We start from the raw sequence: 72,089 nt of genomic DNA on the forward strand, positions 1-72,089 counted from the left end.
GATAGCCTTTTTTCTATTTCCTCTGTTTTGTGTTTTTTTATTCTTGACCTTTTTTGGTTTCCTTTACTGTTGTGCTGTTAAATAAAATGTCCCTTCCTAGATCACTAGAAAAATGATTAGATTACCAGTCTAGGTGGGCAGGGGAGTAAATAACATTTAATAATTCATTAAAAGAATTACAAATATCTCACTGACGCCAGCCATTGCCACAGAAGTTGCAAATTGATAGTGTTGTCTGCTTTTGAGAATCTGTGTTTCTTTCTTAAATATTCACTTCTTTTGCTCTCACATCCTTGATTTCCAGTGATCTCAAGGTCTCTGTTTCACCACTATCAGAAAAGCAACTCAAACTGATTTCCAAACTTGTTTTTCTTAATACTTACTTTGTGCAAAGTATAAGGTCACAAATATTTTTTCTTTGTGTTCATTTACAATTTGTGACTCCATTTCTACAGGTGACTGAAGCATGAACAGAAAAAAGAAGGTGTCAATTTAGTGAAACACAACGAAAAGGATTATTTCAAGGAAAGTTAAAACATTCTCGAGCACTAGAGAAGAAACACATTCTAAGTGCCAGGAATGGTGCGGATGTTGGAGCAGAAGAAACTGGTGAATGTGAAAGTTGTCAAATCCCTAAAGTAAAAGGACCATAAATGTTTACCAAGTGTCAGTAACTGAGATTAAGGAGAACATTGGCCACAATTGATTTCCATGCCGTGCACTTGAGAAAACTCAGAGGGTTTGGAGACCCAAACCCTCCCCAACAGATCAGTTTCCGTAGACGTGTTGTGATGTGACAGAACCGTCAAAAAGACTAATATCCTTGGTTTACAAGTGCAAGCTTTGTCTCTGTCTCCTGAAGATGAGAGGAGAGAAAAGGTTGTTTAAAAGAAAGTTATTGTAAATACGCTTTCTCAGATGTCGTAACAGCAAAGATGCTGGATTATCATTTCCAATATAGGAAGATTTTCCCCCACCAGCTCTGTCTCTTGAGTTTGATCCGAGTAGTTTCAGAGGCTCCTGTAACTCCAAAGTCGATCATGTACCTGTCTTAGCCATTGAGCAAAAAAGCATATACTGGCACAGAAAGTATAAAAGGGGCCAGTGTTACGCTATTGAGAATTCATAAACCACCCTGGCATGCCCTTATCATCTGTCATTACTTGTATGAACAAACATACCTAACAGGGAAACTCTAAAGCCCAAAGACCTTATCAGTGCTTTTAAAACTCCTAAATCAAATGTGATAAACTAGAATAACTAAATGAGACTAATTAAACTTGAGAGAATTCACCCGGGCATAACTTGGAGAACATGAATCCATGAGGGGCCTCTTAATCAATACAAGGGGCTCCCCAGTGAAAGTTAATAAGACAAGTTAGATTGGTGCCTTTAAAGGTAGGAAAATGATCTCCATGTAAAAACTATAATTAGTTAAATACAAATGTGAAGAAGAGCATCTGCAGCGTAGTTTAGAAGTTAATGCTGAGTGTAACATAAACAAGAACAGACTCCGGAATCAGATTCAGTCTTAAGATGACATGTATCCAGGAACAAACCCAACTTGGAGAAACAAACAACTCGAATAAGAGCAATGACTGTGAGAACAGCTTTAGTCATCAATTCCACCTCACTAAACATGAGAAAACTAGCGCTGGACGAAAACCCTATCAGTGTCCCGAATGCCAGAAAGGCTTCTATCACAAATCCAACCTTACGGTACATGAAAGAACCCACACTGGGCATACACCTTATCAGTGCTCTGAAAGCTGGAAAAGCTTCAGTAACAAATCCAGCCTTACTGTACATGAAAGAACCCACACTGGGCAAAAACCTTATCAGTGCTCTGAATGTCGGAAAGGATTCAGTCAGAGAAGCAGTTTAATTGAACACAAGAGAACTCACACTGGACAAAAACCTTATCAGTGTTCTGAATGCCAGAAAAGCTTCAATCGGAAATCCAACCTTACTAGACATGAAAGGACCCACACTGGGCTCAAACCGTATCAGTGCTCTGAATGCCAAAAAAACTTCAGACATAGATCCAGTTTAATTAATCATGAAAGAACCCACACTGGGCAAAAACCTTATCAGTGCCCTGAATGCCAGAAAAGTTTTTGTGACAAATCCAGTTTAATTCAACATGAGAGAATCCATACGGGGCTCAAACCGTATCAGTGCTCTGAATGCCAAAAAAACTTCAGACATAGATCCAGTTTAATTAATCATGAAAGGACCCACACTGGGCTCAAACCGTATCAGTGCTCTGAATGCCAAAAAGGTTTTTATCAAAAATCCGGTTTAACTCAACATGAGAAAATCCATACGGGGCTCAAACCGTATCACTGCTCTGAATTTATTTTAAATTTATTTATTTATTTTAAAATCTTATATAGCGCGCAGCTACCCTAGGGCATCCCGGCGCTTCAAGACAACATCGGATGGTAAAAGGAAACAGCATCAAGGCGTTATGCTGGAAACAGGAAGGTTTTAAGACCCTTGCGGAAACGCAGTGTGCAGGGCTCAGCTCGGAGTTTTAGGGGAAGCGAGTTCCAGAGCTTTGCCGTGTTAAATGAAAATCTTCTCCCACCAGTGCGGGCCTTTTTGACTCTGGGCACCATCAAGAGATGTTTTGTGTCTGACCGCAACGTTCTGCCAGAAAAGGTTCAATCAGAGATCCAATTTAATTATACACGAGAGAACTCACACTGGACAAAATCCTTATCAGTGCTCTGAATGCTGGAAAAGTTTCAGTACGAAATCTAACCTTACTGTGCATGAAAGAACCCACACTGGGCTTAAACCATATCAGTGCTCTGAATGCTGGAAAAGCTTCAGTAGCAAATCCAATCTCACTTCACATGAAAGAACCCACACTGGGCAAAAACCTTATCAGTGCCCTGAATGCCAGAAAAGCTTCAGTCATAAATCCAGCCTTATTGCATATGAAAGAACCCACACTGGGCAGAAACCGTATCAGTGTTCTGAAAGCCAGAAAAGCTTCTGACTGAAAAAGAATCTCACTAGACATGAAAGAACTCACACTGGGGAAAGACCTTATTAGCTCTCAGAATGCTGGAAACGTTTCTGTCAGAAATCTGGTCTCACTCAACCTGCGAGAACTTACCTGGAAAAAACCTTGTCATTGTTCTAAATGCCAGGGAAGCGTCTGCTGGAGATTCAGTTTCATTCAACAAGAGAGAACACATAACGTGAAAGAAAATGATCCGTGCTCTCACTGTGAAAAAAACTTCAGTTGTAAATGTAACCTTTCTACATAAGAGAGACAATGTGGGAGAATAAAAGGTGCTCACTGTCAACCCAGAGGAGGAGCTTTCAGCATCGCAAAACATTTACATGAAGCAGCCACAAAGACACCGCTCCATTGATTGTCCAACAAACCATCTACTGAGAAAAGCACACAGCGAGGGATGGAAATGCTTGAATTAACCTTATTCTTTTGTAACTATTTGTGGCCTCATTCCATTCAGTGTGTTTTGCTCCCTGAGTGTTTATAAGCAATGACTGACCCACAAAGGCCATTTGATCCTGAATTTTGAGATCACGCCCCTAGGATCTGGAATGCAAGTAACCTTGAACTGTTTCCAGCCTTAATGAGCCTCACCAGGGGGCTGCAGCAGGAGTCCCTTTGTCATAGGTCACTATGGGACCAACGTCTGTTAATGTCTGTGCCACGTAGGGCTGATCATTGAGAAAAGCTAAAGGTGATAGATGGACTGGTAGTTAATCTCTGCAACATCCCGCCTCATCATACTCTAGTCTTTGTGTAACTACAGACAAGTCCAGCCATATGCAAACCACTCTTGGCCCCATCCTAAAGAGTCCTAATGGCTTCTGTTCCAAAAGGACACAGCCTCGTACTACAAAGATCCACACAAGTGGCCTCTTTCCATCTTCTTTTTGTTTCAAATGGAACCTGCTATCCCCTTAACCATGCCTCAGGCCTGCCACGTTCCATGCTTTGACTTTTATCATCAACCTTGAACCATCTCCATAACTTGGAGCTCCGGAGACTTCGCAGCTGTTGTAACTGCTTGAAGTTTCCCGCATTTTGATGGCCGTGGATTCAGGTTCAACTTGCTAGCCCAACTCTACTCTTTGGGAATTTTGCCCTTCAAGCCACTTCTGTGCACCTCGTCATCTTCTGAGACTGATTCAGCCAAAAACCTTGCTTCAAATTCCAGTGATAATCATCACCAGAGACTAAACGTATCTTTGTCCTCTCGAGCATAGCTACCGAAATCAGCTACAATTTTGTAGATCTTCCTGTATGATGCAGTGGAACTGCTTGTTTTTTATTCATTTACCTTTTTGTTTGGTTTTGACAGTGGTTTTGCTAATTAATAATGCTTAAATCACATCCCTCACTTAGATATTGCTTCTGCGTTATTATTAAATATTCTTTTTGATCTAAACTTGGTTTGAATCTTAAAGTTCCTAGTCTATTTTTAATAAACTGTATTGAAATTTGTGACTTCCACTGTTTTTCTTTACCTTCGAGCGCCCCTTAGGCCATTCTGCTCAAGCCACGTTACCAAAAGCATGCTCAGAACACTTTAGTAGAAGACACATTTACCTTTGCTGACCAAAGTTTGGGAAAAGCAAAGCAGGCTGACTCCAGAAAGCACAATAAGGTTACTCTCTTAGGTGGCATCTGCACCAACTGCAGATGCAAAAAGCAAAGATTATGAGAGAAGCTGTTGGGATCTGTGCCCCCAGACTGTGAGACTGAAACCCTCTCAGTCTCAAACAGTTGAAAGAGCTGAAGATGCACCCGTCAGAGATTCATATCTCAGCAACTAAGATTGCCCGCTCCTGTCATACAACACTCACACTGTTACCTGAATCACACTCCCTGTGCAATGTACAAACTTTTACATAAACAAGGTGTGTTATGCTTTGTGAACAGGCTTTCACCCCCCTTTGTATGTAAATGAGTTTCTGTGATCAGACACACCAGGCTCCCATTTCTTCTAGTGCGGATGATAATGTGAGAATTGTAACGAGATCACAAACTAGGGCTGTATTGAGAAATAATCATCTTCCAAGTCACACAATAGTTTGTAGTTCTTTATTACTATTTTAAATGTACATCCACCTAGCATGTTCCAAGGTAGAGTGTAGCTTACGAAGCGCGACTCTCTTGTGGCCCTCTCCCCAGATTAAGTCCATAAGAACAGAAACAGAGTCCAATTTCCTGAAGAAGCGCCGAGGCAGGTAAACTAGAGGGGTCGAGAAGCAGTATAAATGTATTAACAGCCTTTTTGCAACTTCCACTCTACCCATGGGTCGATAGTTGCAGGGAGCCCCAAAACGCAAGGGAGCTGCAAACCTTGGTCATCACCTAAGTTGCCCTGTATACGTTCTTTGTCGGTGTGGTACGTTCATCGCTTAATACCTGAAGATGTCAGGGTGCCACCGCAGTGCTAATTGGGGCAGCACTTCCTGTTCTTAGTTGTTAGTTTGTGCATGGGATATAAGCTAGATTTGGTCCAATTTAGCCTTAGTCTAGAAGCTCTACCAAAATCATCTAGAACATCCATCACCTGTGGTAGATACGAATGGACGCTCCTGAGGTACACAAATGCATCATCAGCATACAGTGATATGTCCTCTCAATTTGGCTCACTCGGTATACTGATTGCTGGGTCCTGTGACCGAAACAGGGCAGCAAATAGATCCATGGCTAGGGCAAAAGTAATCGACAGCGGGCATCTTTGCTGCATGCTTCAAAATAAACTGAGATCTCTGCCTGCCTGAATGCGGGCCAGCGTGTTGGTGTAGAAGAGATTTATCCAGTGCAGTATTTCTGGGCCTAGTTCCATGCACATCAGCACTTTCGTTAAGTAAAACTACTCCAGGGTGTTGAAGGCCTTCTCTATATCTAGTGAGAGTGCTGTGTATGGAGGCAATTCATGAAGATTCTTTTCCATCAGCCGGAGAGGCGCCATAGGTTAAGACATATTTTTCTCCCAGGTACAAAATCATTCTGGTCTTGGTGCCAATGTAGAGAGGCAGGGGAGCAACCTGTTTGCAAGGACCTTCCTGCAAATCTTGTGGTTGGTGTACAGTGGCCAGTAGGAGCGCAGCTCCAGGGGGTCCCTGTTGGGCTTAGGCAGTACCAATATCATAGCCTCCCATAGGGATCCCGGTAATGAGCCCTCCTGCCGGGCCTGTTGGTACATTTGAAGTAGCTTTGGAGAGAGGGTTGCTCTGTAGGTGAAGTAAAAGTCCACCGGGAACCCGTCCATCCCAGAAGTTTTGTTGCACCTGATATAGTCAATCATGAAGCCAATTTCCCCAGTGGTCAGGGTTTCATCTGGTGTATGTCCCTGAAGGGGGTTAAGTCTGGGTATCGACATTCTATTCAAATACTCATCTAATTGGGGCGCTTGCACTCCCAACACAGCCTGGTATACAGACGTCAGGTACTACAGGAAAGCCTGGTTTATATCTGCTTGTACATTCAATATCTCTCCCACCGGGGATCTGCTGGCCTTTCTGGGGGTCTTTGTGGTCAACAACCTTAGTAGCCATGCTAGTATCTGATAGTGTAGTGTTCCTAGTCTGACCACTGCCTCTTTTTACTCCTTTCGGAGAGGGTTGATTGTGTTCTAGTTTCTTGCAGCTACCCCAGATATATTTCCATTGTTCATATTGTTTGTTCAAGGGAGAGGTTCTGGGCTCGCAAGGCATGTTTTACACCGTGCTACATCTTGATGCACAGGCCTTATGTGAGACCCTTAAAGGTATCCCACTCTATCACTGTCGTAGAGGCAGTTCTTTCCTTCGCCTCAAAGATGGCGATATGCTATCACAGAAGACTCTGTCCTGTAGGGCCGGGACATACAGCCTCCTAGTAGGTACTGGTGCATGTCGTCTGCCTCACTGATTCATCATTTTGAGTTGGTTGTGGTCCAAAAGTGTGTGGCCTAGACATTCAGGTCACAAGACCAAGGAAGCCACAGAGGGATTGCATAGGAGCAAGTTGGTTCTGGTGTGCAGTTAGTGTACTACTGAGAACATCGAGTATTCTTGTGTACGAGGATTCATCTGTCACCAGATGTTTCACATCTGGGTAAGCATAAGCCATTCCACAATGCATGGGTCATTCTGATTGCATTCTCATGTTGTGGTGGGGGAAGGATCTATCTAGGGAGGTGTCATGGGCAGAATTGTAGTTCCCACTCCATATACTCGGTGTTGCCAGGGCTTGTATCAAGGGCTTAGATGAAGCACACCTGTCTCAAACTCAACACAGCCAAGATGGAAGTCCTCATTTTTGGGAACAACACCTCACCATGGAATGACTAATGGTGTCCCATGGAGCACGGCACCCGCATCAACATACCATGCCCACAACCTCTGCATTATTCTGGATAGCAAGCTATCCATGAAGAAACAAGTCAATGCAGTCTCATCCACCTGCTGCCACACCCTTTGCAGGCTCCACAAGATCTACAGGTGGCTCCCGGCAAACACCAGAAGGACCATCATGCAAGCTCTCATCACTAGCAGACTGGACACTGGAAACAATCTGCGTAAGAGTCACTGCACGCCTCCAGACGAGACTCCAGACGATACAGATCTCAGTGGCAAGACTCATACTCAACCTCACAAAAGGACCCACGTCACACCCCATCTCAAGAAACTACACTGGCTCCTGATTCAGAAGAGATGGCAGTTCAAGATGATGAGTCATGCCTACATGGCCTTGCACAACGAAGGACCAGCATACATCCGCAAACGTCTGACCTTCCACCAACTGACCAGACACCTTCTATCAGCTTCCCTCTCCCTTGCAGACACCCCACAGATCTGCTGAGCCAACAGCAGAGGACGCCATTGGAACCGCTGCAGCACAGCGCTTACCCAGCACAAGATCCTCGCATCTACCACGGATGGCAACCTTGATGACAACACCGACACTGGCTTTGTAGGGCGTTAGTTCTATCGAAGTTCAAGCCATCATGTAACCCCGTTTCTCAGCCTCCCTTCTGCACATCAAGAGCACCTTTGCTTTCCTTCACTATGTTCAGTCTAAGGCTGTCAACGCAGGGTCCTAGTGGTGTTTCTGGGGTCATATCACCTTGTCCTCTGTCATCAGGGCAAGAGCAGGGCCCGTTCACAGTTCTACTGGAATGTTCTCCAAGGCGAGGGCCAGCTCTCAGTGTAGCAAGGCTCCCCCCTGAAGTGTGGGTGATGGTGTGGGGCTTCTGCAAGATTCCAGTTCCACCATGACCCTGGCTTGTTTGCCTGCTGCTTGCCCATTTGTAGGCTTGCTATAGCACTTGGCGCCCTGCAGTTTCCCCGGTCCACCGCCAGTCATTACCGGACTGTTTGACGTGGAGGGAGACTCCAAGGGACAGCCTACTCTTTCTGGGTGCTTCACTTCCTGCTAGGGTCATTCACAGCCGCCATCTTGGCTAGGTCAGCAGTCTAGTGTCTCCGCTACTAACCAGGCAGGGCACCATAAAGCCAGCAAATGCTGCAAACGCGGAGCGGACGTGCCGTGGGCGCGCCGAAGGCGCGCCAAAGGCAAGCACATCTGCGCCCATCTGCGCCTTGACCGGGCCCAGGGCCTGTCCCCCTGGCTATTTAAAAACAACTCCAAGTATAAAAGCACTATCTTACACTAGACTTCAGCTTATGGATCTAAACAACACTAATTACAATCATTATTGCTCCCCTTTCAGCGAGGATGCACTATTTAATAAGCCACTCTCCATATGCCCAAATTGTATGTTTAATATAGCGCCAACTAGGTCAGCCCTCCTTCCTAGCGCACATATCCCCTCCCTAAACCGAACTTGATGTATTTTGCACTTATAAATGCTCACTCCCTCCCCAAGCATAATCTTGATATACATGAACTTCTGACCAATCAGAATTTGGATTTATTATTCTTGACTGAGACGTGGGGTGACTCCTCCTCTGGTCCTGACTTCTGCGCAGCCACCCCTGAAGGTTACTGCGTATTTAGACAGGACAGAACTTTAAACAAGCATTTGCAATGCAATCAGTCTCGCATTTGATGAGTAGAACTATTGGTATTGTAAATGACAATATCTTTTACCCATATGTTTTGGTTTGGAGTGGAGTGAAAAATGAGAAAAAAAGACAACAAGAAACACTTAAAATGCTTCCTTAACAGGACCTCAGACCCACTTTTAGCATGCACACATCTGGGAGAAATTACGTGCACAGAAGAAGCAACGCATAAGGTACACAGCAACAGACACGTTCGTTCCTAAGCACCTCACCATTTCCCTCTCACCGCTACTAAAAAGATATTGTAATTGGATTTATATAGCGCTTACTACCCCTTACGAGGTGTTGAAGCAAAATACGGCGCATAGTATGTGACTCCGGAACCCAATAAGGGTCTCCTACACCGACTCCAACTTGTGCAGAATGCTGCTGCCAGGCTGGTGATGGGCCTTCCTAAATTCCACTCTGTTGCGGCTACCATCAAGAGCCTTCCTTGGCTTCCTTTGGGTCGGAGAATTGAGTTTAAAGCCCTGTGTTTGGTGCACAAGGTCTTTTACAATATGTGATCAGAAGGCATTAAAAAACTGTTTCGGAGATATGTCCCTGGTAAGCAGTTAAGATCTTCCAGCAATAATTTGGTGACTGTGCCTAGATTCAGGAAATCTAGATGGGGGGGAGGGCCTTTTCGCTGGCTGTGGACAATTTTTTGAACTCCCTTCCTCTTTCAATTTCGATTCTGGAAACTCATTCCTCATTCCGTAAGGCCTTGAAGACCTGGCGCTTTACAAATACGAATCTGTAAACCCTGTATCTATGGACACCCCTGATCATGATCCCGATCCGCAGCGCTTTGATGCCCCTGGGCTAAGTTCGATCCTTCTGTCTGTTCTATCGGCATCTTTCATCTCTGGATCTGACTTTCATCTCTTTACGTCCTCCCATCCTGCCCTTTTCTGTCTTGTCTACTACAAGCAAAAGACACAGTACATGTGTGTGGACACACATGCACACAGGGTTTGCTTTAGAGTGGTGCGACCGGTGGAGCCACACCTGGTGCTGACCTTGGGGCACTGTGTTTAGAAGTAACTTATATGTTTACAAGCATCTGCCGCAGAGTTTCCTGTGTTGGACCCCTGTGGTGAAAGTGGAAGATAGCCTTTTTTCTCTTTCCTTTGTTTTGTGTTTTTCTTTTCTTGACCCTTTTTGGTTTCCTTTACTGTTGTGCCGTTAAATAAAATGTCCCTACCTAGATTACTGGAAAAAGGATTAGATTAACAGTCTAGGTGGGCAGGGGACTAAATAACATCTAATAATTCATAGAAAGAATTACAAATATCTCACTATGACGCCAGCCGTTGCCACAGAACTTGCAAATTGATAGTGGTGGCTGCTTCTGAGAATCTGTGTTTCTTTCTTAAATATTCACTTCTTTTGCTCTCACATCCTTGATTTCCAGTGATTCCAATGTCTCTGTTTCACCACTATCAGAAATGCAACTCAAACTGATTTCCAAACTTGTTTTTGTTAATACTTTCTTTGTGCAAAGTATAAGGTTACAAATATTTTTTCTTTGTGTTCATTTACAATTTTGACTCCATTTCTACAGGTGACAGAAGCATGAACAGAAAAAAGAAGGTGTAAATTTAGTGAAACGCAATGAAAAGGATTATTTCAAGGAAAGTTAAAACATTCTCGAGCTCTTGAGAAGAAACACATTCTATGTGCCAGGAATGTTGAGGATGTTGGAGCGGAAGAAGCTGGTGAATGTGAAAGTTGTCAAATCCCTAAAGTAAAAGGACCATAAATGTTTACCAAGTGTCAGTAACTGAGATTAAGGAGAACAATTTCCACAACTGATCCCCACGCAGTGCACTTGAGAAAACTCAGAGGATGTAAATTCTGTTTGATGGTTTATGAGAAATGCTTTGGAGACCGAAACCCTCCCCAACAGATCAGTTTCCGTAGACGTGTTGTGATGTGACAGAACCGCCAAAAAGACTAATATCCTCGGTTTACAAGTGCAAGCTTTTGTCCCGTCTCCTGGAGATAAGAGGAAAGAAAAGATTGTTTAAAAGAAAGTCATTGTAAATACGCTTTCTCAGATGTCATTACAGCAAAGAGGCTGGATTATCATTTCCAATATAGGAAGATTTTCCTCCACAAACTCTGTCTCTTGGGTTGATCCGAGTGGTTTCAAAGTGTCCTGTACCTCCAAAGTGGATCATGTACCGGTCTTAGCCATTGAGCAAAAAAGCATGTACTGGCACAGAAAGTAGAAAAGGGGCCAGTGTTACGCTATTGATAATTCATAAACCACCCTGGCATGCCCTAATCATCTGTCATTACTTGTATGAACAAACATACCTTACAGGCAAACACTAAAGCCCAAATACCTTATCAGTGCTTTTAAAACTTCTAAATCAAATGTGATGAAGTAGGATCACTAAATGAGACTAATTAAACAAGAGAAACTTCACCCGGGCATAACTTGGAGAAAATGAATCCATGAGAGGCCTCGTAATCAATACAAGGGGCTCCTCAGTGAAAGTTAATAAGACAAGTTAGATCGGTGCCTTTAAAGGTAGGAAAATGATCTCCAGGTAAAAACTATCATTAGTTAAACACATATGTTAAGAAGAGCATCTGAAATGTATTTTAGAAGTTAATGCTGCGTTGTAACATAAACAAGTACACAATCAGAAATCAGATTCAGTCTTAAGATGGCATGTATCCAGGAACAAACCCAACTTGGAGAAACAAACAACTCGAATAAGAGCAATGAATGTGAGAATAGCTTTAGTCATCAATCCCACCTCACTAAACATGAGAAAACTAGCACTGGACGAAAACCCTATCAGTGTCCAGAATGCAGGAAAGGCTTCAATCACAAATCCAGCCTTACTGTACATGAAAGAACCCACACTGGGCATAAACCGTATCAGTGTTCTGAAAGCCAGAAAAGCTTCAGACTGAAAAACACTCTCATTCGCCATGAGAGAACTCACACTGGGCAAAAACCCTATCAGTGTCCCGAATGCCAGAAAGGCTTCAATCACAAATCCAACCTTATAGTACATGAAAGAACCCACACTGGGCTTAAACCGTATCAGTGCTCTGAATGCTGTAAAAGCTTCAGTAGCAAATCCTATCTCACTTTACATGAAAGAACCCACACTGGACAAAAACCTTATCAGTGCTCTGAATGTTGTAAAAGCTTCAGTCAGAAATCCAGCCTTACTAAACATGAAAGAACCCACACTGGACAAAAACCATATCAGTGCTCCATGTGCCAAAGAAGCTTCAGTTTTAGTAGCAGTCTGATTCAACATCAGGTAACTCACACTGGACAAAAACCTTATCAGTGCTCTGAATGCTTTAAAAGCTTTAGTAACAAATCCAATCTCACTTTACATGAAAGAACCCACACTGGACAAAAACCTTATCAATGCTCTGAATGCTGTAAAAGCTTCAGTCAGAAATCCAGCCTTACTGTACATAAAATGACCCACACTGGGTATAAACTGTATCAGTGCTCTGAATGCTGTAAAAACTTCAGTAGTAAATCAGCTCTCTCTCAACACGAGAGAGCTCATACTGGACAAAAAAAGTATCAGTGCTCTGAATGCTGGAAAAGCTTCAGTCAGAAAGACACCCTTACTAAACATGAAAGGACGCACACTGGACATAAACCGTATCAGTGCTCTGAATGCCAAAAAGGTTTCTATCAAAAATCCGGTTTAAATCTACATCAGAGAATCCATACTGGGCTTAAACCGTATCAGTGCTCTGAATGCCAGAAAAGCTTCAGACTGAAAAAGACTCTCACTCACCATGAGAGAACTCACACGGGCCACAAACCTTATCAGTGCTCTGAATGCTCGAAAAGCTTCAGTCAGAAATCCAACCTTACTGTGCATCAAAGGACCCACACTGGGCATAAACCGTATCAGTGCTCTGAATGCACAAAAACATTCTATAAGAGATTGAGTTTAATTGAACATGAGAGAACCCACACTGGGCTCAAACCCTATCAGTGCTCTGAATGCCACAAAAGCTTCAGATTGAAAATAAATCTCACTAGACATGAAAGAACCCACACTGGACAAAAACCGTATCAGTGCTCTGAATGCCGGAAAGGATTCAGTTGGAAATCCAACCTTACTGTGCATGAAAGAACCCACACTGGGTATAAACCGTATCAGTGCTCTGAATGCCAGAAAAGCTTCAGTTATAAAATAACACTCACTAGACATGAGAGAACTCACACTAGGGATAAACCTTATTAGCTCTCTGAATGCTGGAAAAGTTTCAGCCGGAAATCTGGTCTCACTCAACCTGTGACAACTTACCTGGAAGAAACCTTGTCATTTTTCTAAATGCCAGAGAAGCGACAACGTGAAAGAAAATGATCTGTGCTCTCAATGTGACAAAAACTTCAGTTGTAAATTTAACATTTCTACGTAAGAGAGGCAATGTGGGGAGAATAAAAGGTGCTCACAGTCAACCCCGAGGAGGAGCTTTCAGCATCGCTAAACATTTACATGACGCAGCCCCAAAGACATCACTCCATTGATTGTCCAACAAACTGTACTGAGAAAAGCACACAGCGAGGGATGGAAATGCTTGAATTAACCTCATTCCTTTGTTACTATTTGTGGCCTCATTCCATTCAGCGTGTTTTGCTCCCTGAGTGTTAATAAGCCATGGCTCCAACACACAAAGTCCATTAAATCCTGAACTTTGAGGCCACGCTGTTATATTCAGGAATGCATGTAACCTCAAATTGTTTCCAGCCTTAGTGAGCCTCACCAGGGGGCTGCAGCAGGCGTTTGTTTATTGTTTAGTTTCCGTCTTTTCATTTTTGTATATTATATATTTTCATATATGGTGTTTTTGCGTGAGGTGATTATTATTGTCCTCATTTCAAGTATGTTATGCTTTGTATGTTTCTCCCATGGGCCGCTGTTTCTGTATAGTTCATGCAATTTTTAACATGTTTTTAAGTATTTATCTTTATTTAGCCTTCTGATATCAATAAAATGTGAAATTACATTATGTGGTAATGTTTTATTATCTGCAGGACAATTGATTATTGTGTGGAGTAGTTACCCATAATATTTATTCATTGGAGGAAGTTTTTGTTCTTTAACATTTAGGCTGCAGCAGGAGTCCCTGTGCCGTAGGTCTCTATGGGACCAACATCTGTTCATGTCTGTACCACGTAGGGCTGATCATTGAGAAAAACTAAAGGTGATGGATGTACTGGTAGTTAATCTCGGCAACATCCCGCCACATCATTCTCTAGTCTTTGTGTAACTACAGACAAGGTCAGCCATATGGAAACCATTCTTGGCCCCATCCTAAATAGTCCTAATTACTTCTGTTCCAAGAGGACACAGCCTCATATTACAAAGATCCACATGAGTGGCCTCTTTCCATCTTCTTTTTGTTTCAAATGGATCCTGCAATCCCCTTAACCATGCCTCAGGCCTGCCACGTTCCATGCTTTGGCTCTTTTCTCATCTTCAACCATGAACCATCTCCATAACTTGGAAGCTCCAAAGACTTCGCAGCTGTTGTAACTGCTCGAAATTTCAAACATTTTGATGGCCGTGGATTCAGGTTCACTTTGATGACCCAACTCTACTCTGTGGGAATTTTGCACTTCAAGCCACTTCTGTGCAGCTCGTCACCTTCTGAGACTGATTCAGCCAAAAACCTCACATCAAATTCCAGTGCTAATCCTCACTAGAAACTAAACTTATCTTTGTCCTCTCGAGCATAGCTACCGAAGTCAGCTACAATTTTGTAGGTGACTTAATGATTGATTCAGTGGAACTGCTTGTTTTTTATTCATTTACCTTTTTGTTTGGTTTTGACAGTTGTTTTTGCTAATTAATAATCCTTAAATCACAGCCCACCTTTAGATTTTGCTTCTGAATAATTATTGAATATTCTATTTGATCTAAACTTGGTTTGAATCTTTAAGTTCCTTGTCTATTTTTAATAAACTGTATTGAAATGTGTGACTTCCACTGTTTTGCTTTACCTTCGAGCGCCCCTTAGGCCATACTGCTCAAGCCACATTACCAAAAGCGAGCTAAGAACACTTTAGTAGAAGACCTATTTACCTTTGCTGACCAAAGTTTGGATAAAGCAAAGCAGGCTGACTCCAAAAAGCACACTAAGGTTACTCTTTTAGGTGGCATCTGCACCACCTGTAGATGCAAAAAGCAAAGATTATGAGGGAAGCTGTTGGTATCTGTGCCCCCAGAATTTGAGACTGCCACCCTCTCTCAAACAGTTGAAATAGCTAAAGATCCACCCGTCAGAGATTCATGTCTCAGCAACTAAGACTGCTTGCTCCTCCCATACAACACTCACACTGTTACCTGAATCACACTCCCTGTGCAATGTACAAACTTTTACATAAACAAGTTGTGTTATGCTTTGTGAACAGGCTTTCACCCCCCTTTGTATGTAAATGAGTTTCTGTGATCAGACACACCAGGCTCCCATTTCTTCTAGTGCGGATGATAATGTGAGAACTGTAACGAGATCACAAACAAGGGCTATATTGAGAAATAATCGTCTTCCAAGTCACACAGTAGTTTGTAGTTCTTTATTAGTCTTTTATATGTACATCCCCCTATCCCGTTCCAAGGTAGGGTAAAGTTTGCGAAGCACGACTCTCTTGTGGCCCGCTCCCCTGATTAAGTCCATAAGAACAGAAACAGAGTCCAATTTCCTGAAGAAGCGGCGGGTGGGTAAACTGGGGGGGTCGAGAAGCAGTATAAATGTATTAACAGCATTTTTGCAACTGCCACTCTATCCATGGGTCGATAGTGGCAGCGAGCCCCAAAACGACAAGGAGCTGCAAACATTGGACATCACCTAAGTTGCCCTGTATTGTCTGTGTGGTACATTCACCCCTAAATACCTATATCACCTGCGGTAGATACGCATGCACTTACCTGAGTTACACAAATGCGTAATCAGCATACAGTGTTATGACCTCTCAATTTGGCTCACTCGTTATACCGACTGCTGGGTCCTGCAAACAAAACAGTCCATGGCTAGAGTGAAAGTAATCGACAGCGGGCATGTTTGCCACATCCTTCTAAAGAAACTGAGATCTCTACCTGTCCAGATGCGGGACAGCGGGTTGGTGTAGAGGAGATTATTCCAGTGCAGTATTTCTGCTCCTTGTTTCATGCACATCACCGTTTTCGTTAAGTAAAACTACCCAAGGGTGTCGAAGGTCTTCTCTATATCTAGGCCTTCTCTTTATCTAGTGAGAGTGCTGTTTATGGAGGCAATTCATGAAGATTCTCCTCCATCAGCCGCAGAGGCGTCATAGGTTTAGACACGTTTTTTTCCCAGGTACGAAACCATTCTGATCTTGGTGCCAATGTAGAGAGGCAGGGGAGCAACCTGTTTGCAAGGACCTTCCTGCGAATCTTGTTGTCGGTGTACCATGGCCAGTAGGAGCATAGCTCCAGGGGGTCCCTGTTGGTCTTAGGCAGGACAAATCTCATAGCCTCCCATAGGGATCCCGGCAATGTGCCCTCTTCCGGGCCTGTTGGTACATTTGGAGTAGCTTTGGAGAGAGGGTTGCTCTGTAGGTGAAGTAAAAGTCCACCGGGAACCCGTCCATCCCAGGAGTTTTGTTGCACGTGATATAGTCAATCATGAAGCCAATTTCCTCAGTGGTCAGGGTTTCGTCTGGTGTATGTCCCTGAAGGGGGTTTAGTCTGGGGGTCGACAGTCTATTCAAATACTCATCTAATTGGGGAGCTTGCACTCCCAACACAGCCTGGTACACAGACGTCTGGTACTACAGGAAAGCCTGGTTTATATCTGCTTGCACAATCAATATCTCTCCCACCGGGGATCTGCTGGCCTTTCTGGGTGTCTTTGGGGTCAACGGCCTTAGGAGCCATGCTAGTATCTGATCGTGTAGTGTTCCTAGTCTGACCACCGCCTCTCTTGACTCCTTTCAGAGAGGGTTGATTGTGTTCTAGTTTCATGCAGGTACCCCAGATATATTTCCGTTGTTTGTATCGGTCGTTCAAGGGAGAGGTTCTGGGCTTGCAAGGCATGTTTTACACCGTGCTACATCTTGATACACAGGCCTTGTGTGACACCCTTAAAGGTGTGCCACTCTATCACAGTCGTAGAGACCGTCCCTTCATTCTCCTCAAAGATGGCAATATGTGTACCTTGAGTATCACAGAAGACTCTGTCCTCTAGGGCCGGGGCATACAGCCTCCTAGTAGGTACTGGTGCATGTCGTCTGCCCCACTGAATATTCAGTTTGAGGTGGTTGTGGTACAAAAGTGTGTGGCCTAGACATTCAGGTCACAAGACCAAGGAAGCCACAGAGGGATTGTATAGGAGCAAGCCGATTCTGGTGTGCAGTTAGTGTGCTGGTGAGAACGAGTATTCTCGTGTACGAGGATTTATCTGTCACCAGATGTTTCACATCTGGGTAAGCATAAGCCAGAATGAATGGTGGGTGGGAGGAGCACTCGGGTTTTTTTTCAAAAGTTCTACCAATAATACTGGAAAGTTTTTTATGTTTTTCTCTCAGCGTGCTGCTAAGGTAGCACGTTTGTCTTGTCCGTGCCTGCACTGGAAACTTATCTTAAGTGTCTGAGACACTTAACCTCAGCGCACTGTCGCTCTGCGCGGTTGTAATACAAAACACTCCGCCTCAATTTTTACTCAATAAACACAGTTGTTTGTTTTCAAAATATACACTTTATCGTAAATTAAACCACAAATGATTAAGTAACTTTTCCTCAGTTACATAATGCTTTCATTCAAAAATTATACAATATCAGGAAATTCACATTGTTACATTTTTCAACAATGACAATAGATGACTTTATCTTGGTGCCCAATGCATTTCAAGCTCAAACGAGCTCTTCCTCAGGGGCCTGTAAAATGAATTATGCGTATAAGTTACTCTGTGTGTCATTAATGGAACAAGAAACAAAACATCACTATGTACAAGGTGTCCAAAACGTCATTGAAAACGTGCTTTGCAGAGTTAAAACACACATCGCCATCACCCCAGTGAATGCACCTCACTGTGCCAAAAATAACCCAAAATCACGGAAAAACAAACTTACTATGCCGTAGTCACCTTTGTCTTCAATCTAAACCCTAAAAAAGTGTGGAAAACATATGAAAACCCATGTAGAAAGCTGCTCTCGACTATCAAAGGGTCCAAGAAACTAACTGGCCGGTCGCACAGTTCTCTCTTACCTTGTGATGAACACTGAGTGCCAAAAACATGGGGTTCTGCTCTTGCGGAGGTGTAAACTGATCTGCAAAAACAAACCAGGACACTTAACCCTGGGTTCAAAGACCTCATCGCCGCTTGGTGTCTGCATGGACGAATTATTTAAAGGCCCCTTACCAAATTCTGAAGATCTGTGCTTCAAACTTCTACTCCACTACTCAGCGATGCTCTGTAACGGCTACACAATGTACCGACACGCTGTGTGGAATGCACCGCGGTCTTCCTCAATACAAAGCGTGATAGCTAGGGGTATGAACACTGAAAACGGACTCAACTAACCAGCTGAAGATCACTGAAATACGGGCGCCATGTTCGAAGGATCAAAAGCGACTCCATACTCACACGAAAATGCCTCAAAGTGGAAAATAAAATAAATATAAATGAAATAAACCCTAAAAAAGGAGGAGTGTGTGTTTTTAATAAAACTCCTACTATGCATCATTTTCTTGCTGTTATACAATAGTCATGACATTCTACACATAAAAGCAGACATCAAGCTGAAACAGACTACAGGGTGAAAAGACTCATATGAAACATGATAAATCAATTTTTTCATTTAACCCTTTAGGTTCCTCAGTGGCCAAAAATGTAATCCAATGTATTTCTCTTTGGAGGAGGGATCTGGTCAGATCAACCCCCTCGTAAACTTTCACTACTTCAAGAATGGAGAACCTGATCTGAGCTATGCCATGGTTATTGTCATTCCAATGTTTTGCCAGATTGCTTTTTACATTTTTATTTCTTATTGTGCTTTTGTGTTCAGTTATTCTCGTTTTGAGTTTTCTCTCCGTCTTACCAACGTAAATTTTCCCGCAGGGACACTTGATGTAATAAATCAAATTTTTTGAATTACAGTCTCCATTGTAGTGCAGCTCCATAGCTTTCCCAGTTTGTGGATGATGTAAAGTTTTCCCTGTGATCACATTGGAACAATGAACACAATGCTCACATTTCTTCATCCCTCTATTGGACACTTCTGTGTCTCTTATCGGAGTCAACAACAGTTCTTTAAGGTTCTTCGACCTTGTGTATGCAAATATTGGTTTGTTGTTGAAAATTCCATTGAAATCATCTTCGTTGCTCAAAAGATCCCAATGTTTATTGATAATTGTTTTCAGTTTTTGAGATGAAGTTGAAAAAATCTTTCAGTATACGACAGATCTGTGCTTAAAGGGCTTCAAGAAAATCAGAGTATCTTGATACAGAAAGCCGATAAAGGGGGCGCCATAATAGTGATGGACAAAACCATGTACAACCGAAAGGTGGAAGAACATGTGGCTGACACTTCCATTTATTTTGAGTTGGACAAAGATCCTATTGAAGATCTACAAACTGCACTCAATGATATCTTGACAAAAGCCCTTGAATTAGGGCATATCTCTGCGAAGACCAAACTATTTCTGACAGTACAATTCCCAAGAAGACCACGTCTTTATATGCTCCCCAAGGTGCATAAAAATCTACTGGATCCGCCCATGCGTCCCATAGTCACCGGATGTGGGACAGTATTTGAACCATTGGGTCAATACATCGACAAATTCCTACAGTCTTTTGTACAAAAATGGCCGTCGTGCATTAAGGACACCAATGATTTCTTACTGACATTAAAGGAGACTTAAATACCATGTTCTATTCTCGTGTGTACCATCGACGTGAAGTCGTTGTACACCTCTATCCCTCATCAAGCAGGAATGGAGGCCGTGGAATGGGCTCTGCTTCAACAACCGTCTGTAAAGGCTGAAAAAGTTTTTATTTTGGAACTATTACATTTTTGTTTGTATCATAGTTATTTTCAATGGTCATCAAAGTTTTATCTTCAACAGAACGGCACGTCCATGGGATTTGCTGGGGCCCCGGCATATGCTAACACCTTCATGGCCAAATTTGAAGCCGACCATATCTACACGAACACTGTTTGGAACGAACATGCAATTCTATATCGTAGATTTATAGACGATATATTTGTACTATGGTCTGGAACAAAGGAGAGTCTAGACTTTGAAATTGCCAGACTGAATCACTGTGTAGACAACATTGAATTCACCCATGCAATCAGCGACAAAGAACTGCCATTCTTAGATGTTCTGATTAATATTGAGGACACACAGATAAAAACGAAAGTGTTCAGAAAAGAGACTGATGTGAATAATTCATTGTTATTTAACAGTTTTCACCCTCAGAACCTAAAGAATAACTTACCAGTATCGCAATACATGCGGATCAAAAGGATCTGCTCTCAAGAGGTAGATCTGAAAGAGAACCTCAGAACCCAACACCAACGTTACAAAGAACGAGGTTATCCTGATGAAATTTTGCTAAAAGCAGAAAAAAGGGTAGATGCAAATAGTAGGGAGAATCTACTAACCCAGAAACCAAAAAAAACCACGGACAGGCACGTGTTTGTATCCAAGTTTTCAACTTCATCTCAAAAACTGAAAACAATTATCAATAAACATTGGGATCTTTTGAGCAACAAAGATGATTTCAATGGAATTTTCAATAACAAACCAATATTTGCACACACAAGGTCGAAGAACCTTAAAGAACTGTTGTTGACCCCGATAAGAGACACAGAAGTGTCCAATAGAGGGATGAAGAAATGTGAGCATTGTGTTCATTGTTCCAATGTGATCACAGGGAAAACTTTACATCATCCACAAACTGGGAAAGCTATGGAGCTGCACTACAATGGAGACTGTAATTCAAAAAATTTGATTTATTACATCAAGTGTCCCTGCGGGAAAATTTACGTTGGTAAGACGGAGAGAAAACTCAAAACGAGAATAACTGAACACAAAAGCACAATAAGAAATAAAAATGTAAAAAGCAATCTGGCAAAACATTGGAATGACAATAACCATGGCATAGCTCAGATCAGGTTCTCCATTCTTGAAGTAGTGAAAGTTTACGAGGGGGTTGATCTGACCAGATCCCTCCTCCAAAGAGAAATACATTGGATTAAATTTTTGGCCACTCAGGAACCTAAAGGGTTAACTGAAAAAATTGATTTATCATGTTTCATATGAGTCTTTTCACCCTGTAGTCTGTTTCAGCTTGATGTCTGCTTTTATGTGTAGAATGTCATGACTAATGTATAACAGCAAGAAAATGATGCATAGTAGGAGTTTTATTAAAAACACACACTCTTCCTTTTTTAGGGTTTATTTCATTTATATTTATTTTATTTTCCACTTTGAGGCATTTTCGTGTGAGTATGGAGTCGCTTTTGATCCTTCGAACATGGCGCCCGTATTTCAGTGATCTTCAGCTGGTTAGTTGAGTCCGTTTTCAGTGTTCATACCCCTAGCTATCACGCTTTGTATTGAGGAAGACCGCGGTGCGTTCCACACAGCGTGTCGGTACATTGTGTAGCCGTTACAGAGCATCGCTGAGGAGTGGAGTAGAAGTTTGAAGCACAGATCTTCAGAATTTGGTAAGGGGCCTTTAAATAATTCGTCCATGCAGACACCAAGCGGCGATGAGGTCTTTGAACCCAGGGTTAAGTGTCCTGGTTTGTTTTTGCAGATCAGTTTACACCTCCGCAAGAGCAGAACCCCATGTTTTTGGCACTCAGTGTTCATCACAAGGTAAGAGAGAACTGTGCGACCGGGCAGTTAGTCTCTTGGACCCTTTGATAGTCGAGAGCAGCTTTCTACATGGTTTTTCATATGTTTTCCGCACTTTTTTAGGGTTTAGATTGAAGACAAAGGTGACTACGGCATAGTAAGTTTGTTTTTCCGTGATTTTGGGTTATTTTTGGCACAGTGAGGTGCATTCACTGGGGTGATGGCGATGTGTGTTTTCACTCTGCAAAGCACGTTTTCAATGACGTTTTGGACACCTTGTACATAGTGATGTTTTGTTTCTTGTTCCATTAATGACACACAGAGTAACTTATACGCATAATTCATTTTACAGGCCCCCGAGGAAGAGCTCGTTTGAGCTTGAAATGCATTGGGCACCAAGATAAAGTCATCTATTGTCATTGTTGAAAAATGTAACAATGTGAATTTCCTGATATTGTATAATTTTTGAATGAAAGCATTATGTAACTGAGGAAAAGTTACTTAATCATTTGTGGTTTATTTTACGATAAAGTGTATATTTTGAAAACAAACAACTGTGTTTATTGAGTAAAAATTAAGGCGGAGTGTTTTGTATTACAACCGCGCAGAGCGACAGTGCGCTGAGGTTAAGTGTCTCAGACACTTAAGATAAGTAAGCATAAGCCAGTCCACAATACATGGGTCATTCTGATTGCATTCCCAGCTTGTGGTGGGGGGAGGGTCAATATAGCGAGGTGTCATGGGCAGAATTAAAGTCCCCACCTCATATACTTGGCATTGCCAGGGCTTCTATCAAGGGCTTGGATGAAGTACAACTGTCTCAAACTCAACACAGACAAGATGGAAGTCCTCATTTTTGGGAACAACACCTCACCATGGAATGACACATGGTGTCCCATGGAGCACGGCATACCCCCGCATCAAAATACCATGCCAGCAACCTCTGCATCATTCTGGATTGCAAGCTATCCATGAAGAAACAAGTCAATGCAGTCTCATCCACCTGCTGCCACACCCTTTGCATTCTCCACAAGAGCTTCAGGTCGCGCCCAGCAAACACCAGAAGGACCATCATGCAAGCCCTCATCACCAGTAGACTGGACACTGGAAAGACAATCTGCGTAAGAATCACTGCACGCCTCCAGACGAGACTACAGACAATACAGAACTCAGGGGCAAGACTCATACTCACCCTCACAAAAGGGCCCACGTCACACCCCATCTCAAGAAACTATACTGACTCCCGATTCAGAAGAGATGCCAGTTCAAGATGATGAGTCATGCCTACATGGCCTTGCACAACGAAGGACCAGCATACACAACAAATGCCTGACCTTCCACTATCAATCAATCAATCAATCAATCAATCAAAATTACTTTATTCGGTATACAGCAATACCATAAAAGTACAATACAATTAGAATTAAAAAAAACAAGAAATAAAACCTTCTACCGGGTACCTAGACAGTTGGTACAAAATATTAGCAAATAACAGAGCAAATCATCGTGGGTAATAAGGTTGAAAATGTGCTGAAAGTTAGAAAGTCTAACACTCCTGAGCAGATTACACTCAAAAAGGGCAAGTTACGAAACAAGGGTAATATAAAACCAACATGGTAAAAAAGGAAAAACCCCCAAGCATAAAATTCATCTGTGTAAAAAACAAGGAGAAGGGCATCATAAGTGTTGGTACCAAAGAGAAAAAAGGATAATTTAACGACCAGTGTCATAATCCCCTGTCCTTAGTATTTCTCAGTCTTGCGGCCATCCTTAGGAACAGTGCAAAAAAGTGTGAAGGCCTCCTCAGACAATTTCAAGAACAATAGCGCAACCTTTGCGTGTTTGAACCTAGCATTCTTTAAAATGCTCTTTAAAAACAACTTCCTGGGGTGACCGTAATAGGGGCACAACAAAACAAAATGGAGCATGTCCTGCGGAGACTTATAGTCGCAGCCGCAGGGGCCCCTCAACTCTATGGATGATAGAAACCCCGAAGGACACCCTAGTGTGTTATGGAGTAGGTTCAACCTAAATCTAGTCATCAGGAATCTGTCCTGAGCATTATAAAAATAAGACAGGTATGGTTCCAAACCTGGGCTGGATTTAGCCAAGAGTTGGGCTCTCACGGATGGTTTTTACCATCTCTGTGTCTTCCCTGATGGAGGCCTTGTTCTTTAAGAAAGCGGACTGAACAATCGCCTTGTCCCGGGCTAACAAAGATCTCGGGGTGTTAAAATAATCAGCAAAACCCAGGCCCAACAGGGTCTCCCTTACATATTTAGGCCAAGGGATATTGTACCCGTGCTCCCTGGTAATGCAATCAGTTATTATCTGTTTGCTTCGAGCCGCTTCAAGGTTAGTCCATATTTTAAGCCAGCAAGTGAGAGGTTTCAATTGAATCCCATCTCTGATGTAAGTGAGACCTAACTCTTCGTGGATTGAATAGGAGGGGGTGCTCTGTGGGACTCTAAGTAACCGTCAAAGGAATTTATTTTCTTCTATTTGGATCCTTAATGGGTCAATGAAACCCCAAACCTCACTGTCATATAGTGTTTTGGCATTACAGATGGCCCTATACAAATTCAAGATTTGCTCAGGAGCCCAGCGACCCAACCTGTGTGCAAAATTCATGATTGCCCCGGAAGAGCTGATAAGAGATCTGCATTTCTCATCTGACAGAGTATTAAACCTGATGCGGCTATCAAATAAAATTCCCAGATAAGAAAATGCCTGCACTTTTTATAGACAGTGGGTGCCGATCCTTAAGGTGAATTTCCTGCCTGGCCTTTTTCCCATCTCCATGATGTATGATTTGGAGAGATTAGCGGACAGGTCCAGGTTCTCCATGAAGATGACAAAGCCATCAATGAGGTGCTGAAGGCCCCGCGCAGTACGTGACAGAAGTACTAGTCGTCCGCGTAAAGCAGAACCGGGATCCCTCTTCTACCTATCCTCGGACAGTCCACCCCTAATGCTCCCAGTGCCTTATCTAAACCATTAATATATAAAGTAAATAAGAAAGGCGCCAGGATGCAGCCCTGTCTCACTCCCCTAGAGCAAGGGAAAGAATCAGAAATGTCTCCCTCGTCATTGTATCTGCCCTGGGCTGAAGTGTACTGGTGCAAAGTGCTTAAAATATTAACCAGTCCTGAATCCACGCCCAAGGCCCCCAATAGCTCCCACAGTTTCTTATGGTTAACCCGGTCGAATGCTGCTGTGAGGTCCATGAAAGCCAAGTACACCGTCTCATCGCTGGCGACAGTGTACTTGGCGACACGGAGATAAAGGTTGAGACATTGGTCAGAGGTTGAGCGACCCGGCCTGAAGCCATACTGTATATCCGAAATGATGTCATGTTCGTCTGCCCAATCCATAAGCCGATTAAGAATAGCTCTCCCATGACTTTCACTGTGACATCAATGAGGGAAATATGCCTGTAACATTGTGGGTTATCTTTGTTACCCTTTTTGAAGATTGGGACAATTGTCGCAGTGGACCAGGATGACGGCATACCTGCCTCCACTGCCGTATTGATCACTCTTAATAAAATAGAAGCCCACAAGTCTACCTGGGTTAATAGGAGATCTGGAGGGATCCCATCCGGGCCCGGGGTCTTATTCCGGGTTAAGCCCTCAATTCCCGCTTTTATCTCACCCAAAGAAAATGGGGTTTCAACACCCCTTTGATTTCCTATCACTGCTGATGGTACTAAATTGCTCATACTATCATGATTATAGAGGCCTTGAAAGTGCTCCACCCAAGCCTCTGGCAGGACGTGGCAGACAGGCTTTGATTTATTCTTATCCTGAAAACAGGGTTTATTTAGAATTTTCCAGAAGGCAGTCACATCCCTTGATTAGGCCGCTTCCCTCAGATTCTCCCAAGCCTGCTATTGCAATGAGGTTTTGCATTGTTTTAGTGCATGTTTATACATCCCCCGGCAAGTGAACACCGTTGTTTTATCTTTGGGAACAATCTGTAAAGCTGCCTTCAGTTCCCTCAAGGCACTAGAGCATTGCTGATCAAACCACCTGTGAGTATCCTCATCCTCTTTTGGAGTTCTACGTCTAAGCAGGCCGTCCATACAATGTGCTACTCCCTCAAATGCATTGATTAGGTCCACCTCCTCTACTGTTGGGTCTCGACACTTCCAGACCTGCTGGGTTTTCTCCGTCAGTAGTGCCCTGTAGAATTTATCACAATTGATGTTTGACCATCTCAGTCTACTTCCCTGGTCCATGGCTGTAAAGGAGCCTCTGGTCTGCTTACGATGGGAATGTTTTACTGAGTCAGGGTCCCTTAGGATCAACACCAGGGGGTTATGGCCACTGAAGGTGCTAAACTCCACATTCAAACTTAAAATCCGACATATTAAGGAGCTTGGAACAAAAATAAAATCAATAACAGAGCCCCTTCCCTTCCCTTTAAAGGTTGGGAGGATACGTCCCCGCTGCTCCTATCAAAACCATCATGTGAGTAAGGGCATGTGTGCCCAACAGCTTGCTTAACTCAAATCCCTCCCTGCTGTGTTCCATGTGCAGTCCCTCTTCCCTTGGGCAAGCGGACCATTCTCCCTTACTGCTAATTAAGTGGGGGCACAATTGACAACTAAAATCTCCCAACACCACCAGTTGGGCGCTAGCAACCCCATGCGATTCTAATCCTATCAACCTGTGTTCCAGCTCTACCAAGTTGGCTAATGTCTGTCCGCCCTTGATGGCATTACAAAAATTAATACAAATTAATTTTAATCCCTTGTTCGTAAACCGTATTCCTTGTGTGCATACTGAATCCCAAACTAAGTCCTCCCATTTCCGATGTAACCTCAAATCCACATAAGTAATTAGGCCTCCCTTGGCTCGCCCTGAAGAGGATCTACATGCTGGAACAGAATACATTTTGTAGCCTTCCAGTGCTAGTGCGCTACAATCTGCCTCCCACGTTTCTTGCAGACAAATAATGTTAAATCTCCTGATATATCCTAGCCAGTCCTGATTTTTTAGTTTACTGGACAGGCCTGCTATGTTCCAGGAGATTATATTTATATTTTCCTGCCCTCCTACTACTGGGGGGTTAGACCTTTGGTCAATGTGCCCAGTTAAAGATGCAACTAATCTACGTGGATTTGTCCCTATATCCAGCGTGCTATGGGCTCCATGAATGAGGGGCGGTTTTGATGTCACCGTCATCTCCTCGACTAACCCTCCATTATCCCTGCTGTGGTGCACATCCTCCCGTGCCACCCCTTGTCCTAGGATTGGCCCCCCAACTAGTCAATCTAATTCACTTAGGGCGGAAACACTTTGGAGTGGCGCGTATCGATTAAATAACGGTGCTGGACGATCCTTCCAGGTTGACCTCGCAGGCTTTCGCCTCGGATCTTCCCTGTTCATAGGGTGCATCAGGTCTCTGTAAAAGAAATTAAGTGGGAGCAGTCTGATGCTAGTACCGCACTCCTTCTGGTATGTCCCCTTCTTTTGGTAATACAAAAGCTCTCTGGCCATTTCCGGATACCTAAAGTTTAAAATTACACAGTCTCCCGGGTAACCCTTCCTGCTATTTCCGATCCATGACACTCTTCTGGCAATTAGAATATGCCTGTGATTTCTAATGTTAAAGCCTAAATTATTGGCCAATCAATGATCTGCTTTGTTGATCAAGGAGCTTGTGGTTTCTTCCCTCGCGTCTCTACATGCTGGGATCCCTGTCAGAACTATTGTATAGGGGCTTGCAGCTGGTGGGAGGTCTAGTACGGATAAATCCCGGGTGTCCACTGCCTGGTCCTCTAATGACGACCCTGGTTCTTCGGGTTTAGCAGGTCTACCCCCGGGAGATCTAGTTATAGCACCACTGTTAGATCTGTGCTCTAACCTCTCCTACCTTGTCTGCCCATTGTCTTCCCTAGAACTAAATGGGCCTAGTACCTTGATCCTATTGGTTCCCTCTGTTGGATTCTTCTTTACCACCTCTTGCCTAGACATGTGCAGGACTTTTTCATTGTTTGCCCCTCCCATGCGATCTATCGACTGTGCTACCTTGGGGTGTATACTAGTCTCAGCGTCCCCCCTCCCCATAGGCCGTGGCCCCTTCTCCATTGAGGCCACAGTACTACCTTGTGTGAGTAGCCACGAAAGTTGCCCTTCTATCACGTTCAGTCTCTCATACAGGGGCCCCAGATGAGAGGTTAATAGGGTCTCCAACTTTGACATTAGTTCTCTATCCCTTCCCTGCGGCGTCGCTGTCTCTCTGCAGTTCTGACACAGGGTGGGGGTTGTAGATAGCCGTTCTTCAGTAACCCCCTTCACTTTCACTCCTCCTCTCTGTCTTGGTTTTATTCGAAATATGTTGTCCCCCTCTCCTTGAGCTGTTAGCTAGTGCCTTGGCCTCAGCTAAGGCGGTGGTCGTAGTTGATGTACCCTTGGCCTGCAGGGCCTTTTTGGATCGGGTGACCACCTCGCCACTGGACCTTGGGGTGAGTATTTTGTCTGCCACGTCTATAGATATGACATCCTCCTCTTCCCCTAACCCTACTAAGTCAGGTGTCATGGAAATGCGGCCTGTTATACCCTCCCCCTCTTGTGTGGTGTTATGCGTCTGATTACGGTCATCGTCCATTGACTCAATGGCTTGTAGAGATAGGTCCACCCTCAATGGTGATAAGGTAGTATGAATTGTAGCCTTAGTGATGGCACTGGCTACCGTGTTGTGTTGACCAGGGGGAATCCCAGTAGTGGGGGATGGACACCTAGCTATAGAACCCATGGACGATCTCTAGTGTTCTATTAGCTTATCCAAGGAGAGCCTCTTTTCCGTCAACTGAATTTCATGGATTAACAGGGAGTCAGCCCTTAATTGAAAAGCGTCCAAAGTCCTCTTTCCCCACCCCACCCCCGCAGCTGAGCTTGCCTCTTTGCGTTTACTCATATCACAGGTAATGGCAACAATCCCCAGAATATGACGAGAATGATCCCCTATAGGAGGACAATATTCAGTACCTTATGATAGAAAACAATCTGGCGTTTCTCAGTCCTGCATAACCTCTTTATAGCCGCCTCCTGGGGCTTGGCGGTACAAATCTGGGCCTGTGGATATTACACCCGACTCCAACCCCCAACCTTGATTGGAGTTCCTCTTAGTCCTGAGAATTCTGCAAGTCCATAGATGACAATTAAGGGGGTGGCCCAGCCCGGCCTCTTTCGGCCCCTGATGGGCGCGGGCGGGTTCCGCCCTTGGCCCGGGCTTAGCCCGGCCAGCGCCCGGGCACGCCCACACATGCCATGCACTGCATGGGGCCTCAGTCGATTAAATGCGCCTCCTGGCGCTGAGCGATGACGCGGTCAGCTAGCGCCACCACAGGCCTCTGGGGAATGCAGTTCCTTACTGCGAGAGGCTGGCGAGTCCGTGATTAGATGCGGCGGCGGCCGCAGGATAGCAGCGGTTCCCCCTTCAAGGGCACAAGGAGCCGGTAAAAGAAGCAGGTAGCAGACTGCATCTTGGTCAGTGTAGTGCGCATTCCTACCAGGGCACACTCATGTGTCTCCAGCCTGACTGGTCAGCCCGAGGCAGCCCCACCTCCATTGCCAGAGCGTCCCGTTTAGGTCGGAGTGTGGCCTTCACATCTTTGATTGCTCGCAAATGTTTGTCAAAGTGCTCTCCCTGGGCTTGTGAACTCTGTGGGGCAGTGGTCTGTAGTGCCTCTTGTTGGAAGAGAGGATACTGAGGTTCGTTCCTCCCACTGTCCGTGTCTCCCTTGTGCTGCCGTTTCTTGACGGTCTTTGTGCCGGAGTGAGTTGAGAGGGGTCTGCATCTGAAGTGCTGCGAAGGCTTAGAGTGCAACCCTCTATTCAATAGGACGTGTTCACCCCAGCAATCACTGCTGCCAGGTAGGTGTAAGGTATCTCCCCTCTGGTGCCCGCTCTTCCTCCTTTGTTCCTCACCAGTGCAATGAAGTAGTCAATGTTGATGTGCCAAGCTAGGGCACTGTCTAAGTGCTGGGGTGGTGATTGGTTCCCTGCCTTCTAGTAAGGGGAGAAGGTCAGCACATGTGGGACCCTTTACGTGGGTCTGAATGCTCCATATCCTCCTCGGTCCCGCCGGCTCAGGGCATCCGACTCACTTAAGGTGTTCTCAGCGCATCCCTAGGTGTTAGTCTATACTGAGAAAGAGAGCAACAATTTGTATTCACCTGCTATGCGGGAGCATAAGGCCCAGTCTTCTGTGCCTGTCCCAATGATCAGGGTCCTCTGTTTAGCATAGTAGCCCCCTAGGGCCAAGGAAGATTGGTGCACCTTGTTGTGGTGGCTGGGGACGACTTGCTCGGCATGTACCACAGGCCTAGATCCTGCGATCAATCAGAGTGCCTCTTGCCCATGCCTGTCTCTTAGTGGGCATCTCCTGCTGGGGGTTCCTGACCAGTGTTATCTAGACCAGCTGCCCTCCAAGCCCGTCTCTGCGATATCTCCCCCTCTACCACTGCCGACCGTCCCCGGCTTCAGAAGGCCAGAGCAATCCATGGGAGACCACGGCTACAGATGCACTGTGTGGTCCCTGATGTCAGACACGGTCGCTCCCACGCTCCCTGGCTCCTGACGGTATCGTTACCCTTACCTCAGACCATCTGTGTACTTGTGCATCTGCATTAGCGCTTGTGATTTGTGGTTTGTGATTTGTGCATCTGCATTAGCGCTTGTGATTGTGCATCTGTTTTAGCGCTTGTGATTTACTTCTCATTCCGCTCAGTTTGTGGCACGTTTCAGGTATTCTGCAGCGCAACATAATTTAGGCATTTTAATTAGCGCAACGGAAACGGAGCTGCGCTCTACCTGTTTACTTCAATCTGCATATTTAAAGCGCCTGTGAACATTTATCTGTGCCCCAGCCTCACTCGACTTGTCTCTACCTCCATTTTGTTTGTTGTTGTAGCCCTTCCTCCTCGCACCGCTCCCGCCTCCCTGCTGCCCCTCCCACCCACTGACCCTTACTGTAGACCCCGTAGGATACTCAGCTGTGACCGCCCTGACTTCGTCAGACACGGTCGCTCCCACGCTCCCTGGCTCCTGACGGTATCGTTACCCTTACCTCAGACCATCTGTGTACTTGTGCATCTGCATTAGCGCTTGTGATTTGTGGTTTGTGATTTGTGCATCTGCATTAGCGCTTGTGATTGTGCATCTGTTTTAGCGATTGTGATTTACTTCTCATTCCGCTCAGTTTGTGGCACGTTTCAGGTATTCTGCAGCGCAACATAATTTAGGCATTTTAATTAGCGCGACGGAAACGGAGCTGCGCTCTACCTGTTTACTTCAATCTGCATATTTAAAGCGCCTGTGAACTTTTATCTGTGCCCCAGCCTCACTCGACTTGTCTCTACCTCCATTTTGTTTGTTGTTGTAGCCCTTCCTCCTCGCACCGCTCCCGCCTCCCTGCTGCCCCTCCCACCCACTGACCCTTACTGTAGACCCCGTAGGATACTCAGCTGTGACCGCCCTGACTTCGTCAGACACGGTCGCTCCCACGCTCCCTGGCTCCTGACGGTATCGTTACCCTTACCTCAGACCATCTGTGTACTTGTGCATCTGCATTAGCGCTTGTGATTTGTGGTTTGTTATTTGTGCATCTGCATTAGCGCTTGTGATTGTGCATCTGTTTTAGCGCTTGTGATTTACTTCTCATTCCGCTCAGTTTGTGGCACGTTTCAGGTATTCTGCAGCGCAACATAATTTAGGCATTTTAATTAGTGCGACGGAAACGGAGCTGCGCTCTACCTGTTTACTTCAATCTGCATATTTAAAGCGCCTGTGAACTTTTATCTGTGCCCCAGCCTCACTCAACTTGTCTCTACCTCCATTTTGTTTGTTGTTGTAGCCCTTCCTCCTCGCACCGCTCCCGCCTCCCTGCTGCCCCTCCCACCCACTGACCCTTACTGTAGACCCCGTAGGATACTCAGCTGTGACCGCCCTGACTTCGTCAGACACGGTCGCTCCCACGCTCCCTGGCTCCTGACGGTATCGTTACCCTTACCTCAGACCATCTGTGTACTTGTGCATCTGCATTAGCGCTTGTGATTTGTGGTTTGTGATTTGTGCATCTGCATTAGCGCTTGTGATTGTGCATCTGTTTTAGCGCTTGTGATTTACTTCTCATTCCACTCAGTTTGTGGCACGTTTCAGGTATTCTGCAGCGCAACATAATTTAGGCATTTTAATTAGCGCGACGGAAACGGAGCTGCGCTCTACCTGTTTACTTCAATCTGCATATTTAAAGCGCCTGTGAACTTTTATCTGTGCCCCAGCCTCACTCGACTTGTCTCTACCTCCATTTTGTTTGTTGTTGTAGCCCTTCCTCCTCGCACCGCTCCCGCCTCCCTGCTGCCCCTCCCACCCACTGACCCTTACTGTAGACCCCGTAGGATACTCAGCTGTGACCGCCCTGACTTCGTCAGACACGGTCGCTCCCACGCTCCCTGGCTCCTGACAGTATCGTTACCCTTACCTCAGACCATCTGTGTACTTGTGCATCTGCATTAGCGCTTGTGATTTGTGGTTTGTGATTTGTGCATCTGCATTAGCGCTTGTGATTGTGCATCTGTTTTAGCGCTTGTGATTTACTTCTCATTCCACTCAGTTTGTGGCACGTTTCAGGTATTCTGCAGCGCAACATAATTTAGGCATTTTAATTAGCGCGACGGAAACGGAGCTGCGCTCTACCTGTTTACTTCAATCTGCATATTTAAAGCGCCTGTGAACTTTTATCTGTGCCCCAGCCTCACTCGACTTGTCTCTACCTCCATTTTGTTTGTTGTTGTAGCCCTTCCTCCTCGCACCGCTCCCGCCTCCCTGCTGCCCCTCCCACCCACTGACCCTTACTGTAGACCCCGTAGGATACTCAGCTGTGACCGCCCTGACTTCGTCAGACACGGTCGCTCCCACGCTCCCTGGCTCCTGACGGTATTGTTACCCTCACCTCAGACCATCTGTGTACTTGTGCATCTGCATTAGCGCTTGTGATTTGTGGTTTGTGATTTGTGCATCTGCATTAGCGCTTGTGATTGTGCTTCTGTTTTAGCGCTTGTGATTTACTTCTCATTCCGCTCAGTTTGTGGCACGTTTCAGGTATTCTGCAGCGCAACATAATTTAGGCATTTTAATTAGTGCGACGGAAACGGAGCTGCGCTCTACCTGTTTACTTCAATCTGCATATTTAAAGCGCCTGTGAACTTTTATCTGTGCCCCAGCCTCACTCGACTTGTCTCTACCTCCATTTTGTTTGTTGTTGTAGCCCTTCCTCCTCGCACCGCTCCCGCCTCCCTGCTGCCCCTCCCACCCACTGACCCTTAATGTAGACCCCGTAGGATACTCAGCTGTGACCGCCCTGACTTCGTCAGACACGGTCGCTCCCACGCTCCCTGGCTCCTGACGGTATCGTTACCCTTACCTCAGACCATCTGTGTACTTGTGCATCTGCATTAGCGCTTGTGATTTGTGGTTTGTGATTTGTGCATCTGCATTAGCGCTTGTGATTGTGCATCTGTTTTAGCGCTGGTGATTTACTTCTCATTCCACTCAGTTTGTGGCACGTTTCAGGTATTCTGCAGCGCAACATAATTTAGGCATTTTAATTAGCGCGACGGAAACGGAGCTGCGCTCTACCTGTTTACTTCAATCTGCATATTTAAAGCGCCTGTGAACTTTTATCTGTGCCCCAGCCTCACTCGACTTGTCTCTACCTCCATTTTGTTTGTTGTTGTAGCCCTTCCTCCTCGCACCGCTCCCGCCTCCCTGCTGCCCCTCCCACCCACTGACCCTTACTGTAGACCCCGTAGGATACTCAGCTGTGACCGCCCTGACTTCGTCAGACACGGTCGCTCCCACGCTCCCTGGCTCCTGACGGTATCGTTACCCTTACCTCAGACCATCTGTGTACTTGTGCATCTGCATTAGCGCTTGTGATTTGTGGTTTGTGATTTGTGCATCTGCATTAGCGCTTGTGATTGTGCATCTGTTTTAGCGCTTGTGATTTACTTCTCATTCCGCTCAGTTTGTGGCACGTTTCAGGTATTCTGCAGCGCAACATAATTTAGGCATTTTAATTAGCGCGACGGAAACGGAGCTGCGCTCTACCTGTTTACTTCAATCTGCATATTTAAAGCGCCTGTGAACTTTTATCTGTGCCCCAGCCTCAGTCGACTTGTCTCTACCTCCATTTTGTTTGTTGTTGTAGCCCTTCCTCCTCGCACCGCTCCCGCCTCCCTGCTGCCCCTCCCACGCCCCTCCCCCCCCTCGAGGTGTATTAATGGCAGATGGTCCCACGCGCAGCGTCCACGCGCTACGGCCGCGCCGAAGGTTCGCCAAAGGTAAGCCCGTCTACGCCCGTCCGCGCCTGGCCCGCGCCCAGCGCCAGAGCCCCTGGTCCTCGTAAGGTCCACCCCTCTCGTATTACTTACGACGCCTCCACCCTCCTAGCCCTTAACCCCGGCCGTTCCCCCAACTGCGTCCAAGCCGCTCCTGGACACACCCATGGACCCTTTGCCTGCAACTCCTGCAAGTTCGTCGGCACCAAGAACAACTCCTCATCTACGAACACACAACAGATATCCGACCCCAACCACCTACAATGCATCCTGCTCAACACCCGCTCGGTCCACAGACACGCCATTGACCTCTGGAATCTACTAGACACCATCTCTCCGGACGTCGCCTTCTTAACAGAAACATGGATGAATGCCTCTTCAGCCCCAGACATCACCATTGCCATCCTGGAAGGCTACAAGATCACTCGCAAGGACCGTACCGGCCACACAGGAGGAGGCATCGCTATCGTCCATAAGAAATCCATCCACATCTCAACCAGCTCAGACGTCAATCTCGCCAACTCTGAACACCTTTACTTCCAGATCCACACCGACCCCAAGACCACACTCAGAGGCACCCTCCTTTACAGGCCACCTGGACCCCGTGCACAATTTAGTGAAGACATCACAGACTTCATCACTCCACACGCGCTCCCCTCCGAGGATTACATCCTTTTGGGAGACCTCAACTTTCACCTTGAAAAGAATAACGACCGCAACACCACCACCCTTCTGGACAACCTCGCCAACCTCGGACTTAAGCAACTTGTCACCACCCCCACCCACATCGCAGGTCACACACTCGACCCTATCTTCACCTCCAGCAAACATGTCTCCTTCAGCCACACCACAGCTCTCCTTTGGACTGACCACAGCTGCGTTCACTTCACCTACAACAAGCCCACTTCCAACAACCACCCCCAACCCACTCTGCAAAGAAACTGGAACAAAATCACCATCGACCAGATCTCCTCATCGCTTCTTCAAAACCCCCCAGCCCACTCCTCAAACCCAGACCAAGCAGCCACCAACCTCACCCAATGGTTATCCAACAGCGCCGACATCCTAGCACCACTGAAAAAACGACAAATCAAACTAGGCAGCAAGAGGACCTCCTGGTTCAACGATGAGCTTAAGAAATCCAAGAAACTCTGTCGCTCCCTTGAGAAGGCCTGGAAAAAAGACCCAAACACCAGCACCAAGGACGCCTTCAAAAACGCCACCCGATTACACCACCAACTGATCCGGAATGCCAAGAAAACCGCTTTCAAGGACCGACTAGATAACAACGCCCACAACAGCAAGGAATTATTCAACATCGTCAAGGAATTTACCAACCCCTCGGCCAACTCCAACGACATCACCCCCTCTCAAGCCCTCTGTGACTCCCTAGCCTCATTCTTCCACAACAAAATTGCAGACATCCACAACAGCTTCGACAACCGACCCGAAGACCAACACACCCAACCCCCTGCAGGACCCCCACCCCCCCTGAACATCCTCAATGACTGGAAGCCAATCTCCACTGAGGACACCATCCGTCTGATGAACTCTATCCACTCAGGATCCCCCACAGACCCATGCCCTCACCACATCTTTAACAAAGCAGACTCCATCATAGCACCGCACCTTCGAGACGTCATCAACTGCTCCCTCAACTCCGCTACCTTCCCGGAAAGCTGGAAACATGCCGAACTCAGCGCCCTCCTGAAGAAACCCACAGCTGACCCCACCGAACTCAAAAACTACCGCCCTATCTCACTCCTTTCATTCCCGGCCAAAGTCATCGAGAAAGCGGTCAACAACCAGCTCGCTGCATTCCTCGAAACCAACAAATCCCTCGACTCCTCACAATCCGGCTTCCGAGCCAAGCACAGCACTGAAACCGCCCTCATCGCAGCAACAGACGACATTCGTACTCTACTGGACAATGGTGACACAGTCGCCCTCATCCTCCTCGACCTCTCCGCAGCCTTCGACACGGTCTGTCATAGCACCCTTCTACAACGCCTCAGAAACGTCGGAATCCAAGGAAAAGCACTGGAATGGATCACCTCGTTCCTCACCGGAAGAACCCAGAGAGTCCGCCTTCCACCATTCAAGTCAGAGGCCACTGAAGTCATCTGCGGCGTACCACAAGGATCCTCACTCAGCCCCACCCTCTTCAACGTATACATGAGCCCCCTCGCGGCCATCGCACGCCAACACAACCTCAACATCATCTCCTACGCCGACGACACTCAACTGATCCTATCACTCACCAGAGACCCTAACACTGCCAAAACCAACCTGCATGAAGGAATGAAAGAAGTAGCCGAATGGATGAAGCACAGCCGTCTGAAACTGAACTCAGACAAAACAGAAGTCCTCATCCTAGGCACCTCCCCCTCCGCCTGGGACGACTCCTGGTGGCCAGAGGCCCTTGGAAAAGCACCCATCCCGACGGACCACGCACGGAACCTGGGCGTCATCCTGGATTCCTCACTCTCGATGAACAGACAAGTCAACGCCGTTTCTTCATCTTGCTTCAACATTCTTCGCATGCTCAAAAAAACATTTCGCTGGATCCCCACCGAAACTAGAAAAACAGTCACCCACGCTCTGGTCACGAGCCGACTGGACTACGGAAACACCCTCTACGCCGGTACCACCGCAAAACTCCAGAAAAAACTCCAACGCATCCAGAACGCTTCAGCCAGACTCATATTAGACATCCCGCGTAAAGAACACATCTCTGGTCACCTGAAAAACCTCCACTGGCTCCCCGTCAATAAGAGGATTACTTTCCGGCTCCTAACCCACGAACACAAAGCACTCTACGAAATCGGACCCGAATGCCTCAACACACGACTGTCCTTCTACACCCCCTCCCGCCAGCTACGATCCTCCAACCAAGCCCTTGCCACTGTACCTCGCATCAACAAAACCACCATGGGAGGTAGATCCTGCTCCTACCTGGCAGCTAAAACCTGGAACTCACTTCCCACTCACCTTCGCCTTACTCAGAACCACCTAGCATTCAGAAAGCAACTTAAAACGTGGATATTTGACAAGTAACTCCCCACCCTTCTTCAAGCGCCTTGAGACCCTCCGGGTATGTAGCGCGCTATATAAATGACCTGACTTGACTGACTTGACTTGATGTGAGTCGGTGCCTCTTATGTGTGTAGGGAGCTGTCAGGATGAAGTCAGATGGGCTCGCCTCAAGAATCTTCTTCAATCCACGCCCTGCTCAGTCGCCATCTAAGCCAAATCAGAGCTCCGTCTTAGGGTCATGGAACGTAGAGGTGACATGAAATATACTCTCCACTGTGCAGTGCTGTGCAGGAAGTGTTTTCTGGTCGTTATCATTCCCACCAGGTGATTCAGGGAGAAAGTGAAACTCCAAACCCTCTTTCATAAGTGAATAACACACTCAAAAGTGCATTAAGAAACATGGGGTATGATTTGAAATATGTACTTATAAAGCCCAAGAGTAGTGCATAAAATATGAACGATAACCACACAGAATACGAAAATAAATGTAGTAATGCATGACATGGTCAGGGAAAATAACATGAACATTTCTAATATGGTTGGAAAGTTCTATCATCCTACCACCCTCGATCTACTTCCAAGCTCTATGCTAAAACATAGCACAAGCAGCACATGGAAACCCTGTGAATCGAGTTTCTTGAGATGGATCGCTCAGCATACCTTTCCTCGGTGTTTGGCTGTTCTCTATCAACATTAAAGAGAGGGAGTTAGAGGGAAAAACAATAGCTAAGGCTCACCCTCCAAAAACTATAATCAACAAATGGTCTCTGTTACCAGATTCCTGAGAGCCTTGCTAGTTACTATGAACCATACACAACACTCAATGGGGTCGGTCATGGGAAATTCATATTAAGTAAAAAAAGGAGAGATTGCTCCTTTTTTAGGCGTCCCCTCACTCACCAGGGTTGCCCCACGGTGACATGCTTCATCATTGGGGCCATCCCAGTCCTCTACGGGCTGGGGCGTGCTACGACTTGCGGGTTACGTAGGAGCACTTTCAAAGACTATGTGTGATGCATGTGTAATTGTGGAGTGGACTATGTGATGTATCTAAAAATACCTGCCCAGTAGGTTTACAATAAACTTTATTCCTGCCTCTAGGTGGTAGTATTAAAAACGGGGTGGAAAAATAGGGCGCCCTAAACGTAATGTGTTAAGGTGTACCTATCAACTCCTATCGTCAACATGTTTCGTGCATACCCCAAGCACTTCTTCGGGACTACGCAGGGACCAGCCCTGTGTTCACCACTCCTTAGCTTAGTGATGAGTTATTTTCAATAAGATAAGTTAAATTAAATTAAATTGCAGCAAGCTATAATAAGTGCATGCAGTAATACCTACGTATTTAATCCAAACACGTGGTTCATGTCATGGGATCTAAATTTGCCCCATGGATTCGGAGGGGTTCAGTATCCCAGTACAATTTGCTTCGAGGATACCTCCCTCTTTTAGGCACCTACTTGTGTCCCTCCGGCTGTTCTCTATCACAGCTTTGCCCAGGTATGATATCAAAATCAATCAATCAATCAATCAGTAATCTTATAAAGCACAACTACTCACCCATGAGAGTCTCAAGGAGCTGAGTGTGTGTAGGGGGTGGACCTGCGGTTCAGTTGAAAAGCCAGGTCTTGAGGTCCTTTGTGAATTCTGGCAACGATAGTGATTGCCTGAGGTGTGAGGTGCAGAGGCAGAGAACTCCAGGTCTTCACAGCGAGGTAGGAGAAGGATCTTCCTCCAGCCGTGGTCTTGCGGATCCGTGGTATGGTTGCCATGGCCACTTGGGCAGAGCGTAGATGTCTGGTGGGAGTGTAGAAGGAGCAGCGGTGGTTGAGGTATGCAGGTCCGGTGTTGTGGAGGGCTTTGTAGACATACGTGAGAAGCTTGAATGTGATTCTTTTATTGATAGGTAGCCTGTGAAGGTCTTTCAGGTGGCCGGTGATGTGCTTGCAGCATGGGATGTTCAGAATGAGTCTGGCAGAGGCGTCCTGGGAGGTCTGCAGTTTTGTTGGGAGTTTCTGGGTGGTGCTGGCGTAGAATGCGTTGGCGTAGTCTAGTCTGCTGCTGAAGAGCGCATCGTGACCATTTTCCTGGACTCAGTGGGGATCCTATGAAGGAGGCGGAGCGTGTGGAAGCAGGAGGATGAAACAGCGTTGATTTGGTGGTTCATTGAAACCGAGAAGTCCAGGATGATGCTGAGGTTTCATGCGTGGTCCGTGGGTGTGGGGGGAGTCTGAAAGCTGCAGGCCTCAAAAATCCATCCGAAAGTGGAGGGAGAGGAGCCCAAGATTAGGACTTCCATCTTGTCTGAGTTAAGCTTGAGGCAGCTGTCCTTCATCCATGTGGCGACTGCCTTCAACCCATTGTGGAAGTTGCTCTTGGCGGCTGTGGGAGAGCATCTGCTTGATGTCGTCGGCGTTGGAGACAATGGTGAGTCTGTGGCTTATGGCGATGTCTGCAAGGCGAGCCATGTAGATATTTAAGAGGGTGAGGCTCAGGGTGGATCCCCGAGGCACTCCGTAGCTAATCTCTGTTCTTTCTGAGTTGAACGACAGAAGTCTGACTCTGCGTTCAGCCGTAAGGAAGAAGCGGAATCATTCTAGGGCTTTCTCGTGCATGCTGCACAAAGGTTATGGTGGGAAACGGTGTCAAAGGCGGCAAAGAGGTTTAAGAGGATGAGGGCAGCAGTCTTGCCTCAGTTGAAAAGGGTGTGGATGTCGTCTGTAGTGGTGAGGAGAGTGGTCTTGGTGCTGTGGTTGCTGCTAAAGCCCGATTGGGTGAGTTCCAGGATGTTGTTCATTTTGATAAACTCTGAGAGTTGGGTGTTGATGGCTTTCTCGATGACTTTGGCTGGGAAGGGGAGCAGAGAGTTGGGTATGTAGTTCTTGAAGTCCGTCTGGTCGGCAGAGGATTTATTCAGCAGGGGGGTTGATCTTTGCATGTTTCCAGTCTTCAGGGAAGGTGGGGGACTCAATGGAGCAGTTGATGGTGTAGCAGAGCTTGTGTGCAATGGAGGTGCAAGCACTGTTGAAGATGTGGTGAGGGCATGGATCCGAGGGGGCTCTGGAGTGGATGCTCTTCCTGATCCTGAGGGTGTCTTTAGAGGTGATGGTACTCCAGGTGGTCAAACTCTGCTGGGGGCTAGAGCCATTGGGTGCGGTGGTTGCGGGTGAGTTTTGGACTTGGTAGCATTGTACATACATGGATTGCACCTGATTGCAGCCTTGTTTATACACCTGCATATATACACTGTTTAAGCACCATGGTAGAGCTGTACCTACTATATACTATTTTGATGCTTGTAATCACATTCTTTCTGTGTTTGGCTATTCTCTATCACCACTTTGCCTTGGATTTATTTATTTATTTATTTATTTATTTATTTATTTTGAGAGTTTTATATAGCGCGAACAAGATCTTTGCAGATAACAGAGCGCTTTACAGAGGCAGGTGGAGGGTAGGGGAACAAGGGGGCATAGTAGGGAGGTAGATCAACAAGTTCATGTACATAGCACCAATATTACGTATAGTACAGGTATGAGGTAGCAGGCATAGTTGGAGCGTAGGCCATCAACACGCTGTAAATAATACAGAATATTATTTTTATAAAAAATAGTACGTATAGTACGCATAGTACAGGTATGAGGTAGCAATGCATAGTTGGAGCGAAGGCCATCAAAACGCTGTAAAAAATACAGAAGGACTAATATACGCCAAAACACACGTGCATAGGAATATATAGGCAATATCATAACAAAATACTGGTAATACTGTTCATAATGTAAATCAAACGAATTGTTCAAGTGTATTTAGCCATAAGGATACTTTTGACTTCTTTCTTAAAAAGAAGGGAGGAAGAGATGAGCCTCGTTTCAGGAGGAAGTGCATTCCAGATCCTGGGCGCCATTCCAGAGAAGGAGCGTTTGTAGGTTTTTTCCTTCCGGAATCTTCGCGGTTTCAGCAGAAGATTGTTCGTGCTCCTGGTAGTTCTGGACCCACCAGAAATTGTCAACTTATGAGTGAGGTAGCTGGGTGATTTCAGGTGTATAGCCTTGTGCGTCATGCAGGCAATTTTCAGCTGTATTCTGGCTTCAAGAGGCAGCCAGTTCAAGGCTTTGAGGTCAGGGGAGATATGCGAATGCTTTTTTGATCCAGTGATGAGTCTTGCAGCCGCATTTAGTGACGCTCTTAGGGGTGCAGTTGTCGTTAGGGGGAGGCCGCAGAGGGCCACGCTGCCGTAGTCTATGCGAGGGATGACTAGAGCTTGTACTGCTGTTTGGAAGTCTTTTGCTGGGAGGAAGGGTTTCAGTTTCCTCAAGGTATTTATTTGGAAGTTCGCCCCCTTAGTAGCCTTGCTGGTGTGCTGCTGCATGTTGAGGTTGGTGTCGAGTGTTATGCCTAGGGATTTTGCTGAGTCCACGATGGTCGGTGGACATTGAGTGCTGTTATGTGCTTAAGCCATGTTTGTGCGGAAGATATTTTCGTGGGAGGTGAGATTAGGAGGAACTCAGTCTTCATAGCGTTGAGTTTGAGGTGGTTATCGTCCAACCAAGATTGGGTGCTTCTGATCGTTGAATTCAGATTCAGGATGTCTTTGGGGGATTGTAACTTGAGGTATATTTGAGTGTCATCGGCGTACATGTGAAAGTGTACATTGGATGCTTGTAGCAGGGTGGTGAGAGGTTCCATAACTAGGTTGAACAAAGTAGGGGATAGGCAGGATCCTTGAGGGACGCCTAACGATACCGGTACTGGGGAAGACATCAGGTTTTTGCTCTTGAATTTTTGAGACCTGTTGTGTAGAAAGGAAGTGAACCAGCGAAGCACAGTCCCAGAGAAGCCCATTCTTGATTTTAGCAGTTCGAGTAAGCTCTCATGTTTCACTGTGTCGAATGCTGAAGAGAGATCAAGAAGGATGAGGAGGCAGGTATTGTTTTGATCTAAGATTTGGATGGCGTCGTCAATTATGTGAGTCATAGCGGTTTCAGTACTGTGCCCTGCTCGGAAGCCTGATTGGTGTGGGTTGAGGAGATCAAACTGTTCTATGTGCTTTGTCATTTGTAGTTGGACGCATTTTTCTAGAAGCTTGGCGAGAGTGGGAATGTTGGTAATCGGACGGTAGTTGTTTAGATCAGTGGGGTCGGCTGTTGGTTTCTTCAGTAAAGGTGTAACTTGTCCAACTTTGAGGGAGTCCGGGATGGTTCCTTGTTGTAGTGAGCTATTGATAATTTTAGTCCAGAGTGGGAGTAGCAGAGGGATGAAGTCTTTTACGGCGTTAGCAGGAAGAGGGTCAGTGAGGTGATTGGATGGTTTGAGGGTGCTGAGTATTCCGTCAATTTCTTCTTCAGAGTAGGTGTCAAAGGATGACCATGTCGCATTGTTTTTTAGTTTAATGGGTGTTATGCAGTTGGGTATTGAGTAAAGGCTTGCGTCATTGAGGAGGTCGCTCCTTATATTGTCAGTTTTATTGTTAAAGAAAGCTGCGAAATATTCACAAGAAGGGGTAGTGCTGATAATGTCGACAGCTGGGGGTTGTTCCTTAGATTGAGATCGGATTAGCTCGAACAATTTACTTGGACGGTTTTTTGCTCGGTCTAGCTGGATTCTGAAGAACTCTGACTTTGAGCGTTTTATTTTCCTGAAGTATGCATTTCTCTTTTTCCTCAGAGTTTTGAGATGCAATGTCGAGGGAACTGATCTCCAGGTACGCTCTGCCGATCGCATAGCCCGTCTCTCTTCATTGAGACTCCCGTTGTACCAGGGTTTGGATATCTTTGTGGATACTCTTTTCAGTTGCATTGGAGCGGCCTCATTGATTATTGTGGCCATGGAGTTGAGATAGTGGTCAGTTAGGTCCTGAACGTCAGTAGTGTCGGTAGGGGGGAGTAGGAGATTGCAGCTGTTGGGGGGTAGAGAGTTTGGATTGAGTTTCCTCATGTCTCTTTTCCAGACTTTGGGCATGGCGTATTGCACCGGGATGAGTTTTACTTTTTCCTTGATGAGGAATGTGATAATATGGTGGTCTGACCAGTCACAAGGTTGGATTGAGTCGAGTTGAGTGGTGCCTTCTTTGGAAATGACCAGGTCGAGGATCGAGCCTTTGTCGTGTGTCGGGGTGTTGCAAATTTGAGTGAGGTCAGAAGCGGTAAGGAAACTTTTGAGGCTATTAACTACTGCGTCACTGCAATCATTCCAATGGAGATTGTAGTCACCAAGGTAAATTTGTGTGTTTAGCCGTCCTGCGTTGATTGATATTGTGTCCATGAGTTGTTGGGAGAAGACGAGGTTGTCCCCCGGGGGGTGGTACATGATGTGTAATGAACATACAGGTTTGTTCTCACTGGTGACATCAAGGCAGAAGTATTCACAGGAGGTAAGAGAAGGGGTGGTGACTTTATTAATAGAGAGGTTGCTCTTGTAAATGCAGGCGATTCCGCCACCTGTCTTGTTGGACCTGTCAAGTCTAGTGATGTAGTAGTTGGGGGGGACTAGGATATCCATGATAGGATTGGAGGATTCAGTTAACCATGTTTCAGTTAGTATGGCCAGGTCAAGGTTCCTAGACAGGATGAGGTCAGCGACCTCCGTCGAGTGTTTTTGGGCCGATCTACAGTTGAGAAGTGTGCATTTGAGACTGGGGGTGCAAGGGGAGGTGGAGGGTTCCGTAGTGAGAGGGACTTTAGTGAGGTTGTTGGGAACAGAGCCTCTGTTGCTATGCGTGGGGTGCCTACTAGGGTTGGAGAGAATCGTAGAAATGGACATGTGCGTGTTGGTTAAGCTGTTTTGGGTTGCCGGGACATATGTGCTGAGTAGGGTGTGTATGTCGCGGTCCGAGAGAGTCTTGATTGCGCGCTGGGGGCGGTTGGCGGTATTGCGAGAGGGGATAGAGGTCCAATGTAAGGAGCGATTAGGATGTGTCTTGATAGTGCGCTTAGGCCTGTAGAAGGTATTGCGAGAGGGGATAGAAGTCCCATGTAAGGGGTGCCTAGGATGTGGGGGGGAGTTGATGATTCGTTGAGAAGTGGTGGTGAGGGGGGGTGGTCGGTGTGCGTGAGGAGTAACTCTTTGAGCGAGTGGAGCTCTTCTTTCACTTGGAGGAGGGTGGTCATGATTGTGTCCAGCGTGCCGTTGGGAATGGGGTTAGAGTTATTGGAAGGGTAATCAGTGACAGGAGGAGTGATACAACTGCGGGACGAGTGGAGACTGGTCGTTGCAGGAGGGCAAGTGCAGTAATGGGGAGTGAGAGTAGGGGGGAGATGTTGAGGGGGGAGTGGGGGCCAGGAGTGGAGGGGGAGCTAAGGGTGGGGAGTGAACTGTTGAGGGAGGAGTGGAGTCTTGGAGTGGCGGGGGTGCAGGGGGTGATTGATAATCAGGGCAAGGATGAAGGACACTTCTCAACACTACTTCGGGAGCCTGTCTCCGACTGTTTGTCACTGCAAACTGCGGTGACTTCCGGCATGATAGCTCCATTGTGAAGCTCATCCTGTATTGGGGGCATGGTGTGTCTAGTCTGAGCCTTAACCCGTATAGGAGTAAGTAGCACAGCAAGAGTGTAAATGACACAACAGGGTATTGCCACCTTATGAGGGAGTTTATTTATTTATTTATTTATTGAAGTTTTGTATAGCGCTGGCTGGACCCGAGGGTATCAGAGGGCTTCACAGCAAATAGAGATCGGTAGCAAGGAAAATAAACAAAGAGAAACAGGAATCAGGAACAGCAGGTAGGAAATAGAGTCTGTAAAACAGCAGCAAGGATCGGAGTTCACGAGCGAGTCAATCGACTCTGGGTTCAGAGAAATATCGGACTTCACCATCCGGCGTGTGGTTCTCGTTAAGCACCGGAGCATTCAAGGAAGAGGGCTTTCAGTAGCGACTTGAATTGCGATAAGGAGGCGGTCATTCTGATATGGGGGGATGGCGTTCCAGATCCTGGGAGCGTTCCCCGCAAAGGATTTCTTAGAGGTATTGCGTTTCTGTGATTTCAGAGGGATGAGTAGTAGTGTGTTGGAGCTTCTGAGGTTCCTGGATTGACCCGCCCATTTGAGTTTGTTGGCCAGGTATTCTGGTTTGCCTGTATGCAGGGCTTTATGTGTGAGGCAGGCTGTGCGGAAGTTGGCTCGTTGGTCAATCGGGAGCCATTTCAGTTCTTTGAGTGCCGGAGAGATGTGGTCATATTTCTTTGTTCCTGTGACCATTCTTGCTGCTGCGTTGAGGGTGGAGGTGAGAGGTCCCAGGTGCGACTTGGCTGTTCCAGTCAGTACAGCAATGCCATAGTTAATTCTGGAGGGCACAAGTGCATGCGTGGCTTGTTTCAGATCTTTGGGGGGGAGGAAGGGTTTAATTTTATAGAGAAGTTTCAGGTTCATGAACGCGCTTTTGGCGGTTTTAGATATGTGTTTATTCATGGCCAGTTTGGGGTCGAGAGTGATCCCTAGGGATTTTGCGGAGTCCGTTGGCGTTATGGAGACATTGAGGGCATTTAAGGCTTTGAGCCATTCCACTATTTGTGGGTTTTCATCTTTGTTCGAGATAAGGAGTACTTCTGTTTTTTTCTTCATTCAGTTTGAGGTGGTTGGCTGAGAGCCAGTGTTGGACCTTCATGAGTGTGGCATTTAATCTGTGAATGTCTGCGATGGAGGTGGACTCCAAATAGAGTTGAGTGTCATCCGCGTAAAGGTGGAAGGGGATGTTGGATTTCCTTAGAAGTGAGGTCAGGGGTTCCATGTAGATGTTAAAGAGTTGCGGGGAGAGTACTGATCCTTGAGGGACTCCTCTGCTGAGGGGGAGGGGGTCTGATTCAAAACTGTTGATCTTTATTCTTTGAGTGCGGTTGTTAAGAAAGGAGGGGAACCATTTTAGAACTGTCTTTTCGACGCCCGCTCTCTCTTGGAGGACATTAAGTAGGAGGGTATGGTCTACTGTGTCGAACGCAGCCGAGAGGTCAAGGAGAATGAGAAGGCTACAATGGTTGGAGTCGAGTGACATGTGTAGATCATCAAGGACATTTAGGATTGCGGGTTCAGTACTGCAGCCTTTCCTGAACCCAGACTGGAGAGGATCCAGTAGATTAGAATTCTCTAGGTGTTGGTTTAATTGTGAGAGCACACATCTTTCGAGAATTTTGGCTAGAAACGGGAGGTTCGAGACCGGCCTGAAGTTGTTCATGTCCAAGAGGTCGAGGCCAGGTTTTTTCAGCAGAGGTGTGACTTGTCCTAGTTTAAGGCAGTCTGGGATGAAGCCCTCGCTCAAGGAGCTATTGATGATCTTGCCCCAGACTGGGGCTAGAGTGAACTTCAAGTCCTTGGTCAGTCTCGAGGGAAGTTGATTGAGGAAGTGAGATGAGGGTTTCGCAGCGGCGATAAGATTGCTTATCATTTCTTCTTTGACCAGCTGGAAGGAAGACCAGCGGATAGACGGGGTTACTGGGGGGATGGGTTTGGTTGCAGGACTCGAGCTGAAGGAACAATCGATTTTGGTGATTTTTTCATTGAAAAAGCTACCAAAGTTGTCACATTGGGTCTTGGACGCAGCTAGGTTGACTGCCTTAGGAATGGAGGTTTGGTTCCTAATGATATTGAAGAGTTCTTTGGGGCGGTTTTTGGCGTTGTCTAGTGCAGAGCAGAAGAAAGCAGATTTTTTGCTTTTGATATGGCTGTAGTAGTTTTTGCGTGCTGCCTTGAGTTGATCTCGATGGATGGCGGTGGGGTTGTATCTCCAGGTTCTTTCCAGGGATCTTAGGTGTCTTCTTTCATCATTAATGTCAGTAGAGAACCATGACCTAGAGGGAGTGCTTCTGGGATTTTTTAGTTTCAGAGGTGCCAGCTGATCCAGGGTGAGCTCAAGGTTGGAATGGTAGAGTGAGGTGAGTTCCGAGGTAGAGAGGGACTCCGTCATGTTCGGTAGGGGAGTGCTGAGTCCTTCCTCTAGCTTATCTTGGGGTACTCTGGAAGTGTTTCTGACCTACTTAGGGGGGGCTTGAGTGGGTGGGAGGGGTAGGGCCGGCTGGATGATATGAAAGAGAATGATGTGGTGGTCTGACCAGTCCACCGGGATGATGTGATCAATCGAGACTGCATTTTTGTTCGTAATGATGACATCTAGGGTTGCTCCTCTGTAATGCGTTTCCTCTGAGCAGTGTTGGATCAAATCATTGTCTTGCAGAAGGTTGTTGAGAGATTGAATCAGCGGGTTATTGGAATCATTCCATCTTAGGTTGAGGTCACCCATAATTAAGCTGTCCTCGCTGTTAAGTGCAGATTGGGTGATCAGATCTGACAGCTGAGCTCTAAATTCGTTGGAGTTGCCTGGGGTGTGGTAGAGGAGATGGCATCGACGTGAACTATGACCGTGAGATTTGATGTTGACCGACAGGCATTCGAAGGAGCTGTATAGGCAGGAAGGGGCTTCAGAGATGTAGAGGTCACTTTTGTGGATAATAGCTATGCCGCCACCTTTGTGTATAGGCCTGTCTTTGCGGATAATTGAGAAACCGGGAGGTACCAGCATGTCCAGAATGGAATGGGATAGGGTGTTTAGCCATGTTTCCGTGATGAAGGCTACATCAAGGTCATGAGAGGATGGATTCAGCTATTTCCGTTGCATGTTTGACTGCGGACCAGCTGTTGATGAGCATACAGTTCAGGGGGGGATCTTCTTTTGGTTTCAGATTGTCAGGCTTGGGAGTGCAAGTTGTATCTAGTCTGATCCTCACCCGATACAGGAGGAAAGGGAGCAATAAATAGTATAACACCTTATGTTACATTCCTGGGTTAGGCCCATGTAGCAAAGCTGCTCATTTCTTACATTGTCCACTTTTTCACAATAACATTTCTGTCCTGAACAATGTTGGATTCGTTTCTCTGAAACTAATTTTTTACACATCTAGCTTTGCACATCATTATCATGATGCCTCGAACAACATGTACAAGGTCTCTTTATGCACTATGTACAAATGTTGTTCTATCTTCATCCACGGGGCGACAGAGCTATCTACATATCCATAACATCGCTAATCTACAATGTACATAGCGAGGCTGATTTCTATTATAAATAATGAGCATCCCTATAGACTAGCAGGCGAGGTACTTCATCTGACATTGAAGATCCCTGAATGCTGAGGCTTTACCACGCAGCAGCCTGACATCTCGTAAGGGGTGTCCAGTTCGTGACCAGGTAATGGGGTTGGATCGTTCCTTGGGAAGATTCTTGGCTCTACACCTACATAGACTCTGGGTACACTTAGATTAGGGTTTTGCATACGAGGATTGCGCCTGATTGCTCCCTTGTTTATATGCCTACTTATATACACTGTTTTAGCACCATGGTAGACCTGTACCTACTATTTACTATTTTGGTGCTTGTAATCACTTTGATCTTCTGTCTACTGATTATCGCAGCACATGTATTCTATACAAGAATAACCTTGGTTTAATAAATATATTGAAAGTGTCCCACTGTGTATTCTGTATATTTATCTGCGCACTAGTAAGCACGAGTGACTGAGCGAAAGGTTCTGATCTGTTTCCACAATTCCTGAGGGGTCAGGGTTGTCATGTTCAGTGGTTGCCAGAAACTATTCTGTGAGAAGTTGGCCTGGTAGGGGATGTTTCCAATTCTGGAACCACCTACTACCTGACCAAACAATCCCCTTATGGTGTCTGGTTGTAAGTCAACCTTATTAGACAAGCTATCCTAGTGGTAGCATGGACTAAGCAGCCTAAAGGCTTAACTTAAGAGGTCGTGTTAAGCGAGCTGTTTTACCACATACAATCCTGTAATACCAAATGAAAGGACACCACACAAGTATATATTATAAAAATATATGTGTTTATTACTAAAAACAATCCCCAGTATTCTTTATGAATAAAGGGGCACAAGCGTTAAATCAAAAAGCACTGTTTAAACATACAAAGTTGCACAATTATGGATGAGGGCAGGGGGCCACTCAAACCATATACTAAACAAGTGGTATAAGAGAGGCCACTCGAACAGTGGTTAGGCCTAGGGCCTAGGGAATCGCTGGGAGCAGTCAGGACAAGCAATGCTGAAGTCGGGAATGGCCCTCGGGATTCGGGAGATGTGCGGAAAGCGCACGCATGCACCAATGTTAACCAATGGTGCGTAAAAGTCAAATAGTTAAAGTTTAAGGACACTTCCGCTGAACCTAGAGGAACAAAACTTAACACACAGACCCTAGAGGTGTGCACCAGTGTGGGAACACCGGCGGAGCAAAGTTACCTCACCCACAGGAAGTGGGTGCACAGGGTCGAAGTGGCGTCGGGTTTTGACACGCAGGCTCTTGGTGCTTGAAGCTGAAAGGGCTGCAGGCAGGGTGAAGACGAAGTGTCCGGTGGAGTCCAAGGGTGGACTCAAGTTGTAGAGTACCTGAAAGCAGAGGGGACAGAGTCTGGGTCACTCAGCAGTGACCAGGGTGGAACCAAGACGGAACCAGGCAATGTCGGGCGCAATCAGGTGGTCGTCGAGGCGCTTCTCTTCGCTGTCACGTGGGCTCTGGGGCATCTGCGGCGTCCAGGAGCAGGTCACGATCTGTCCCACGCAGGCTCTCACCGTCGGTGCAGTCGGCTTCCGGTTTGGAGCAAACAAGCCTTGGTAAGAGCAATCCACGCGGGATTGGAAGATGGCGTCTCACTCGGACCAGGAAGGTCAGAGTCGGGGCTCCCTTTCAGGGGAGCTGGTGTGGATCTGGAGCAACCAGAATCACGAGTCTTCTTTTGTAGTTCGTCGGCACAGGGACCACAAGCCAGCTGGCAAGTGACCGGGCCAACGCGTTGAGCCAAATCGTGCCAAAGGGCCCCACGCAGCACTCGTCGAGTGTGGAGGGCTGAACTTCGGCTCAGGAGTAGCTCAGGGTGGGGGCTTCTCAAACCCCGGTGTACAGCTTCGAGGGTCACTCGTGGGCTGCACGGTCAGCGTCTCGTGGTCACTTCAAGATGGCGTGCCCCACGCTTCCGGTCGCCTCCACGGGTCTCAGCTTTGCAGGGACTGTGGATCGGGCTGTTAGAAGCTGGGCAGGCTTGATCTCGTCGATCTCAGTCGCTCGAGTTCCGGCGGGAACTGCAACTAAGTAGACGTCGAGGGCTGGATGGTGCCTGCTGCTGCAGGGTGGTCACTCCTTGACCACAAGGGAGATTCTTCGGGCTTCCACGTTGAGATGGAGGGCGAAGGGTCCAGAATATCGTTTCAAATGTTTCTTCCAGGAAATCTGATGTGCATTGGCACTGCTCCCACTCTTATTCGAATCTGGTGGGCGTGATTACCTGCTAGGTCCCCTCCTATGGGTGGGACCCAGGAAGTGGGTGGATACACCCCCTTCCTTTGATCCAGGCCGCCCTGGCACGAGGGCTGGAGTGCCCCAGAACCGGTTTGGCCGGATTATGCAAGGGGCAGCCTTGTGCGCCCCAGGCAGTGTCTGGTTTCTTTCAAACCTCCCTGCTACAATACACTATCTCCTGTCTGGAGGGCGGTGACACCCTCCTGTGACAGGAAACCCTTTGTCCAGGACCCCCTTGACTGGGTTTCGGTCAGCTCCAGGGGTCCAGACATTTGTCTGTGGCAGAGGCATCCATTTTGGGGATCTTAAGGTCTTTGGAGAAATCAACCGCATTAAAGTAAAGTAACATGTCTTACCCCTCTAGAGGGGTGGAATGCCATCCCCGTCGCCAGAACTGGCGAGGGGATGGTATTCCAAAGCGTATGACACCTTACACGACATGTTTTGATAAAGCCAAACCAGAGTTGCTAAATAACCGCGAGGATTATAAGGCACTTAATAGTATATGGTATGGCATTATCCTGAAACAGCTTAGGGATTTGTTCCCGACGGCTGCAGACAGGCTCAGCTCATGCTAGAGCTCCATCTCACATAAAAACCATGCACCCAGCCTCCAGGATTGGTGAGGCCTGTCTATAGGAGTGGCTCACAGGTTTACATGTGTCCAGATATAGGTTTAGACATAGGTATACTATATCTAAGCAAGGGGTGTGTACACCACCTTACCCCAGCTGAGTGATCAGCCAGTTGTGTCAATTTAAGAACCAGCCAGGGGTGGCAAAAGATATGCTGCAGCCCCTGGTAGGCCTTAGTGGCTCCTGTGCCCTGTGCACCTATAGTGCATTCTACAGGGGCTGACAAGGGGTCCATTTCCAATTGGTATGTGCCTATAGCACATGTGTCATTAATTTAGTGAGAGAACAGCAGGCTGGGGGTCTGATCAGCAGGCCCACAGCCTCAGTAGTCGAAAACCAGTGAAGCAAAAAGCAAAAATTTGGGGTGACCATAGGATAGCAGACCCTACTCTCCTACACAACCCCCCCCCAAACGCAGGGACATTAAACTAACCTTGACCAGATAAGTCTTCATGTTCTAAGTGGAAGTACCTGGAGAGACCATCTGCATTACCATGGTCAGTCCCTGGGCGGTGCTCCACTGTAAAGTCCATCCCCTGTAGGGAAATGGACCACCTGAGCAGTTTGGGATTTTCACCCTTCATCTGATTAAGCCATAAGAGGGGCTTATGGTCTGTTTGCACTAGGAAGTGAGTTCCAAACAAGTAGGACCTCAACTTCTTTAATGCCCAAACCACAGCAAAGGCCTCCCTCTCAATGGCTGACCAACGTTTTTCTCTTGGGGTTAGCCTCCTGCTAATGAAAGCAATTGGCTGGTCTTGACCATCTTGATTAAGTTGTGAGAGTACAGCTCCCACCCCCAACTCAGAAGCATCTGTCTGAACAATGAACTGTTTGGAGTAGTCAGGACTCTTTAGGATAGGTGCAGAGCACATGGCCTTCTTCAGGTCTTCAAATGCCTTCTGACAGCTAACTGTCCACTGAACCTTTTTTGGCATCTTCTTGGATGTCAAGTCATTTAATGGTGTCACTATAGACCCATAGTTTTTCACAAACTTTCTGTAATACCCAGTCAGGCCCAAGAAGGCTCTGACTTGTGTCTGGGTAACTGGAGGAGCCCAGTCCTGTATGGCCTGGATTTTGCTTTCCAGTGGCTGAACCTGGCCTCCACCTACTAGGTGGCCCAGGTATACAACCTTACTCTGCCCTATCTGGCACTTTGTGGCCTTGATAGTTAGGCCTGCCTTTTGCAGGGCCTCCAAAACTTTCTTCAGGTGGATCAGGTGATCCTCCCAGGTGGAGCTAAAGACAGCAATATCATCCAGATAAGCTGCACAAAAGTCATCCAACCCAGTAAGGACTTGGTTCACCAACCTTTGAAAAGTGGCAGGTGCATTCTTCAAACCAAAGGGCATTACCACAAACTGATAATGTCCACTAGGGGTAGAGAATGCTGTTTTGGCTTTTGACTCCTCAGCTAGTCTGATTTGCCAGTAGCCAGCTGTCAGATCAAATGTGCTCAGAAACTTGGCAGAAGCCAATCTGTCAATGAGCTCATCTGCTCTTGGAATGGGGTGAGCATCTGTCCTAGTGACAGCATTGAGACCCCTGTAATCCACGCAAAACCTCATTTCTCTCTTACCATCTTGGGTATGAGGTTTTGGCACCAGGACTACTGGGCTGGCCCATGGGCTCTCTGATGGCTCAATCACTCCAAGCTCCAACATCTTTTGCACCTCAGCCTTGATGCAATCCCTGACATGATCAGGTTGCCTGTAGATCTTATTCTTGACAGGCAGACTGTCACCAGTGTCCACAACATGGGTACACCAGTCAGTTTGGCTGGGTGTGAGTGAAAACATTTGCCTGTGAGCCTGCAAAACTTGTCTGCAGTCCCTCTGTTGCTGGTCAGTGAGGCTGCCTGCCAAGGCTACTCCATCAACTGAACCATCATCAGGGTTCTGGGAAAGCAGGTCTGGGAGAGGGTCACTCTCTTCCTCCTGTTCCCCATCTGTGGCCATGAGCAAGCTCATGTCCTCCCTGTCTACAAATGCCTTCAAGCGATTCACATGGATTACCCTGTGAGGGCTCCTGGGTGTTCCAAAGTCTACCAAGTAGGTGACTTCCCCTTTCTTCTCAATAATAGGATAGGGTCCACTCCATTTGTCTTGGAGTGCTGCTGGAGCCACTGGCTCCAGTACCCATACCTTCTGTCCTGGTTGGAACTCTACCAGTACAGCCTTTTGGTCATGCCAAGCTTTCTGCAATTCTTGGCTGGCCTCCAGGTTTTTGGATGCTCTTTCCATGTACTCAGCCATCCTGGAGCGGAGACCAAGTACATAGTCCACTATGTCTAGTTTGGGCTTTTTGAGAGGTAACTCCCATCCTTCCTTCACCAAACACAATGGACCTCTCACAGGGTGGCCAAACAAAAGTTCAAAAGGGCTGTAGCCAACCCCCTTCTGTGGGACCTCTCTGTAAGCAAAGAGCAGGCAGGGTAAAAGAATGTCCCATTTCCGCCTGAGCTTCTCTGGTAATCCTTTTATCATGCCTTTAAGGGTCTTGTTAAATCTCTCCACAAGCCCATTGCATTGTGGATGATATGGGGTGGTAAACTTGTAGTTTACTCCACATTCCTTCCACATTGCTTTTAGATAGCTGGACATAAAATTTGTCCCCCTATCTGATAGTACCTCCTTAGGGAAGCCCACTCTTGAGAAAACTGCAATGAGGGCTTTTGCCACCACAGGTGCTGTGGTGGTCCTTAGGGGAATAGCCTCTGGGTACCTGGTGGCATGATCCACTACCACCAGTATGAATCTGTTCCCAGATGCTGTTTGGGGGTCCATTGGACCCACAATATCAATTCCAACTCTCTCAAAGGGGACCCCCACCACAGGTAGTGGTATTAGGGGGGCCTTTGTTGTGCCACCTGACTTACCACTGGCTTGGCAAGTGACACAGGAGCGACAAAACTCCTTGACATCCTCTGACATGTGAGGCCAGTGAAAGTGTGGAACAAGCCTGTCCCACGTCTTGTTCTGGCCTAAGTGTCCTGCAAGGGGAATATCATGGGCCAAGGTAAGGAGGAATCCCCTAAACTGCAGAGGTATCACCAACCTCCTGGTCATGCCAGGCTTGGGGGCTCTAGCCTCTGAGTAAAGGAGTCCCTCATCCCAATACACAGTATGGGTACCTTGGGCATCCCCAGCAGCCTCAGCAGCAGCCTGCTGTCTGAGGGGTTCAAGGGAAGGGCAATCTAATTGAGCCTGCCTCAGGTCTGCCCTTGAGGGTCCCCCTGTCCCCAGAAACTCAACCTGGTCAGGTTCAAGCTCCTCAGAGACAGTCTCCTCTTGGACTGCAGAATCAGTTTCCTCTGAAACCTGATCCTCAACCTGGGGCAAGGTGGAAGGCGAGGCCTTTCCTCTCTTGCTCCTTCTCTTGGGTTGTGGCTGGTCTATTGTCTCAAGATCCACCACTGGTTCAGGAAGGCACTTCTTAGCCTGAGCCCTTGTCATGGCAAGGACATGCTCTGAAATCCCTAGCATTTCTGCATGAGTCCTGTACTCCACTTCTGACCATGCTGAGCTTTCAAGGTCATTGCCTAACAGACAGTCTACTGGTAGGTCTGCACTCACCACAACTTTCTTTAGGCCATCAACCCCTCCCCAGGAGAAGTTCACAACTGCCACACTATGGGAGGTAGTGGAGTTGCTTGCATTGGTTACTAGGTAGCTCTCTCCTAGTACAATCTGTCCAGGGTCCACAAAGCCAGGGGTCACCATGGTGACACTAGCACATGTGTCCCTGTAAGCTTGAGCCAGTTTCTCATTTATTAAGGGAGTCTGCCTGTATTTGCCCAGGTTAGTGGGGCTTACTGCAGTGGGCAACTCAATGTCCACATCATACAGGAGAACTGCCTGTGTAGGGACTCTGACTAGGCCAGATCCTACTTCAATACCCAGGGTCAACCCAGCTACACCCTTGGACTGTGTTCCACCACTGCTTACTGTACTTGGGGTTGCAGTTGCTTTAGGAGCTGTAGTGGTGGGAACTGGATTTGCCTTGGTGCACTCACTGCCCCAGTGTGAAACTGATTTGCAGGTATTACACCAAGGTGTCTTTGGACCTTTGTTCTTCTTCTTCTTGTTACCATTTTGGGAACCACCCTCCTTACTATTAGTTTGGGGGCCTGAAGACTTCTGGTCTTTTTCTTTATCTTTCTGATTCTGATTACCACCCTTCTGGTCTGTTTTCTTCTGGTCACCACCTTGGTTCTGGGGTTTCTGCTTAATCCTTGTTCTGACCCATTTGTCTGCCTTCTTTCCCAATTCTTGGGGAGAGGTCAGATCAGAGTCAATAAGGTATTGATGCAACAGCTGGTTTGTACAGTTATTAAGGATCTGTTCTCTCATCATAAGATTGTACAATCCTGTATAGTCTGAAACTTTACTTCCCTGTAACCAACCCTCCAAAGCCTTAGTGGCACACTCCACAAAATCAGTCCAGTCTTGAGTCTGTGCTTTCTGGGTGTCTCTGAACAACAACCTGTATTGCTCAGTGGTTAGGCCATACCCTTCAATGAGAGCACTCTTCAAAACAGAGTAGTTTTTGGCATCCTCAGGTCTAACTGTGAGGAGCCTGTCTCTCCCTTTCTCAGAAAAGGAGTACCACAAAATTGCAGCCCACTGGTTCTCAGGAACCTGCTGTACCATGCAGGCTCTCTCAAGAGCAGTCATCCATTTGTGGATGTCATCCCCTTCTTTAAAGGGGGGCACAATCTTGGTCAGGTTTCTATTGTCATAGGCCCTGTCTTTTTCTCTTGGAAAATTGCTGCCACCAGTGACATCTAAGCCACTTAATTTCTGCTCTCTTGCCAAGGCAAGTCTAGCTTGAGCCAAGGCTACCTCCTCCCTCTCTATCTGGAGTTTGACAGCCCTCATTCTGGCCCTATGCTCTAACTTTTGAGAAGCATTCATGCCTCTCTGTGATTCCCTGGAGGCACTAGAAAGATGAGAGTCTCCTGAGGGAGATCTCACTCTTCTGTTGCCTGGGAGAATCATTTGTTGGGATCTGGGGAGGTGCTGGCCCTCTCCATTTCCCAGTAGGTCCAAGTTGGCCTGGCTAAGCCTACCAACTGGAACCTGGCTACCCTGATCCTGTACTTCTAAGTCCTCAACTTCTGAGTCCTCATCCAAGTCATCATCATCCTCCTCTTCAGGGGGATCAACTGCAGGGGGGTTCCCTCCAGTTCCTGTATCTAGGGAAGCTGCTTTTGCCCTCTCTAAGTCATCCTGTTCTAGGAGTCCTATCAGGATTAGGCAGGTGGGGCTTCTGCCCCTTTTTAACCCTCTTGCTTTGCACAAGACAATCAAGTCTCTGCGGGTTAGTTTGTCATATCCAGAAGTTGCCTGGGTAGGGTCAACTGTCACAGGACTAGACCCTGAGGCCTTTCCTGTGTCGGACATGGTTACTAGTGAGGTGTAAGTGGTGCACTTACCTACACTAAGTGTTTTCCTACTGGACCTTGCTAGTGAGTTGTAGTCAGGGGTGTGCTACTCCCTTCAACCTACAACTACTAAGTTCAGTAGAACTTAATATGCTAAGCTTTTGATTTTATATGTACCTAGAGGTACTTGATGTGATCTTTCAATTTGATATAAAGATTGCAATGGTAAAACAACAGCAAGCTCAAATCCGCACCGCTGCTCACCAATGTGAGAAGTTGGCCTGGTAGGGGATGTTTCCAATTCTGGAACCACCTACTACCTGACCAAACAATCCCCTTATGGTGTCTGGTTGTAAGTCAACCTTATTAGACAAGCTATCCCAGTGGTAGCATGGACTAAGCAGCCTAAAGGCTTAACTTAAGAGGTCGTGTTAAGCGAGCTGTTTTACCACATACAATCCTGTAATACCAAATGAAAGGACACCACACAAGTATATATTATAAAAATATATGTGTTTATTACTAAAAACAATCCCCAGTATTCTTTATGAATAAAGGGGCACAAGCGTTAAATCAAAAAGCACTGTTTAAACATACAAAGTTGCACAATTATGGATGAGGGCAGGGGGCCACTCAAACCATATACTAAACAAGTGGTATAAGAGAGGCCACTCGAACAGTGGTTAGGCCTAGGGCCTAGGGAATCGCTGGGAGCAGTCAGGACAAGCAATGCTGAAGTCGGGAATGGCCCTCGGGATTCGGGAGATGTGCGGAAAGCGCACGCATGCACCAATGTTAACCAATGGTGCGTAAAAGTCAAATAGTTAAAGTTTAAGGACACTTCCGCTGAACCTAGAGGAACAAAACTTAACACACAGACCCTAGAGGTGTGCACCAGTGTGGGAACACCGGCGGAGCAAAGTTACCTCACCCACAGGAAGTGGGTGCACAGGGTCGAAGTGGCGTCGGGTTTTGACACGCAGGCTCTTGGTGCTTGAAGCTGAAAGGGCTGCAGGCAGGGTGAAGACGAAGTGTCCGGTGGAGTCCAAGGGTGGACTCAAGTTGTAGAGTACCTGAAAGCAGAGGGGACAGAGTCTGGGTCACTCAGCAGTGACCAGGGTGGAACCAAGACGGAACCAGGCAATGTCGGGCGCAATCAGGTGGTCGTCGAGGCGCTTCTCTTCGCTGTCACGTGGGCTCTGGGGCATCTGCGGCGTCCAGGAGCAGGTCACGATCTGTCCCACGCAGGCTCTCACCGTCGGTGCAGTCGGCTTCCGGTTTGGAGCAAACAAGCCTTGGTAAGAGCAATCCACGCGGGATTGGAAGATGGCGTCTCACTCGGACCAGGAAGGTCAGAGTCGGGGCTCCCTTTCAGGGGAGCTGGTGTGGATCTGGAGCAACCAGAATCACGAGTCTTCTTTTGTAGTTCGTCGGCACAGGGACCACAAGCCAGCTGGCAAGTGACCGGGCCAACGCGTTGAGCCAAATCGTGCCAAAGGGCCCCACGCAGCACTCGTCGAGTGTGGAGGGCTGAACTTCGGCTCAGGAGTAGCTCAGGGTGGGGGCTTCTCAAACCCCGGTGTACAGCTTCGAGGGTCACTCGTGGGCTGCACGGTCAGCGTCTCGTGGTCACTTCAAGATGGCGTGCCCCACGCTTCCGGTCGCCTCCACGGGTCTCAGCTTTGCAGGGACTGTGGATCGGGCTGTTAGAAGCTGGGCAGGCTTGATCTCGTCGATCTCAGTCGCTCGAGTTCCGGCGGGAACTGCAACTAAGTAGACGTCGAGGGCTGGATGGTGCCTGCTGCTGCAGGGTGGTCACTCCTTGACCACAAGGGAGATTCTTCGGGCTTCCACGTTGAGATGGAGGGCGAAGGGTCCAGAATATCGTTTCAAATGTTTCTTCCAGGAAATCTGATGTGCATTGGCACTGCTCCCACTCTTATTCGAATCTGGTGGGCGTGATTACCTGCTAGGTCCCCTCCTATGGGTGGGACCCAGGAAGTGGGTGGATACACCCCCTTCCTTTGATCCAGGCCGCCCTGGCACGAGGGCTGGAGTGCCCCAGAACCGGTTTGGCCGGATTATGCAAGGGGCAGCCTTGTGCGCCCCAGGCAGTGTCTGGTTTCTTTCAAACCTCCCTGCTACAATACACTATCTCCTGTCTGGAGGGCGGTGACACCCTCCTGTGACAGGAAACCCTTTGTCCAGGACCCCCTTGACTGGGTTTCGGTCAGCTCCAGGGGTCCAGACATTTGTCTGTGGCAGAGGCATCCATTTTGGGGATCTTAAGGTCTTTGGAGAAATCAACCGCATTAAAGTAAAGTAACATGTCTTACCCCTCTAGAGGGGTGGAATGCCATCCCCGTCGCCAGAACTGGCGAGGGGATGGTATTCCAAAGCGTATGACACCTTACACGACATGTTTTGATAAAGCCAAACCAGAGTTGCTAAATAACCGCGAGGATTATAAGGCACTTAATAGTATATGGTATGGCATTATCCTGAAACAGCTTAGGGATTTGTTCCCGACGGCTGCAGACAGGCTCAGCTCATGCTAGAGCTCCATCTCACATAAAAACCATGCACCCAGCCTCCAGGATTGGTGAGGCCTGTCTATAGGAGTGGCTCACAGGTTTACATGTGTCCAGATATAGGTTTAGACATAGGTATACTATATCTAAGCAAGGGGTGTGTACACCACCTTACCCCAGCTGAGTGATCAGCCAGTTGTGTCAATTTAAGAACCAGCCAGGGGTGGCAAAAGATATGCTGCAGCCCCTGGTAGGCCTTAGTGGCTCCTGTGCCCTGTGCACCTATAGTGCATTCTACAGGGGCTGACAAGGGGTCCATTTCCAATTGGTATGTGCCTATAGCACATGTGTCATTAATTTAGTGAGAGAACAGCAGGCTGGGGGTCTGATCAGCAGGCCCACAGCCTCAGTAGTCGAAAACCAGTGAAGCAAAAAGCAAAAATTTGGGGTGACCATAGGATAGCAGACCCTACTCTCCTACATATTCACTCCCTGGTAAGGTTTGGGGGGTTATGGTGGCACTGTGAGCAAGCTGGTCTCTGGGCCAACACATCCTGCGGGGATGCCCGGAATCGGTCGAGGCACCTCGCCCAAAATTCATGTTGTCCAAAAACGCAGGCACTACAGATTAGTGGGAACTGCACAACATGGCACCACCAATGTTGGTTGGGCTCTTATTTAACAGTCTATCTGAGTATTTCAGTTGTGCTTTACTCAGTGAATACTATTCACCTCCAAACCAGAGACATACGTGGTGATAAGGAAAATCTGTCTCAGCTGAGTAGGTATACCCTATTTATTGACTGTAGGTTATTCTAACTTTTAGGAAAAAAAATTCCCATATTGTGCAAACACTATCTCCATAAATTCGTCTCCATAAAATTCTACACTCTTCACACAATGTCTGTAAATGGAGGAGCCAGTGGAGAGGATGTAGTTACTTTAAATATTACAGAAAATTGCAGACATGCAATTATTCTGAAATTATTACATTACGGCCTCCCGGCAACGGATGGTGACGTTACCTTTGTGGTCGAGGCACATGAAGCATTCAGAACAGAGGTATTCTAGTCTTAGGTTAAATTCCCACCTGCGGATGCCCGCTCGAAATCGTTTCACACTTACATTGAAAATGAGATACCATGGGATCATTTTCCATATGTGGACATAGAAATTCTGTTAACTTACCAAAAACATATAAATTGGTTTAAAAACTTTAAAGGTGCCCTCTCCCATGCCATAGAAGATGTGAGACTGGGTACGCTCCGTAAAGAAGAAGTGACTTGGACGGTCCAAGCTGCTTATACACCACATCCTAATCTTGTCAATTTAGATGCAGCAGAATTAACCACACTATATGAAGATTATTTAAAGATTTACAGAAATTTCACACAGTACAGCATGAGAACACTGTCGGTTAACTCTGAGCAGATGGGTAAAGCTGCACAACCTCAATTGGTTGCTACGGGTGTCAGCCCTCAATCATGGGAAAATTTCTCACCAGTCAGGAGCAAATTATATTCTGCATTGCACAGAAAACAAGTCAGCTTAAAGTGTTTTGTCCCCCTATAGAACCAAAAAATAAACACAGAATATTACCAATTTGCTTATCAATGAGTATGGCCTCCTCTGGTGAAGATTGTGCCACTTGGGGTACAGTCTGCGCTGCAGTCTACACCAGAACTCATAGTACCCCTTCAATAGCAGTTCTACCTGATGTACCAAAACAGTTACAGAATGAGTACGGGACACGTTCGAATCACTGCTGGTCACTGCTCGTCACTTTTTGCCACTGCCTGGGATCTGACTTACCTGCCACCAGCCTACTGAAGCCGTTTTGCTGCCTGTAATCTTGTCACAAGTGGCGGCTGCTCCGTGGGTTTTGCCGGGCTCCAGGAACTTCAATTCCCGGCACCCTCGAGTGGCGCACGCCACCCGCGTCATCTGAAAGCTCCTGGAGGCGCTTAAATCAGCTTTGCGCCTCCCCCGGTGTGGGACGTGTGCGGGCGCAGCCCGGGCAAAGGGCGGGCCCGTCCACACCCGTCAGAGGCCGGAAGAGGCCGGGCTGGGCCACCCCCCTTACGCTTGCAGTTAGAGTCCTATATTACTGCTGCACCGGAAGATACCCGGAAGGGGGGGTGGTATCATATGTCGAAACCTAAACCAAAACAGAGGGGTGCGGCCAAAGTGAGCAGGGTTAAAGAAGTAGGGGGGCCTGCAGCCAACTCTCAGTGTCAAAACTGCAGGGAGGCAGAGCTGAATCAGGGAGTGGAAAAGGTATTGTGGTCTAAGTTGGAATCAATGCTAATCACCAATCTGGGGACCGTGTATGAGAAAATGAATGCGATAGAAGGGAAACTTTCCCTGTTACTTGCACAGGGCAGCACTGTGTCCTCCATGACCATGGGCTCAGGGCGGGGGCAATAGAGGCTGCAACATGCTCCAAGTCAGCTCCTAGTAACAAGGGAACAGTGGGGGGGAACCATGACTGCGGACAGCCTGAAGGCACAAAGGAGGTCGCAAACAAGGGATTAATGGTGGGAACCAATAATGGAAATGTCCAAGGTCCAACTAGCGCCAGGCCACCTCATAGGCCTAACCTTAATACAGCCCCCAAACACCCTGAGGGAAGAATGGCCACACCCAATGACACAGAGTCAATATCAGCCAACCTCGCACGGAGCACCCGGGGCCTGCCGACTTTAGACCTACCACCGGCATCATCCCCTTACACAGTGGTTTTGACAGGGGTCCCGGCCTGCAGTGATGATAGAGAAGAATCCCTGAGAACCCTGATTGATAAGGCTGCCCATTGGCTGGTCAATAATACAGGTTTTAATATTTCACATCATAGCCACGTTCTTATGGCAAGGAGGGTGTCCTGGATTGGAAATAGCAGGAAGAGTTTTCCAGGAGACTGTGTGATTTTAAACTTAAGGTATCCAGAGCTGGCAAGAGACCTTCTTTCTAACCAACGAAAGGGACCGTATCAGGCTAAGGGTGGGTCAAGTATCAGAATGCCCCCCCTTGTTTTTTTCTACAGGGACATGATGTGTGTAAAAAACCAAGATGACTATAGGAGGAATTTAGCCGGATCAGACTGGGAGGGTTGGACAGTCCCACTAACTCATCGGTACGCACCTCTTCACAGTGTCTCAGCCCGAAATGAAATAGATTGACTGACCTGCGGGCTGTCACCTGGGAATGGTGTCACACAGGAGGGTCTGCCCCCTAACGGAGATTCAGGAGGGATAGTCCTGCCAAAGCTTAGCGATCCCATTCTTCTTGCTGGACATGGAGAGTACAGTCAGACGGGCCCACTGGGAAATTACCGAATACCCGCTGAATCCCCCAGACCGCCCACCTGTTTCAGGCCTGAAAGCCCAGTCAGCCCAAGATCTAGAGACATCAAGATAATTTCCTGGAACATAGCAGGACTGTCCTCCAAAATAAAAAACCATGATTGGCTAGCCTATATAAAGAAATTTCACATCATTTGCCTACAGGATACGTGGGAGGTAAATAGCAGTGTAACTGCCTTAAAAGGATACAAAATGTTCTTTGTTCCTGCACGGAAGGCAGCTGCGGGGAGAGCCAAGGGTGGTCTGATCACTTAAGTGGATTTGAGGCTACAAGGGAGATGGAACGACCTGGGCTGGGACTCGGATTTCATGCAAGGGACCAGGTATCCTAACAAGGGTCTAAAATTAACTTTTATTCACTTTTATAATGTCATCACAGTGGGACAGACCTTAATAAGATTGGCCGAACTGGAATGCCGGCTGGCAGGAATACAAGAGCATGGGGCGATGAGTTCTCAGTTGGTACTATTGGGCGACTTTAACTGCCATCCGTGCCCCTTCCTGAAAATTAGCAGGGGAGATTGGTCCTCTTGCCCATTGGCAGAGGGCTTGCACCTGGAACACTCAAGGGAGGGAAGAGAGTTAAGTAAGGTCCTGGGCACACATGCCCTCACACACACTATGGATCTGATCAGAGTGGGGGAGGACAGCCCGGTTTACCCAACTTTTAAAGGCAGGGAAAGGGGCACTTTCATTGATTTTATTTTTGTTACCAACACGTTAAAGTGCTGGATTACAAGTTTTAACATAGAGGCCAGTATTTTTAGTGATCACAATCCCCTGGTCTTGTCTATTAGGGACCCCAACTGACCAAGCATTTATGCCGAAGGGAGGCCGGTGGCTCAATTAAAGCTACCGATCAGGGTAGGAGACTAAGATGGGTTAATATTAATGGCGAAGCATTTTATAGAGTGTTACTTGCAGAGAGTGAACACCAGGTTTGGAAGTGTCTAGATCTAGCAGTGGAGGGGGCAGACCTGATTAAAGCTTTTTATGATATTGTTTTATGCCGAATAAAGTAATTTTGATGATGATGAGTACGGGGCAAGACCAGCCCTGAACATAGGGTTGAAACTGATGGAAATTTTTCTGCGGTATCGACCATTATGTTAAGTAACATAAAAGGGGAAGCAGCAGCATCGGCTATACACCAATGCCTGAAGGAATTCACTCCTGCACAGCAGGAATGAGAATTACCTAGACTTATCGAGGAAACCTATGCTACGTTAGACAGAGATCATTTGGGAGCCAGATCTGGGAAAACAAAATTATTTATTTATTTATTTATTTATGTGTTTTATAGAGCGCAAACTTGACCCGTAAGGGTATCACAGTGCTTTACAGAAATTATAGGATTGTACAAAAAGACTTAGAATCACATGAGTAAAAAATCAATTAGGAGGTGGTGGGGTGCAGAATACATAACAGGTTACTTAGTGGGGTGACTAGGTAAGCCGAAGGGAGGCAATAGCCAGACATATATCAGGGTCATAGTGGTGGTTGAAGCCAAAATTTACACGAAGAATTCACCCATATGGAAGGTTTTGGTATCCTTTTTGAAACGTGACAGAGAAGGGATTTTTCTGATAGCGGGTGGGAGAGAGTCCATATTCTAGGAGCGGCCACAGAGAAAGCACGATTGTACGTTTTTTTTCTGAAAGTGATCAGGTTGAAGCAGGAGATCTCTGGAGGACTGGGAGTTTTTGATTCCTCCAGAAAGTGAAGAGTAATTCTGAAAAGGATAACTCTAAGCAAGTACCCAATTCTTCCAGGAAGAAATTATATAATAAACAAAAAAATAAACAAAATAACACACAATCAAAGGGTGGGCCTCCTCCGTATGAAATCCACTGACAAAAAATACAATCTGAGAAACCATGATAACATTAAAAAACCCGACAGGTATCAGGATACTGATACACAATCCTATCGTTCATTTCAGGATTCATCCGGAAGAGGTTCTGAGAGAGGTGGATGGTCAGAGCCAAAAAGGGAAACGCATCACACTTCAGATTACATCCTTAAAGAGGACAAACAAAAGACTCAAAAATCTCAATTCAAAAAGAAGAAGGTAGAAGTATTCAAATAAGACGTACCCATACTACTGAGGACTCTGCTTCTGAAACAGGAGTGGAAGTGACAATGCTGGACAGCGCGGCAGAAGTCGCAATAGGTCGTTGGAACCTGATGGATTTTCTGGTGATTGCAACACTGAATGAGCATATCACGGTGGAAACACCTGATACAAGGGTAAGTGTCCCACATCGTTTATACAAAATATAGCTCCAAATGGAGGGGGACATACCCAGGAAGATCAAGACTCTCTTTTGGGAGAACCCGATACAGGATTATGACTATCTTTTTCCTGAAAAGGATCGGCCCACTGATTTCATAATGGAATGCCCACTGGGAGAAAAGTTTTTTTTTACCTGCCTTCTCCGACCTCGTTTCCGAATCAGTTATACAGTCCTACGCGCAGGTGTGGGCAATAACGCTGGCTCCTGCATTTTTCCACTATCATGTTGGGTGGGAAGATTAGTCTCCTCATCACGAAATACCATTAAAACCAGTTCCTCAGCCGCAGAGACAATACCCAATAAAACATGAAGCTAAAATGCAAGTTCGGGATATCCTAGAACAACTTGAGTATCAGGGTGGATAGAAAATTGCACTTTACCCGTGAATAATCCCTTGTTTCCTGTATAGAAACCGGGAAATTCATATTGTCTCGTCTTAGACTATAGACATTTGAACACTTCCACACGTATATTTGCATTACAAAATGCACATAGTGCCATGCTAAGAATAACATTGTGCAGAACAAATACAAAACAACCCTAGATATTGAGGTGCTAGGTTCACAGAATCAATTTTGTCGTTTACCTCAATGGTATAGGAGCAGCCCGGGGCTGTTTTCAGCCAGGGTAACGGAGTTACTTCAAACTTTAGATGAGGAAGCATTGTCCTATGTAGATGAAATTTATCTGACGGGCTATGAGCTAATGGAACACTTTGCTAGAGTGAACCACATAACCCTTGGGTTCACTCACTTGGGTCACAAATTTAATTTCAAAAATCTAAAATTGCCCACCTCATTACCCTGTTTCTGGGAAATGAGTTGTCAAATGAAGCCAAAAGCCTGGCAGCACATTTTTCTGAACAACTTGCACTGCTCCAACCTGCAACAAGTCTGAAAAGATAACAATCCATTTTAGGATTTTTTACATTTTGGCAGAGCATACATTTTGGATTACGCAGAACGAGTAAAACTATTGTACGACTTTAATTAGAACTGATTTTTTAATCAATCATTGTACACAGGACCATACAAACATTTTATGTTCCGTACAAGCTGATATGATATCTTCCAAACATTTGCACACACGTGTAAACACAACTACCCTGGTGATCCGCGTAGGTGCTGAAACCACTGAGTACATATATATCACTTGCAATGAAAGTTATACTGTACAGATTGCATACAAATCGCATTTGTACACCAATGCTGAAATGCGTTTTGCATTTTTATTTATTTATTTATTTATTGAAAAGTTTTATATAGCGCGAACAAGACCCGTGGGTATCAGAGCGCTTTACATAGAGGTAGAATAAGCATATTAATAAGATGACAATCATTAAATAACATATAGGTATGAGGTAGATAATTATAAGGCTCTGGTGAATGCATAAATAACCATCTTCCATTCAAGTTAGTCTTTTACATTATATAGTACTATAAAGCATGAGATGTTAACATAGTTAATTTCGTCGTACATGTGAGGTAGTAGGTTATATGGTTTCAGGAAGAGATCATGGTATGAGTTCACTTTAACATGAGGTAGCAGTTGGTGTTCAGTTTAATCACCCGAGATGTCCTCAGTTTCGCCTCATCGTTTATCTTTCATCTAATTCACGTCGATCATTCTCTTTCTGATGACGTCAGTGTTTAGTTTGAGTACAGAATTGTATCCCTTAGTGGTCCCTGTAATTCTCTGTGTAAAGTATTTACTCATTAAAAAGCTCTTTGCTTCCCGCTTAAAAGTTGAGGTTTTAAGAGTCTTCCTAATGCTTGGGGGGAGTGAGTTCCAAATTCTAGGGGCCGCTCCAGAGAACGCTCTATCATACGTTTTTTTCTTTTTGAAGATGGCTGGCCGCAGCACCAACTCCTTGGCACTCCTGGCTGGTCTGTTTCCTCCTGACAACTCAATTTTCCTGGATAGGTATCCAGGAGTATTGTGGTGAAGCGCTCTATGGGTGATACATGCGATCTTTAGTTGAATTCTGGCCTCATAGGGTAGCCAGTTTAGTGCTTTCAAGTGTGGAGATATGTGGTCAAACTTCCTTAATCCTGAGATGAGTCTCGCCGCAGCGTTGAGGCAAGCTTTTAGTGGTGCTGTGGATGTTTTTGGTAAACCCGCTAAGGTAGTACAACCATATTCAATTCTCGAGATGACTAAGGATTGGGTTGCTAGTTTCAGATCGGATTCCGAGATAAATGGTTTCAGTTTTCTTAGGTAGTTCAGGTGGAAGCGGGCGCTTTTAGCCATTGAATTAATGTGAGCTTTCATGTCAAGGTTCTCATCCAAAGTAATTCCTAGCGACTTGGCTGAGTTGACAAGCGTCGGGGTGCAGTTGAGCGCCGTCACCAACTTGGTCCACTCTTTTATTTCGGTAACGCTCCTTGGTGGAGAAATTAGTAAGAACTCAGTTTTCTTAGCATTTAGCTTCAAATGATTAGTAGTTAACCATTCCATTGTGATTTTTAAAGTTTCATTCATTCGTTCAATGTCTTTAAGGGAAGCTATCTTTATATATATCTGCGTGTCATCCGCATGCATATGGTAGGATATCTTTGAGTTTCTGAGAATTGCTGTAAGAGGTTCTACATACAGGTTAAACAAATCTGGGGATAATGTCGACCCTTGTGGGACTCCAATCGAGTTGGGGCAAGGTGGTGATAATGTTTGGTTGACCAGGAAACGTTGTGTTCTGTTTCGTAGGAAAGAGTCGAACCATTTCAGCACATTTCCAGACAGTCCCATTCTGTCCTTTAGCCTGGCCAATAATGCTTCGTGGTTAACTGTGTCGAATGCCGATGACAGGTCCAGGAGAATTAGTAAGCATGCTTGATTTCTATCCAGCGCCTGTAGTGCATCATCCACAATATGGAGGATCGCTGTTTCCGTGCTATGCCCTGATCTGAATCCTGATTGGCATTCATCTAGTAGGGAGAACTTAGAGATGTGCTGGCTCAGTTGGCCCTGCACGCATTTCTCAATTAATTTGGCCAATAGAGGGATGTTGGTCACTGGTCGAAAGTTATTCGGGTCAGTAATATCCGCAGTCAGTTTTTTGATCAGAGGAACCACTTGACCTGTTTTTAGGCAGTCTGGGAGGATCCCTTGTGATAATGATGCGTTTAATATTTTGGTCCAGATTGGTACCACAATATGGCTGATTCCTCTTACGCATTTCGCTGGTAGGGGATCTTGGTAGTGGTTGTTAGGTTTGATTTTGGATAGCGTTTTGGCGATCGTGTCCTGACCATATAATTCGAATGTGTCCCAGTTTGCCTTGTTTTTGTCTTGCTACACCCTGCAGTCGGGTTGGAATCGCCCGTAGCCATTAGTTGGTTGGGGAGTTTCGTCGCTGCGCTTAAGAGTTCTGTTTCCAACGATTTGGCCTTCTTCGTGAAGAATGTTGAGAATTCCTTGCTGCTTAGAGTCATTTTTGAGTTTTCATGAGCTGTTTTGGCTAGATTATTTGATTGTTGCTTCAGGATCTCAAAGAGTTTCCGTGGTCTGTTTTTGGCATTGTCCAATTCCGATCTTATAAATTCCTTTTTGGAATTGATGATCTTCTTGTTATATTGGCTTCTCATTTTTCTAAGGGCTTTCAGCTCAGGGGATGATGGGTGTTGTCTCCATTTTCTTTTGGCTATTCTCAGTTTGCGCCTGTCTTCGTTCAGTGATCCATCAAACCAAGGATTTTTCATCTTCTCCGTGACTCTTTTTAGTTTTAGTGGCAAGGTGTTGTTGACGATATTTCCGACTGAGGTTAGATAGTGTTCTGTCAGCTCATTTGCATTCTGCAAGTTGCTAGGTGTCTTTAAGTCTCTCTCACAGGTTTCTATTAGTAGCTCAATATTAGCCTCTCTTGTGTCTCTGATCCATTTCTTGCAATTGGCAGGTTGAACGGTCTTGCCTTTTTTCAATATCGGTATCGAGAATGTTATTGCATAGTGATCCGACCAGTCGCATGGGTCTATTGAGAGGATTGATGTGTTTTTGTTGCCTGAGATAATCCAATCCAATGTTGCTCCTTTAATGTGTGTGGGTTCCGTGCATGCTTGGTTGAGGTTTAGCTCAGTAAGGAAATCCTTAAGCGGGTTAACTAGTTTGTCGTTACAGTCATCCCAATGTAAGTTAAAATCTCCTAAGAATATGTTATTGGCATCAGTGTTTGAGTTGGTCGTGATGATCTCCATTAGCTGCTCTATGAACTTTGCATTCTCTCCTGGTGGGTGGTAAAACGCGTGTATATTGCATCTTTGGTTGGTTGATGATCTTATATTGATACCTAAGTATTCGCAGGATTCTAGAGGGTCGGCTTGAATTTGGCTGACCTCTATATCTGCTCGGTGAATGCAGGCAATTCCTCCTCCTGACTTTTTTGGTCTATCTAGTCTCACAATGTTATATTGAGGTGGTACTAAGAGATCCATGGTTGGAGATGATGCTTCCGATAGCCACGTTTCTGTGAGGATTGCTAGATCAATTTCCTTGTCAATGATGAGGCCTGCTATGTCTGATGCATGTTTGGTAGCAGATCAGCAGTTGAGTAGGAGGCAAGTCAATTGTTTCCCAGGGTTATTACTATTCAAATTTTCGTATTCAGAATTAAGCTGGACTTGTTGTAAATTGTTATGGTTGAGTTTCCTATCCTTCTTTCTTGATGTTCTATTAAAGCCAATCAGAACTGTTTTGATGTTCTCCTCTTTCTCCTGGTCTGGTGCTTCATAAGTTCGGAGTAAAGCAAGGGCTTCCTCCTTCGCCAAGGCTTTCGTCCTATTTGGGTGGTTGGTCCTATTCGCTAGGGACAGGTCCATCTCATTGCTCTTTCTGTGCAAAGAGTGTACGAGATTTTGTATATTCGTGATCTTGGAATGGGTGCTTGCCGACACTTCTCGTATTTCTTCAATCGCTTGCATGGTACTCTTTGTGACTAGTGTCAAGTTGCAGACTAGTTTCTGCAGATCTTTAATAACCTTCTGATTCCTGGGTGGATTCTTAGGGGTGATTAGCCGGTGTGTCCGGTGGTTGTATATTGCTCTTCTCAGTTTTTGATCTTTTTTTATTGTCACAGACATATTCAATCTACCATCTGTTCGGTTGTCGATTCCATTTCTTTTTGAGCTGTTTTGAGAGTTAACTAAGTTTTGTAAGGCTATGAGTGATTTTGTGGGTGAAGTTTTACTAGGCATTAATGCCGTATTCGAGATAGGTAACGAACTGTTGATGTTTCCTATCTTATCAGTTTCTTGATTCACCTTGAGTGATTCATTCGGCGCTCCTGTACGTTCTGCTTGGGAAGGCTCGGCGTGTAGCAGCGGTGATGTCCTTTCCTTTTGGAGTTGGTCTCGTTCTATATTCACATGACTCGTAGACCTCTCTATCCCTTCTGTCTCCTTATCCGATATAGTCACTTCTATTTCAGTTTTCTTTCCGGATTTAGTAGCTGGCTCCCGGCTGCCTCCAGTTCGATTGATGTCTCTGCTAGTGGTATTCTCCTTTTGGGGCTGGTCTTGTTCTATATTCACATGACTCGTGGACCCCTCTATCCGTTCTGTCTCATTCTCCGATATAGACACTTCTGTTACATTTTTCTTTCCGGATTTAGCAGCTGGCTCCAGACTGTCTCCAGTTCGATTGATGTCTTTCCTAGTTGTATTCTCAGGAGCGAGTTCTGGTGTGGTCATGTGTAGTTGGTGTCTTAAGCCCTCTAGTGATCCTTTTATAGTAGGGAATACCTTGTTGAATTTCATTAGTTCACTGAGGAAATCCTCACCGTGGTACAGACTGCTGTAGTGAGAGAGAGAGCACTGGCTAAGGATAATCGAGTAATAGTCGTTAACCCAGTACCTCACCTTAGAGGCCGTTACCAAAGCAAGCATTCTAGACGCCAAGGCATTACATCCTCGATGAATACAATGGCCTAACTCTTTCACTGCAACAGATGTAGATTACAGATTCAATTCTACATTACAAACAGAAGCATTCCTGCAGAATGAACAAGAATATCCTCTGCCAAATGAAAGAATGCCTCTTGTTAGAAAGGCGAACCCGGGGGAGGCATAAGGTGTCTGACTGACCACCCCTAGGTCTACCCCTCCTTCAGAGAAGGGACCGAGTGATGTCGAGAGGCCTCCGACGTGAGGGCCCTCTCCTAGAATCGTACAGCAGAGTAATTACACCACTACAAATATACACCACACAGAGATAGGATTTTCAAGCTTTATCTGGCAATAAGTATCGTTGCAATATGTACAGCAGATCCAGGGATCTGGAAAGTCTCGGAACAAGGGGTAAGGTAGCGGGACAGTCTTATGGATGGTCGGTTGCAGGGAGACCCTACGCACAGCTCTCAATCCTCGAGCTGGGGGGTTCCGGAAGGTTGGGCCGCGGCAGCGCCAGCAGGCTTCAGGATGGGTCAGCGAATGTGGGCCGCGGCAGCGCCAGCAGGCTCCAAGATGGTTACAGCGAAGATGGACCGTGGCAGCGCCAGCAGGTTCCAAGATGGTTCAGCGAAGGTGGACCGCGGCAGCGCCAGCAGGCTCCAAGATGGTTACAGCGAAGATGGACCGCGGCAGCGCAAGCAGGCTCCAAGATGGTTTCAGCGATGATGGACCGCGGCAGCGCCAGCAGGCTCCAAGATGGTTTCAGCGATGATGGACCGCGGCAGCGCCAGCAGGCTCCAAGGTGGTTTCAGCGAAGATGGACCGCGGCAGCGCCAGCAGGCTCCAGGTAGGATAGCAAGGTGAGTTCGTCTCAGGGTCAGCCGCGACAGCGTCAGCAGGGCTTCTCGGGATACAACTGCTGTCCTACTCCGGGGCTGGCCCAGATATAGGGCTGGAGCCCTTTGATGTTCGGACCCTCTCGCCTGGGGGTCAGAGGGGCCGGGATGATGGTGTCCAGACACCCAGCAGGGGGTGGAGCCAGCGCCCAGGGAGGCCGGAGGCCGATCGGAACCAGGCATCCGGGGACGGTTGGAGAGCCATCGAAACTCCCCTCTCCTTGTCTCTGGTTGAGTGGCCACTCTACCACCCGGAGGGATCTTGGTGCCTCGATGGCGGGCTCGCTGGGGCCGTGGCAGCGGCTGGGCCGAGACCACGTGTCTGTGACGTGATGGGCCCAAGATGGCGTCTGGCCTGGAATGAGGGTCCGGGGTGGGCACCGGACCGGTTATGCTGGGGCGGCCCGAGTGGGCCGTGTCAGTGGTTGTGGGCCGCCGGGGGGCGGATCTTGTGCTTTGTATGTCATGCAGAGGTGTGCCTGAGGCCGACCCGGGCTGGATGGAGGGCCGATGTCGTCCGGGGCCCGCCATGCGGGA

At 46.6% G+C, this 72,089-nt stretch overlaps 1 protein-coding gene across 1 annotated transcript; it reads left to right on the top strand.

The window, feature by feature from the left end:
* The first annotated feature begins 579 nt into the window (after nt 1–579).
* LOC144804850 (uncharacterized) lies at nt 580–13,251 on the top strand. The gene is given in 6 exon segments (XM_078671931.1): nt 580–638; nt 1,506–1,639; nt 1,724–2,355; nt 2,654–3,051; nt 11,858–13,211; nt 13,213–13,251. Coding segments are annotated over 6 exon segments (2,616 nt in total).
* The last annotated feature ends 58,838 nt before the right edge of the window (nt 13,252–72,089 follow it).

The sequence above is a fragment of the Lissotriton helveticus genome, chromosome 1_2 (assembly GCF_964261635.1).
Source record: "Lissotriton helveticus chromosome 1_2, aLisHel1.1, whole genome shotgun sequence".
Lineage (NCBI taxonomy): Eukaryota > Metazoa > Chordata > Amphibia > Caudata > Salamandridae > Lissotriton > Lissotriton helveticus.